Below are 64520 nucleotides of genomic sequence, written 5' to 3' on the forward strand. Positions count from 1 at the left end.
CAAAAATAAATGACTCTCCAACACTAGGTAGTGCACTAAATTTAAATTTAACATAAACTTGGAAGGCTGTGACAGCAATTCCACCTCGGTTTTCAAATTATGCAAAGAAATTCCCTGGCTTTGAGTTAAAGTAAACAAGCTCTATATAGTTAGTTCAGCCGCACATATACAATGTGTGCTTAATATTACAGTGTATCGAGGCAAAGTAAATGGCGGTCATTAAAAATTAAGAGTATATGTTCTTTTGCCCCAGGAAGAGCTTAAATGTCATAACTTTATTCTTGCATTATGCATGAAATGGCATTAAACTGTGTTTAATTTAACAGCATGATCTTAATTGTCTTCCACAGTGGTGGATTAGTAGTCTTAGATGGGATTGGGGGGGGTGGGGGTCTTACCTCTATTGGCCACCATGACCTTCTTGATTGGTCGATACTCGCTCTGAGGTGCGGAGTGGGAAAAGCGGGAGAGAGCACACGCGCGCCTCACAGCCAACAGGCTGAGGCCGCCTCGGACTACGGAGAACTTCAACATCCTAAAGAGAAAGAATGAAAAAGAAATGACCGTTAAGCAGAGACAATGTCACTGAAAATTGACCGAATAACAATCCGTGACAGGGATGGGGGACAACAATAAGTGACAATAGGTGACAGAGACGCACAATTCCCTTCCTCTTAGCCATGGACTGCTCACTTTTACTAGTGTAAAGGTGCTCGTATGTAAATTCTTTCTGTATTTAAAGACACACAGACATTAATAATACATTTGTTTTATTTGACAAACACTATCGTTACTAAGTTTGTCCTTAACTGCCGACCAGGAAGCTGTGAATGTGGATGCAAACTTCAGCATCGTTATACAGACTCCAACGCTAATTAACTAAAATATCTTGTTTGTTTTACAGGATTTTATTGTGAAGTGTAAGTGTTCTCTGGAGTGGAATGACGAAACGTTTATCAGAAAGTTGGAGATGTAATGTTGGAATAACGTCCACTGTGGCCGTTTCCATACTCGTGAAAAGCACCTGAGGGTATCGTAATGATCGGATATAGTCGGTCTGTCTGGTTCTGTGATTTTTTTTTTGTTTGGCTCAATCTCTGTTGATTTAAAGCACTTATTGAACTGTGAAAAGCTTGAAACCAGCACTGGAGTCTTTCATTTTTCAGGGGCTTTTTCAGCTAACATGGTGCTGTGAGCAAACTGAGTCACAAGATTTTAGGAGATGCATTAGTGTCTCCCCTGGTCATTGTATTCATATTCCCACTTTGATGTCAATCAACAAACCAGAAGACTACTGTATGTCCACTTCTTATAAATGAACTTTGGTCTTATGTGTCACCAAATCGAAGATTTATAATCGATTTGTCTTGGCTGCTCACTCTAGGGGTCACCACAGTGGACGATCCGCATATTTGATTTGGCAGAGATTGTTATGCCAGGTAAACCTTCCTGATCCCATTTATCCAGAATTCACATGATGTGTTCCCCCCGTGTATGGGGTAAATTGTGGAAGATCAACAATGACCAATGGCGATTTGACACGAACCGGCAACCCTTCGGTCAAGCCAAGTTCTCTTTCCACTTGGCTATGGGCTGCCCCACGTCACCGAATCTAAGATATTACATATAAATGATATTGTTCAGCAATAGCCATCAGATGTGGCTCAACACCAGAGGTGTCAAACTAGCAGCCAAGTGGGCAACTTGTGGCCCCCACAATCAATTTCATGCAGCCCTCCACTTCATATCAAGTTAGAATTATTGCAGTGTTTTTTTATTGTAAGCTATTTATTCTTCTATATGAAGCAAACACTTCTTTTGAAATTCTAATAAAATGTTTAACAAATTAATTTAACAATTAATTGTGTTATATGGTGATTACGTTTTAAGCTATTGACTACTACTTTTCCCAAAAACTTTGACTTTTCCACAGCAGCACCCCCCCCCCCCCCCCCCAGGGTCATTCGAGTTCGACACCCCTGATCTACACCACCAGATTAAACAAAGCACAAATGTCTGTCCTATAAAGCTCACTTTTTCTTTCGATCCCTCTGTACTTAGAATTTGCTCAAATCAGATTAAACGGGTGTTTACAGGACAACAATGCTTTAAAATAGGTACGAGCCACGTTGAGAGAGAGACTGGATCCAATAAAGCGTCAGGACTGATTAGGCTGTCACCATGGGTTGGAGTGCTTTTAAACAACGAATAGAAGAAATCCTTGACTGTTTCCACACTGTGAAAGAAAATGTCATTATGTATAAATGATTCAAGGCCTGCGTGTACGTGTGTGTGTGTGTCCCTGGCTTGTGTTGCTCAGTTTTGTTTGAGAGTAAAACTGGCTTCCATCGGGCCTTTGTTGGTTTACAGGATGGCATAGAGGATACAGCCTTCATTGGCATCTAGAGAACAATAGACTTTTAGTACTGGAAAAATACTAACATAAAGGGTCACGGCCAGATTTAACAAACACACATGTGAGCTTTATATTGGATAAAATAAAATGAAATGGTTGTGTTAATGATTTTAAAACATTAAATATATATAGCTCATACCTGTTCCAAGTAGTTTCAAAAGGACAGCTGAGGCTAGAGAACCAATCAGCTACTGTGGTTTACTGCCAGCACTGAATCAGCTGCAGGTGTGTCTAATTTAACTTCGTTTCCCAGTGTAAAGGCATTGGTTTTTACAGCCCAAATAAATGCATGCAATACACAATACAAACTAGAAATAAACGAAACAAACAATCACAATCAGTCCCACTCTAATTCTATTTGGACTGAAGGACGACTGCTGATATTTATCGTCCAAATGCAAAGCAATACAGACAGCAACAATGGAGACACGCATACAGCCACACTATAGCTATTAAGGCTGCAACGATTATTTGCTTGATCGCTCGCTCACTTAGTCAGTTTTTGAAGGGTTGTTTAATAAGTAAAACAAGCTTTCTGATTGTTCAGCTTCTTAATGTGGTTATTTACTGGTTTGCTCACTGGTTTGCTCAACATTTTGTGATATTTTATGGACCAAACAAATGAATCAAGAATATATCGACCGATTAATCTAATAGCTATATGGGTTATCTTACACCAAGTGCCCACACTTGGTGTAAGAAATGCAAAACAAAATCAAATTAACAGGGAACTTTTTCACTGAACACGCACACCCACCCACACACACTACTTCACAATCGCATTACTCTGATGGCTGCATTAGTAATCAATGAGCACAGACAAACCTACCCCACAAACAAAGTTACCTGAACATTAACACAAATTAAATTACAAATAACCAACAAATACCTCTGGAAACTGTCAGCTGGACTGATGGGAGCTGTGTGATAGTGAGCCTAATACTAACGAGGTACACGCTTCTGGTGTGACTACTTCCTTCACCCATGGATGATTTTATAATCCAGCCATGCCTTCACCTGACTGACAGTGCTCTGCTGCCACACTGTGTTCAAACAGCAGCAGTGCAGCCAACAACAATCTTTGAATTTTAGAATTAGAACATGTCTATTGACACTTCTATGCTAAAATACTAATAAAAAGCTCATATCCTAAACTTTAATACTCCTATTTTTCCGGATACAACCATTAAATCCTTGAATAACCATGCCCTCTCAAATAAGAACCATGTTTAATGTGGGAGTCAGCAGCTGCTACAGTGATAAATGCAATACTTACAGGTAGTGTAGGGCTAGAGTACCAACAACCACTAGAGTAAAACTACCAAGGTCAAATCTTCTACATTTATGTTCTTTTGTGAATACTTTTTCCACGTCCTATGGCCCAAACCATCGTCTTTTTGTAACGTGGTAGCAATCTCCAATCTTCCATGAATTTAAGGCCATTAATGTGTGCTGACGTCATAACCCTAACCCATACGACTTTAGCAGGGTTGTTGCAAAGTTTATTTTACTGTTTTGTTGCGTGGTGCCTTTCTATCAGTAAGTAACACAGAACACATGCTACAAACACACAAACTGAAGGACAGTAGGCATGGCGTAAGTAAAGCACGTTGGCGATGGCCTAACCCTAACCCTAACTATGCTGCCTAGCAACAGTAGTAAACACCAAATTTCACAAAGCGATCAGTCTTTTTTTTCACGTCCTACGGCAAAAACCATTGTCTTTTTGAAGAGTTGGCGCAGGCGCCGCAGCCAACAAAGTTACAAAAATCTGGAGGTGTGCTAGGTGCCCTAGCGCCGCAACACCTTTTGGAGCACCCAGTCCAACACAGGATATGATTTCATTTTTGTCGGACGCCCAGCACAACGTGGCGACCATAAACCTAGCTTAACAGTTTCCCATTTTAAACATTCGGCTAATTACCGTCAACAAAATCCCCAAAAATACAGAGATATTGTTCTTTTGCCATTATCTCCCACCCCTACTATCAAGTGGGTTGGTACTCATGGATTCCAATATAGATCATATTAGATTAGATTTGACTTTATTGATCCCAATTCACTAGCTATAGCTGCAGGGTTGGGAACAGACAGTACTACACAAGGATATAACATAACAAATATGATAATAATTACTATGAACAATGGAACAGGGATGAACAGGTGTGTAAACACTAAACAACCCGTCTGTAGGTCTCCCGCATTCATGCTCAATTTAGAATTCATCAAAACATGACTATCAGTTGATCAAATTCCAGTGAGTTTATAAAGTCATGCATTTATTACTCGTCAAACTTGTCAGAATATCTAAATGCAAGAGGTGAATATGTGGACTGTGGAAAGAATGCAGACAGACAGACAGACTACAGAGAGACCCAATCATCCAGATAAGAAGAGCAAATATGGCCAAAGGTACTGTTTGTTTGTTTGTTTTTTAACAGCTTGTTTATTCTGAACAAATGTCGTTAATGACGAATGTTACAGAATCACAGATCGTCTCGATAAATGGTCACATAAATTAAGACTTAACTATGAAGGATTTAAACTAAAACCAGTGAATGGATATTTGCAGATGACGAACACCTTGAGATTAGTAGTAGTTTAAGGCAAGGATGAAACTGAATACTCTATCCACACAAAGGCAACAGTGTCACAGCATGAAACAGATACAGCAGCTGAAGGCCTGAATACAACAGCAGTGTGCAGAGAGAGAGAGAGAGAGAGAGAGAGAGAGAGAGAGAGAGAGAGAGAGAGAGAGAGAGAGAGAGAGAGAGAGAGAGAGAGAGAGAGAGAAATGTACCTTACAGCGAACCATTCAGAATTACAACTTCCTGCCAAAGAAGTACTTTAAAGTACAGTTTAAACTTAAATATAAAGTATAAGCAATGTGGCTAACGACAGTCTAAGTTGAAGCATAACTAACCCTTTCTTCTGCAGCTAACTCCATCCAATGTCTGATTTTGAAAAATGCTCAGAAGTGGGCTGAGACCCGAGAGAGGGGAGCAGTGGTGCGATGTGTTCACATGGTAAAGGGAGAAATTTTACTTTATAAGAGTTTATATTTGGGTTCCCACACCTTGGTTGACACCAAATTCAAGGAGTTCAAGTACTTTCAAGGACGTTCCAGGACTATTACCAATTTAATAAATTTCAATCCTTATCTTGTCCAGAGTGACCTCATCAAACTTGAAGTTGATGGCAATAAAATGGCTGTTTCATCCAAAATGACCCTGTTGGGTCTAGGTGATGGGTCCAAGTAACAAGCATATATTTTGGCATTCTCATCTCTGTTTTTGATCATTTAATCTTCCTAAATGTCTCTTTCTGACATCATGATTCAACAGGTTGGTGATGCATTTCTCTTCCCTGTTCCTTCCATGACTTCCCCTCTCTTTGTACTCTTTTAGCTTTAGCTATAAAAGCTGCCACAACTAGTTTTTCCTCCTGGTTTCCTGAGTCACAATGCTTAAACGGGATAAGGCAAACTCAAGGATACAAGGATAAGTTGTGGTATGAGAGGAATGTCAAAAGGTGGAGACACTGAAGTTGTGTTACAAGATAATTATAGTTTTGGCATTTTGATGTTGTACATCAACTGGCGTTTGGGAGATTTTGTGCTCAAAACCTTGTTAATAACTTTTTTTTAATGGTTTCATTGAGATGCTCTCTCTGTACTATGAGTGAATAGTACAATTTTAGCCTGGTAGAGATGGGAGTGGATCGATTGCCTGAGTAAGCTTTGAATACTTTTCTGTGTTGTAAAACCTCATCTTATTTCAGTTAATTCAGTCGGCATCAGTGCAGCTGTTTTTCTAAGTCTGAACACAGAGACCTTCTTGTAGCAACAGCCATTTCCAAAAGCCAGTCTCATCTGGCAATGTTTCACGTTCCCAAACTTTAACTTTCAATTTAAATGTCCCTAGTGAAATTGGACCTTTGACTTTAATAAAGCTCAAGAAAAAAACGATATCATTCTTGTTTCTAGTATAAATACTGTACAAAAACAAGTCCTTTTGGACAGCAATAAGTTTCACATGATGATACCACGTGATACTCAAATTACTGATTTTATCAAAGACTTATGTCACTGTGATCACTGGGAAGACTACATATGCTGCCTCTGTTTGACACACATGAAACTTGTCCAGACAGAAACAGGACTTTTCCAAAGTTATCTTTTTCTTTGCCATTTTTAATACATTCCCCATCCACACGAAATGCCCCAAAAATCCTCTAGTGCATTTGCCAGGCCTGTATGCTGCCACACCAGAGCAGAGAAGAAGACATTAAGCATGAATGGAAAATAAAAGTGATTACATATAAATACACCAAACAATATCAAAAGATAAGAGGAGGAAGTCGGCAAGAGAGATGTGGGATTATGACAGAATTTTCCAAAATGAAGCCTTTTTGGGATTTTGCCATTCTGGAACCCATTTTCAAAAAATGTTGTTTCATTGTTCTCAAGCACTCTATCATTAGAATCAGTTGATTAAAAAGATATGTTCCTGCTATACTTCCTGCATGACCGGAGCACAGACTCCATCTGACGGTGCTTTCACCCCTACAGCATTTGGTGCGCACCAAACGTTTTTTGGTCCCTTGGTTTGGTTTGTTTGCGTAGGTGTGAATGTACTTAGTGTCTCAGTACTTTGGTGTGCACCAAATCAACCGGTCCAAGACCTTCCTGAAGGGGTGGTCTTGGACCACTTTATCTGCCCTACTTTGGTACGGTTTCTCTGGTGTGAAAGCAACCAAACCAAATGGGACGAAACGGTTTAGTTAAATGCATTATGGGTATGCAGTTTTGTGCCGTCCTCTGCCCAGCGTCAATCTCCACTGGGCGCGTTACGGCAGCGCTGCCATGAGCGCTGCCTTGTGAGCTAGCGCCGGTGACCGTGGCGCTTAAGTTCCGCGGTGGTGACGCGCCCAGTGGAAATCGGGGGTTAGTCTGGTTCCAGTGCTGATGGTCTTCACGGTCTATTTTGGTTCGAACTATAGGTGTGAAAGCGCCCTCACACTGAACTGAAATACGAGTGAACGGGTTACTATTTGGCTCACAAATGTGTAGATTTTCATGATTTTTAAGTATTTTTACTGATCTACAGTTCGGCATTGTTCATTGCTCATGACTCTCTGCCAATCAGTGACCGGCAGTCTGTTGACCTCACATATTAGTATCGGCTCAGCTTGCTTGGAAACACACCAGAGCAGGTACCAAAAGAATTACCAGGTATCAGGTACTATCGCTAATGGAAAAGCAAAAAAACAATGTGTAGCGTTGAGTCAAGTTGAGCAGAGTAGTAATAGAACAGTATAGCGGAAAAGCGGTGCTAGAGTCTTTTCCGTGTGGCTAAGGCTAGTGTGTAGAAAACTGGCTGAAAATGTACAGAAGTAACATTTATGCCCAAGATTCAATGGAGACTAAAAACCTGCAGCAGACTGCTGGCAGGCCCTAGAACTCACAGGTCACTTAAGGGACAACATAGTGGGACAAAGTTCATCATAAGTCCCTATATGTTGGTATGTAAGGAATAATTAACAAAGTGTGAGGACAAATTGTCTCAATAGCCAACATCGGACTGAATTATGTCATACATGATTTGCCAAAAGCACAAATCAATCAATGACATGACAGAAGACATGCATGACTGAAAATAACAAATTTCTTATAAATCTTCAACAACAAAAAAACACCACAGGTAATTTCTGGCTAGGTCATTAATTAACTTGTTGAAGTTCAAAGTTCAGCTCTGTTTTGACGTACTCAGAGACACAGAGACACACATACCTTGCATCAACTTTGCCCTAATTGATTCATCACAGGGTGCATGTTACTAGCACACTATGTCAGTTATTGTTGTGTGTGGCACAACAATAAAAACGTGCAAAGCCTGAGAAGACTTCAGCCACCTACTCAATCTGTCTATCGAATAATGAAAAGATTAATCGATTGATGAAAACAATCCTCCGCTGCAGCCCTAAATTGAAAGCTACAGAGAGAAAGTGGGGGATATTCAGCTGCAACATGCATCTTCACCAATAAATGTTGCTATTTTTTTACACACTACACCTTTAACTTTTCATATAAAAATTATTCAAATCACGATGAGTAAACAAGGTTTTTCTTATATTTTCTCATTGGAAGAGAAATATTGTTGGCCTAATGAGTCCCTACAACACTGCAGAATTTCACCATCATGCGGTTTGATCACAGATTGTATCTTACTCAAATAACTGCAGTGTCATTCTCTTTGGATATTGCACTTGGTCATTTTGTGTTTTATGATTAATGTTGTGATTAATTGTGCAGATCCTACCAGGTTGATGACTGCAGGTAGTGCTGGCCTAAAGGCTCAGAATATAGAGCTTGAAAGGGGAACATTGGTTTGAACATACTTTCATATTTGTGTATTTACTTTTTTTTTATTTATTTATTTTTATTTACTACTTTTGTATTGTGCTGTTTTTGTTGGTGTCTCTTCGCTTGTGCATCTCGCTGTAAGCTAGGTTTCCCACTGGGGCGGCGATAATAAATGAGTGAACAATGAACAATGAATTCTAAAGCAGTCTGGGAAAATTGTCCAAATACAAATGAACAAAAAAAACTACAGCAGCCTTTTAGAAGGGTAGAGGAGATCATTCAATACTAATCCTGAATTTAAATGCGCCCAAACTAATGCTTATGTTCTTACAGCAGCATTAATGAACCTGGAAGCTTGGAATAAGTGGTGAACTGATAGGATAGTAGAGAGCTTGACTTTCACTTTCACACAGGGCTTTTTTTTTTTTTTTACCAGCTGTGTCAACAAGGTACCCCAGCCACCCACTGCTATAAGCTGCCCTTTTAGATATGTTAAGAAAATACAAAATAACAAGCATATTTTTAAACTGCATGTTGCTTTCTGAAACCGGTTTTCTGCAGTAGAGAACTACAGTACAGTGGCCTTCAGGTAATGTCAAAATGTAAAAGGCAAACAAATTAAACTCCATGAACTTGTAGATATGCAGGGTTCCTTTGGCGCTAACAAAACAAAATCATTCTCCAGCTGATTAAAAACGAATGAAAAAATAATTATGTTTTAACTTACTATTGTAAAATTGTGAAGACCCATGATTTTGAAAAAGATGCCAAGAAGTGGACTGAGACCTTAGTGTGCCAGAGAGCGGAGCAGTAAAGGGTTAGGTCAAAATCACTCGCTTGAACATCGGATAGATAAAAAATTTAAATCCGATACAATTAAAATAATTCTAAATATTGTATGCTTCACTATGTACAGACTGTAAAAATGTAAATAAAAACAAAATAAAACTAGCCTTTACAGCAGCTTCACTTTGTGATGTGGCTTTTCTGAACATAGTCTGTGGTGAAACCAAACTTCTTTTCATCTCTTCTACTTTCTGGCATCTTTGAGTAATGTCCAGGTCCTTGTACTTGTCGAGATGTTTTGTATCATAGTGGCGTCTAATGTTGTACTCCTTGGTTATAGCCTCGTTGGCTCCACATACAAGACAAACAGGTCTGTCTTTTTCATATGTAAACAGATATTCAGCCTCTCACATGTCCAGAAAGTTCCCGTTTTCTGCCTTTCTTTTCGTCATTTTTGGGAGGGGTGGCACGGTGCCAGTAGTAGCATAGGGGCGCTATGACTGCTGTCAACAGAGCCATAGTCCGCACACTCGCAGTCTGCGCTGTATATAGGCGGGCCAGCCCTAGTAATCATTTGGTATTGCTTCGCGGGCCAAATACAATTACCCTTGTTTTAAAAGGTTTAAAATTACTGTATCGGACTGTGTCTATAGATACTAGAGTTTGAGATATCAGTATCGGGCACAGGGAAGTGTTATCCTGCGGACAATTGTTCTGCGTGTATTACTGAGTCAAATTTCGCTTTGAGGATAAACACACTGTACCAATGAAAGATTCCGAGTCCAACATATGTGATATTCACACACTGGTTCAAAGGTCAAAGAGTAGAGAATCAATTTTCTCACAGAAATCAGGTCATCACAGGTCATCACAAATGGCTGCTACAAATGTGTTGTGCAAAAGCTTCATAGCTTAAAAAGTCTAGAAGGAGTGTATTTGACTGATATCGCTATCAGCAGATACTCGAGTTTGTGATATCTGAATTGGGATCAGGATCAGACAAGAAGAAGCACTATCATGCCATCCCCAACTAATGGCACTTTTCCACTATACAGTTCTTCCACAACTTGGCTTGGCTCGTTTTTGTTTTTCCATTAGGGATAGTAGCAATGGGGAGGTTTCCAAGCGAGCTGGGCCGATAATAAAAATGTGGCGTCAACAGACTGCTGGAGACTGATTCATCAGAGAGGGTCGTCACTGGAAGAGTCATGAGTGCGACATCCGACACAAGAATCAAAGCGAACAATGCCAAACAGCAGATCAGTTGAAAAGACTTAAAAATCCTGAAAACATGCTTTAATCGGCACTGCCGAAAGCCAGCAATTGTATGCCGAATCAGTGACTGTGTCAGACAGAGTCTGTGCTCCAGTAATGCTGGTGGTAGGTCTGATTAACAAATCGTTGTAATTAACTGATTCTAATGAGTCAGTTCACTGAAAAGAACTGCTTGATGTCACTGTGGGTTTTGTGCAGCCGTGATACGACGGCCCTGCCCACGTTGAGGAGGTACTACGGTAATGGAAAACGATGTGCCTGAGTAACCAAGCAGAATAGAGCTCTGTACCTGTACCTGTACCTGTACCTGTACCTGTAACTGTATCATGGAAAAGCACCACAATAGAACATTTCTACCTAAACAAACTGAACCAATGAAATATTCACACACTGACTTACAGGTCAAATGGCTAGCACACATGTTAACAGCTTCATAGTTTAAAGGGTCTCAAATCTCAAGTTTGTGATACCAGTATCGGACAAGAACAAAAGCAGTACAGTGCCATCCCTAACTGATCGAACAACTGGGGGTGTATTACTGATTGAGGCAGAGTCAGATTTTGCTTTGAGGATAAACAAACTGTACCAATGAAGGATTCTGACTCTGACACATGAGATATTCATGCACTGCTTCACAGGTCAACGAGCAGAAACCAGATCACGGGAGAATCCGTTTTCTTTTTCAGAGAAATCAGGTCATCACAAGCTTCTTTGATGTACTGTACTGTTAATAAGAAAAGGCTGGTTACACAATCTACAAGTTTCAGCATGTGCACATGCTGATGCTTATTTGTTGTTTTCACAGTGCAAAAAGAGAGACCTAATCTAGTCTACTCATTAAAGCCTGCTAAAGCAGCCCAGGAGAAGAGAGTGTGGGTGTGAATCCAAAAGAAAAGTCAGCCAAAAGTAGCAAGTTTTGCAAGAACTCAATATCAAAAGTACGAAAGTACAGTAAATAAACCAGTGTTTACTAGTCTATCAAGTTTTCCATGTACATTTCGGTTAGTGGTACATGTCCTTGTCTAGGAACTGTGCAGCTACAGCTGGAAGCAGCACACTTATAACAGATGTACGCTTTCACACATACAGGCAGGAAAAGGGGGGCAAATGTTTCGATGTTCGTTCATTGCACAAACACACACATGTTGTCTGTCGGTACTCACATGCTCGTGCCGTGTCGGTGTCAGTAAAGCGACGAGACTCCTCGCTGTCAAGTAACCGGACACCGAGTGTTAACAGTCGACTCCGGCACACTCTGTTTATGTGCGTTTTACGTTTTGCTACTTTTGCTAACACCAAACACACACACACACACACGCACACACTTAGACACGCTTGAGGAAGAGAGGTGTGTTCATTAATGTACACACGCACACTGATTCACCTCATGCACACACACACACACACACACACTCCTCTCTCTCATACACACATACACACACACACACACGAGGAGTCAGTCCGGGACGGTCAAGCAGGAGCACACGTCGACAGACAGAGACACACACAGACGCTGTCACTCTCTCTCTCGCTCAGTCCCTCATGTGTAATAAATGTGCTACTACTCTGGAGCTAGTTGCTAACTGTCTAACTGTGGCTAACGTAGCTAGCAGTTGGCACCGTCCGTCCCCGTCTAGCGGATACAAGAGTCTGCTACTGCGCTTGCTTCCTACTCCCTGTTAATCTCTCTCTCTCTCTCTCTCTCTCTCTCCATAATCTCCCACCCATCCCTCTGTGTGGCGTGACGTAATCAGGCATACGCCCCCACCCCAACCTCTGCTCTCAGCCAATCACAGAAGAGGCCATGACAAGGCGCGGAAGCAAAGAGCTCCAACCCGCATTGTGTACAAGTGACAGCGTCATAACAATTTAACCCCTGTTATAAAGCGTATTATTAGTTAATGGTGGTGAATGGCGGTAAGAGGAGTGTGACCCAATTGTTATGGCCAACTTTTGAGTAGTGCTGTTAAACTGTACGGCCATATTTAACACTAATTACAAGAGAACAGGGTTAGGGTTAAAATCTCGCTAAATGCTATATTGCTATAAATGCTACACTGCTGTGTATTAAGGCAGCTTCCCAAACTTTCTATAAGCCATATTATATAAGACAAAATTATTGTTTATTCTTTGTTTATTTTAAATGGTGCCGACATACCAGAAGATATACGTAATTTATTATTAAATGAACATATAAAAAATAAAAATGATGTTTTGAAAATCTAAATGACTAATTTCTCGCCTCAAGCGATCTTAAAATTGTGTTATGTAACACACAAAATGCATTCTGGGATACATGGCCTTCCCAAGTACGCACCAGTCACCACCCATACAACCACACTTGCTGCTCGCATTCTTGGAACAGTAATGGACCACGGCTGACAAACATGATGGGACCCAAAATTGCTGTGAGTGGATACTAATTCTAGGTAAAACAATATAATACATACAAAGAATATATAAATATATTTTTTGCAAATAGAGGACAGTGTATGCTTTCAAATGGTTGGTCTGTGTTGCAGTTGTATGACTTTTAAAACTTGGTGTAGTCGATTTGAGTAGATAACTTTGCTGCATGCGGTTAGGCCCTTTTCACAGGTTATAATCCCAAGGAAAAAGAGAACCACCCCAATGTGTGCAAAAAAGCTGAAAAGAGCTGGATTTGATTACAGGTTCTTTGAGTGGTTCTTTGTAGTCCTCTTTTGTTAGGTCAATAGACTACTGTGCCGTGCCGTGCCGTGGCGAGACGAGGCGAGCTGGGACCATAGTGGAAAAGGGCCATATGAAATTTAGAAACCCGAGTCTAAGGCTTAAAAGGAGTCCACTAGTTTGACAAGTCTATATTTCCTGCTTACACCTTCATGGGTCATACCTGAGTTGTCCCACATGGGAAAAAAAAACAATCAGAATTGGGTCACATTCACTATGCGAATGCAGCTGATGAAAATGTCAACAAGATGTTTGTTGACATGAAGTGATGTCAGGACAGATCACACATGCTCGCAACTCAGACGGACATGATTGTTTCTCAACTCTTTGTTTGTTGTCTTATCAGGGGTCCAGATAAGTCCGTGTCGATGACATTCCTCTGAGGACACATTCAAACACGCAGAATTACGGCAGTAGATCCACCATCGATTTATCAAACACACAGCTCTGAACTTTGGCCCTCCTCCAAAAAGGTCTCCACTCTGATTACACCTGTGATTTTCCCGCTGTGCCAAAATGGCTGCCATGCAAAGAAGGTCATCGATTCATTGAGTAATTGTGTATGGGCTTCTGTGCCCTGCCATGCTTCTACTAAATCTTCTCTGTCTGCTACGACCTCTGAGGAGTTCTGAATAATCTCACACTCATATTGTTTTGTCACACACTTCCTTTAGCAGCGCAGGCCAAGTGGGCCAACCGCAGCGTTTAAAGTGTTACATCACCTCAGCGCTGGTGTAGCTAGGCCACGTTAGCCTCGGCTGAAAGAATTTTTATGGGGCCTCCTCTCTGCATGACAAAACTCCACTGTCATCCTGTGTGTTTGTCAAGAGCGCACAGATTAAAAAGAGTCTGCTCGGGGGGGCGGTGGCTGCGTTGTTGGGTTGTGTTCTACGCAAAAAGATTTTAAAGGTGATTAGGGAGAGGCACATTTATGAAAATGGCTGTCAAGTGAACTCAGAGGCTAATGTCAACACCAGGGTTAAAGTAAATGTGGCCTGTTTTCCTAAAACATTAGAAAAAGAAAAAGCTGTTTGTTTGTTTGTTTGTTTTCAACTAACCCCTTTTCTTCTGATTTAAACTATTGAATACAAAAACGTAAAAAAAAAATAACTTGAATTGGGCTCAGACTGTTTCCTGTCTTCTTTTTTCAGAATAAAAGGCTCTGAATTCCGCATGACTTTGTTGTTTTTGTGGAGAAAAGCAAATCATGTAAAAAAAAAAAAAACTTTATTTTATTATATTCCAGGCTTTATATTAATGCAGGCAGGCCACCAGTTGCTTACCACCAAATGGTAGTGTTGCATCAGGGCTATGAAGGACATGAAATGACAAATCTATAAATAAATCTATCTTTCTAAATACAGAAGTAAATAAAAGAATGAAGGAATACATAAACCAATCAATCATTGAATGAATGAATAAATAAATACTGAAATGTTATTCATTCATTTATTATTTCCATTTAGTTATGTCCACATTTATTTATTTATTTATTTATAGACATACAGGGTATCCGGCAAACACATGAGGATCGCTGAGATGCAGAAGCCCAAAGAAAAACACAAGTATGTTGACTCAGTGAGATGGAAATCTGTTTTCTGGAATAAAGGAGTGAGATATAGTATTGAATAAAACTGTGCGCTGGCTGCTATAAAAACGAATCTAATCACCATGTATTGATTATATCGTTTGATTTACTCAAACCCCTCTTTTTTTATTTACCGCTGTCTCTCTGTAGGACTCAGTGAATTACCAATAGTTGCTCAGCCTGAAGAGGTGAAAGGCCTCAGTGACTTGTGTTTGTTCTTTCCTCATCCCTCTCTCCCTCCCTCTCCTCATTGACCTCCTCTCTCTCTCTCTACCCTTTTATCTACGTGCTTGTCGTCATTGTATCTCTCTCTTTATAAAAAAGCCCAAACACTGAGGACTGTCATGTTTGCCTACAAAATGGAACACAATAGCGAGATTACACACAAGGGGTGTAATTTCAGTTCCAGTTAGATTTATGAACTAGCAACTATCATACACACAGTGTTTGTGAGCTCAGAAAGACAGACGGTGGGGGGTTCAAGGACAGAACCATATTTAAATGTATCAGTGACACACATAAGGGACCCATGATGGTCATATATCCTATACATGCACACAGAGACACTCCTTCCTTTAACAAGGAAACATGCAGTCTGTTTTATATACCTGAACAGAAAGACTCACACACACACACACACACACACACACACACACAATCTGGTTCCATGACTTCAGAGGACCTTTAAACAAACCCTAACCTCATCCGAAGCCTAATACAACAATGTCTTCAGCTTAAAAAGTTCCCATAACGTGACTGTGTAAACAGATTTACGTCCCCACAACACATTCATAAACATAGTGAGAACAAAGAAAACTCACTGCCTTGAGCGATACACCTCGAACCACTCCATGGATAAATGGCCTGATCAGTAGAGATGAATTGCAGCCACTGAGCAAGACAATGTGCGTAAGACGAATAACTGTAAATGATAATAAAATTAATTTTAGTAAATCAGTTTTTGACGATTATGAGACTTTTTGACTTTTTTACAATAATTACAACCAAAAAATATTGATAGCAAACATGTTTATTATAATATCCTATTGCATGGTTAATTAAAAAGATTTGTTCACCTGTATGACCGGAGCACAGACTCCCTCCGACACAGTCACTGAACTAAAATACGGCTGAACGGTGTGCAATTCGCTAAATACACCTGGGACCTATGTTAAATATTTAAATTTTAGACATTTTAATTAGAGATAAATTCGAGATGACCCCATGTTTTTAGGATTTTTAAGTTTTAACAGATCTACAGTTAGGCATTGTTCAGTTTGATGAGTTTTAAATGGGTTTTAAAACTCATCTTAAAATCCCATTTTTATTCCTCTGCGTTCAACTCAGCATGAGACTCTGCTCTTGTTTTAGGGTTTTATTGTTTAAACATTTTTATTGTTTGATAGTTTTATTGTTTTTATTGTTTTAACATTTTTATTGTTTTATTGTTTTTGGTTTTTTTCTCCTATGTTTTTATGTGCCATGTTTTATTTATTGTACAGCACTTTGTCCCGGCTATGGCTGCTTAAAGCGCGCTATAAATAAAGTTGAGTTAACCATCAACAGGACAATCTCGTCCACAAAGACTGCTACAAGAGAGGAGATGATCAGCCAGGGTCAATATTAGCCCGTTACGGTGTTATATCAAGACCTTTCAATGAGCTGTGTGTATCTGCGTCTATGTTTGTGCTGAGGTGAGCTTGTGTGCTTGTTCGAATCGCAGCCCTTAAAATGGAAAACATTTTTGGAAAGGAGAGACATTTCAGGTCCTTACTTCTGTGAAAAGCTGAGTCACTGTTGGAGACTAATATTGACAAAGTATTCTGGTAAAGTCTGGTAAATGTGAAAATATAGTCTGAACACAGTTAGATGACCAACAATCATGTTTTTATTCAAATTCATTCATTCATCTTCCCTGAGCGTCACATGAGGGTCATGTCTGGAGCATCCCAGCTGACATATAGCTGTGTTTCAGTACCTTTACTTGGTAGGCAGAGTGTGGGGCTGTGCCGTGCCTCAGTGTGATGTATTTCCCAGTGTGACGTCAACGAACGACGACATTGAATGGGACACAGCGGACAACAATGGAGGACATCCAGCAGCTCTTTTTTTCCTGCTTGGTTCATGGCTGTTTGTCTCAACAAGACATTTTGTAAAAGAATAGACTGCTTAAGAAACATGAAACATTGAAACATGGGTGAAAGGCGGGGGTCACACCATGGGAAGGTCGACAGACCAGGGTCAACATATAGAAAGAATCAACTCTCACATTCACACCTATGGTCAATTTATAGTCAGTGCGTTACTGATTTTTAGTCTGACTAAGACAATTATTCTGTTTTCTTAAAGGTCCCATATTATGCAAAATCAACTTTTTATCATTTAATTCCTCATATTTGGGACTCTGGAGGTCCTACCAGTTGGCAAAGTGTGAAAAAAGATGACTCACTCATGTTTTTGTGGACCACCTCAGTCTAAGTACAGGAGATAAAACATGCGGTGTTGATGTCAGCGCTCACTGGGACGTCACAATGTGCTAAATTCCTTGAATTGTTGTCTCACGTCTATAAAACACACAAGAATGCTGGCAAGGGCAACAGTATCCGAAAACCAGAAGTCCGTGAAAAGTTCTATTCTTGGCTCCGCAGTGCAGCACAGAGTTCTACACAAACTTCCAGCCTCAGAGGATTTATCTGTCCAGTGGATACATGTTATATAATTTTACACAAAAAAAAATCACATTTTGTTAAAAATTTTGTTGAAAAAATAGTTTGAATTCAGCCCGAGGTGACCTCAGAGGCTCTGCTGCCAGCTGATTGGCTCTTCCCCCCCAACTTTCCCAACAACGTCCTCTTTGCCCTCTGTGTGACAGAAGAAGGCAGCAGGGCTGGAGCCATGTCCATATGAGTCCCATGAATGCTGGAAGGGTAAAGCACTGCTCTGCTCTCTTGGATTTGAGTCATTAACAGTGGCGATGACATGAGAGTTTGAAGCAGTGATGTTGTCATTGTATGTCACACTGGTGTTGCTGGGAGAGATTGTGATAGCATCTGTGTTGTTGCTGTTGTTGTTGTTGCTTGGTGTTCCAGCTCGGCCAGAGGATGAAGAGAAGAGAGCTGGAGTCTGAGGCGGCAGCAGGTTGGTGGAACAACTGAGGGCCAGACGCTGTGTGAGGAGCTGGTGCTGCAGTCGCCGGTCGGCCCAGTCCTCCTGAGGCTGGCGGTGGATCTTCATGTGAGCGTTGCGGGACTTGATTTTGTAGAACATTCTGGGAAAAGGAGGGGGGTGGGAGGAGGAAATGAAAGAAGACTTGGGAATGAGAACCATGTGTTGACTCGCCCTAGAAGCCAAACCACAGAGAGTTGTGTGTTGTAGCTTCCTCAAGCAACAACTGTTCCTACTCACTTTCCACACAGCTTGCAGGGGAAGTAGCTGGCCAATGAGGGCACAGGAACCGTCTCAGCCAGCCCAAACTGTCTGTCCACTGGCTGACAGATGGGTGTCACCTGTAAAACAATGCAGGACCAATGAAAAGCCAGCAGGGGTGTGATTGACTTGTTGAGCTGCATTCCAAACTGTGCAACTATGTCATTCAAACTTCAGCAACATACACTTAGAACAGTTTTTTCCAGCCACAGTCAGACAGAATCTTTTGTAGACAGCTTGCTTTGTTGCCTAATTTTTCATTAATTAATTCAATCATTCATTAATAATCTACTGCTTTATCCTCCACATGAGGGTCATGAGACATGTGGGCCACACAGAGACACACAACCATTCATACCAGAGACATAGAGAGAGACAGAATGAAAACAAAATGTAAACAGCTGGTTTTCCTATATCAGGCTTTAACCCTTAGTGCTCACATGGCACAGATCAGTGCCACAGGTGCACCCTTGGTAAATTGGTAAATTGCTGCGGGAATAACACACAACTCATTATATGGGCATCCTGGGGTGTGTGTTTATAGGTCAGGCTTTACAGAATGCATTTTTCATCTTCTTATGTGTTCTTGAGTTATATGATATTGCTTTTAAACAGGAGTAGTGATAATTGTGCGAAACTGTTTATTTTATTTATGAGCCAAGCAAACTGTGTATTTCCTGGTATTTCTGGTGTATGTGTATGCAACACTATAAATTGCATTAATTCAATCAGTGTCACTCTTGTTTTGTCCAGTAAACTAACAAAAGTGATGGATGGATGTAAAATATGTGTACAATTTCATGTTGCTGTACTTTTTCATTTTTTATTGTCTGTTTTATTGTCTTATTAAATGTGCTTAATAACACTGATAAAACTTTTTTTAAATGATTTTCTTTTTTTATTATGTTGTATATGCATCGCATTGTTTGAATTGTGAACCCCAGGAAGAGTAGTGATGCTACAAGGCTGTAGCTAATGGGGATCCTAATATGTAAATAATAAAAAAAGTGTCTTACACTTTTCTGCCGTTCCAGCTCTCCCTCCCTCTTCTCCTCCTCCCTCTGTTTCCTCTGCTTGTCCAGGAGCTTCTTGCTCAGGTAGTAAAACTCGACACACTGGCTCACCGTCTTAGTCCTGACCTGCAGCCACACAAAAAAATTATTTTGTGAATAGTCTTTGTGTATGTTTCCAGTGAAAATGATTGCTTATCTCACAGTTGCCTGAGAAGCAATTAAATCAATCAGGGGGTCAGGAGAGTTTAATTGCACACTCAAATTATAGACCACAGATGGTGCCTCCTGTAAATAGAGGTAATAAGTTGAATGGGAAGTTCTTCATCGCGCAATATCAGTATCCGTTTTAATTGGTCAAAATCACTGGATCAGATACAAATGTAAAATATGTCATCTTGTGCGTTGTTTATTTTTACTCCATGTGAAGAATATTTGTTGCACAGAATTATGTCTTTGCAATAGCTTGAAATTACTCAGCACACGTGTTCATAATTTAAAAGGTCTAAAATGACTGTATCAGACTGATATCGGTATTGGTAGATAATCGAGTTCATGATATCAGTATCGGACATGAAAAAGTGGTATCGTGCCATCCCTAGTTCAAATTGTACTTACACTGTGTCATGGTTGTTTTTAGTGAGTGTCACTCTCAGAAAAGCTTTACAACTACACACCGTCATATACGCCACAGATAAATCTCTCTCTTTTAGGGCAGATTATAAATAGAGAGATTAAGACAACCAGTGCTTGAAAAATTGCAGTACCATTTCCTGTACGAGTGAGAAGTCTTTCCTGCATGTCTCCAGAGCTGCATCGAAGACAGTCTTCTCAGTGTCTGTCCAGAAATCGCTGCCTACAGAAAGAGAGAGAGAGAGAGAGATGTGGCGGTGGTGGGTGGCGGGGACATGTGTTAATGAAAACAAACATCACAAAAGTTATGCTATGATATGCTGTGATTTACCAATAAATGTTCCACAAAATGACTCTAAATTTTACACACTGTACCTTCAAAATGAGAGACAAAAGACGAAGAGAGGGGGAGGATTCAAAAGGCAGGAGAGCTTGCTATTATACAACAGTGAAACAGTCACCCAGCAATTTAAAAACTATGCACCAAAATGTGAAACTGAAAGTAACTTTACTGGTGGATAAATACCCCAAACCAAGCCAAAGAGTTATCTGATTTAATCTAAATGATATCATATATACATTTGGAACTCTTCATTTATTATGGCTTAAGGTCAAAGGTTACCAGCATAGTGGTAGTCTCCTGCTGGTGAGGGTGGCCAGAACAGCAACATCTCCACAGTGGTCTGCATGAGATAAAGAGGGACGCAGAGAATATGGAGGGAATTAAGTTAAAATTAGATCAAATTAAATTAAATTGAAAGAAAGAATGAATGAAAGAAAGAAAGAAAGAAAACTTCTTACCATCATGTTCCCTTGGCAGTGGTGCAGACAGTGGAGAGCCAGCTCTGTGTTACTGCCCCCTCCTGGTAGACAGCTTGAACTACACAATGACAACAGCTTCTCCACTGTGAAAAGAAACAAAAAAAGAAAAATTATTACATTATCTCATGTTCAGTCAGGAATTAGACACCAGTTTTTGAGCAGAAAACAGCTTTTTTAGGGCTACCTTGGTTTTGCATGTTCACACTCTCCTCCAGCTCCAGCAAAGGTTTCCAAAGCAGCTGTTCCCTGGAGGATTCCTCCTCTGGTGAGCTCACCTGTGGCCTATCCCCATTCACAAAACATGTAGGAAGTTCAGCCTGGAACTCATGACCTACATTGACACACCTGGAGAGGGAAGGTAAAAGAGAAACATTTTTTGGGGGGGACCGGTCCAGTTTACCAGAGATCACTGATATTAGTATTTTCCTGGGTTGAGTATTTCACTTACTGTAACACACCACAGTCCTCTTCGATTTGATTATCTTCTTGATGGAGTGATGAGAGGGACGAGAATAGGCCCGTCCCCCTGCGGACTGGATTAAGGAGAGGGCTGGGTGTGTAGTGGCCTCTCTTCTGACCCCCACAGCAGTGAAGCACACTGGGAAACGGCGTTCCAGTGTAAATAGGAGGGGCTTGGTGCTGTAGGAATCCCAGGACACATAGTCATAGTGTTACTCATGCTTTTGTTAATAAGTGGTCAAAAACAAAATATTCAAATAAATTACACTTAGTACATGGTCCACAGAGATATTTCATTCTTCTTTTAGTGGAAAAGGTCAATGCATACCTGGGCCAGTGACTGGTTCAACGTGGCTTGTCCTTTCTTTACTTTCTGGTTCACTGAGTAAGGCACTACCTTATCTGCTGCCCCATTATTTAGGCCCGAAAGGTGAGAGGAATTGCAGGGAAGATGGAGGGATGGAGTATTCAGTGGACAGAGGCCTCTGAGTGGATGGAGAGAGGAAGGACGATGGGATGGCGACATGAGGAATGTTGACTCGGGAGATTGAAGGATGTCACGTGGGACTGGGAGAGAATGACAGGGAAGGTAGGAAAGTTAAGCAGAAAAGTGAGTAAAATCATGTTTGTGAATATAGCAGATTAAAGCAGAACTATGCAGGAATTTAATTTAACAGCTTCTGAGTAATGGTGATGGTTAAATGTCGCGGGGAGATTGGGTTCTGACTCCACTCTCCCTAATGTCTTTCGAAGTCTGGGGTCTCATGAGAAACACAATTTGCTTTACAACACTACACACACACCCTAGCCAGGTGCGTTCTTGCTGTTGCACGTGTATCTTTGGATTAAACTCTGTTCTCTATGAATGGATGTGTATTTGCACTTTCATTTCTCAATATTTGCTATAGTTACTTCACCCCCACGGAGTGAGAGTGAAGTATTGTTTTTGGCGGCTCTGTATGTTTGTTTGTGCTTCCACACTTGCACTTGTCACTATGACCAGCAGAGGGTGCCAGATGCTTGTTGCGTGAATGAAGTGAAGTCTGCCATCTCTGATTGCCTTGTTGTTTGTCTTTGAACGATGTATGTTGCTGGTTAGCTTGCTAGCAGAGATTTTAATGCACATGGCCATCCATAGAGAGGATAAAGCAGTGTTACATGGTGAAAAATATGTACTCCTTAACTGTAGGGGGAGCTCCATAGAGAAAAAGGGGAAAAACCGACCAGACTTCCGCTTTAAATAAGATAAATTATTAGTTTTACAACCAAAGTTACAGCAAACTTGTATCAGTCTAATATTCATTCTCTAACTGTTCACAAAAGTGCACACAACACAACAACGGTCATATTACCATAGTCGGCACCGTGGGGAGACCTAAGATTGCCCTCATCGCTGCTTGGGTCACATGGCGACTGTGAAAAGCAGTGTGACAGCATGGGGAACTTCCACATCATCCCAGAGGAGATAACAGATGGGAGAGACTGGAGGCGGGAATTAAAAAACTGGAGCGTACCAAGGGATTCCTCCCCCTGGAAAACCGAATGTCCACTCCCTCCAACTGAGCCGAGGGAGTCCATTTTGGAGGGTGAATGAGGAGGAGGGGGCAGAGGTGTGGGGGGTGGACTGAGGACTGAAGACATCATGTGGGAGGACGTGGGAGGAGAAGGGAAAGGCGGAAGAGAGGGGTGATTTGGTGAGGAGTAGGGGAGCAGGTGGGAGTCCGAATCAAAACCACAGCTTTGTCGCGACTTGACCAATCCAGGACTTTCTCCTCTGCTTGCTCCAAATTCCCAGATCTGTCCTGAGGAATCTTCACCGTGGATCATGGGGAACATTTTCTTTCTTTGAGAGAGGAAAGCCTCAGAGAATGAGTCCAGTTTCTGAGTGTACGTGCCACTGCTGATGGTGATGGGTGATCTCTGTGGTGGACATGTCGAAGCCAGAGTAATAATGTCGGGTTCTCCTCTCCACCTCCCTTCTGTCTGAGTGTAAGGAGGAACATTGAGCCAGGGACCCTCAGAATCTACTGCTTGATTCTGATCTTCACCTGAACCACAGCGAGACCCATAGTCTTCTTCTCTTCCTAAATAATGATCACTCCCTCTTGAGTCTGTCCTACGATAATCTGCACTGTCGTTGAAGCCCCCTGCAGCACTTCTGCTGTAGGAAGAAGTTTGTTTAGTTAAGTGGCTAACATTAGCCTCCCTGTTGTAGACAATTTCTCTTTTGCCATCCCAACTAACCCGTGCATAATTATTATAGTTTGTGCCTAGTTTTTGCCTTAGTCCTTCACTGCTTCCACAATTCAGGGTGTAAGAAGAGCCATTTGTAATACCGTAGCAATCACCTTTACGATAAAAATCATCTGCAGTGCTATCGCAGCTCTCACCGTCCTCCCAATCATCTTCTTTTTTGCCACCACCGTACCAAGTATCCACAAAATGGCTGCCTGAACCGCCGTCTCTCTCAAGATGGCCTCTCAAGCTACCATCTTCATCCAAACCGCTACCACTTATGCTTTGGAATCCTCTATCATTTTCACTGCTCCTCCTTCTTGCCCCAGAAGACCTGGCTAAATCTGGGAAGGACACTGCAGATTCCTCCTCTCTGCTTCCATACTGCTTCAGGGGGTCCAGGTCGAGCTGATATCCCACCTCTGGGCTCTGAAGGCTGGGCAAGGTGAGGTGAAAGGATGGGCGGTGGTGATGGTGGTGGAGGTTTGGGAAGGGCTGGGTGGATGAATGATCGTCCATGACTGCTCGCTTGCTTGGTTTGGCTAATGTGACTTGAGGAAAACACATGAAACACAGTGTAAGTATCAACACATATTACACTGCACCTCACAGTATTAGCAGCAGAGAACAGATTCTGTGACCCATCAGCTTCTTTACATTGTTGCTTGATTTTCACAAGGACGAAACACTGAGGTCCACCATGTGACCTCAGTGTTTCGTCCTCTAACCCCACAGTGGTTAGAGGACGAAACACTGAGGTCACATGGTGGAACAGTGGTTAGAGGTGTTGCCTTGCAGCAAAAAGACCCAGGTTCCTGACCCAGTCGGAACAAGTTTGCATGTTCACCCTGTGTTAAGGATGTACACTGCTTTTTGCCCTATGTCAGATGGGATTGGCAACAACAACCCTGTGACCATCATGTAGTGGACAATGAATGAATGAATGAATCATTGAATGAATCAATCAATAAATGAATCAATGAATCAAGGAATGACTAAAAATGTTAGGAGTCAATTACAATTGACAACAAGTTAAACTGGAAATCACACATAAGTCATGGGTCATCAATCAGAAATAACTGACTTTTTAGGGAACCAAAACTCCAGAACGTTTACCTGCGTAATTGAAGATGACACAATGAGGGAATAGCCCACACCACTCCTGTATAACTGTATAAAGCTAAAAAAAAATTGGATGCCAAGTTTCCAGTTATTTGAAATGTGATATATTCGATATAACCTAAGAGGAACTTTACCTGTGAAATACTTGCTCTGAAAATGTTTAAACATATATAGTCAACTATAGTTGAGTTAATGGATATCTTTTATAAATGGGACTGACAATATTAATGTCATAATTTATCTTTTGTTACTAAACTAACCATGTTTTTTATGGTGTGTATTTTATATAGCAAAGTGGGTCACAGAATCTGACAAGTCACCTCCTGCAGACTCCTGCAGCATCGACACGTCAGATCTCTGTCAAACTGATTGTCATAAAACTACTTTGGAACAAACGGATGATTTTGTTTTTACACCTGTGTAAAAGTGTTGTATGACGACTTGTGATGTGTGCTTAAAATTAATTTTACATTATTTTAAACCACAAACGATTCAGTTGTCAACTAAAATTATAAGCTTTTTTTTATATTTCTTTTTAATCAAAGTCAGTTTAGCAGTTTGTGTTTAATGCACGTTCTCATGAACGTGGAGCACAGACTATCTTGACGGATGTAAAATGATTAAGAGAGATAAGATGAGGCCTTTACCAAAATCCAAACTGCTGCAATCCAAACACTGACAACAAATAGTTAAATTCATTTTTTTTTTTTAAAAGGAAGAAAAGAACATAAGTCGGTAGAAATTCACTCGGAGCACATTCACATTTACATATATGGTGCTGCATTCAACTTTAAGCCTTTACAGGTTTTTCTTTCGTCTTTTGAAACCACATTCTGCTCTAAAAAGGAAAACGAATGAGTCAGAAAGAGAAAGAAAGAACGAGTGAAGGAAGATGAGATGAAGACAGATGCACTGTATATACGTTTTGAGGTTTTGTCTTTTTTACCCGTCCTTGGTGCTTAGTTTCCTTTTCACATGTGTTCGTCCTCTGTTGTTTTGGGGCTCTGGTTGTTGTTGTTCTTCTGATTTTCTTCATCTTTCTTTTGGATGTTTTTTATTTGCTCTTTGTTCAGACTTAAAAATGTCTTCCCTCCTGAGTTTCAGCCTGTCACTTAGTCTACCTATCTTCCTCTATCTCTCGCTCACACTCACTTACACACACGGACTGTCAATTTCACACTCACACTCACACACACTTGCAGGTGTCATAGGGGACCAGTGATGTTACCTCTCTGCCTTTTCGTCGTCGTGGTAACCACATCCTGAGGAAACAAATGCTGACGGATCTCCCTCCTTTCAGCTATCTTTATCTCTCTGCCCGCCCCCCCCCCCCCCTCATCTTTCTCTCTCTTTCCATCACTTGGCCCTGTCTTTTCCTTTTACTCTAACTTTGTTTTCTCCTGTCCCATCTTGTACTTTTTATCTCTTCCTTCATTCATCTTTGTTTTTTTTTTGCACTGTGCTTTTTCCTGTCTTCCATCCCAGCTTTGACTCTCTGCTTCCTTTGCACTTCCCTTGTTCTCCCGTGTATTCATGCTTAAAGAGGTATATGATCATCTAGAACTTTTTTTTAAATCTGCATTTGAAAACACTTTTTACACTTTTTTTCTCTCTCCATACATTGGACGTGTACGCCTGTGTGAATGTGTGTGGCCACATACAGTACGGTTGTAAGTGTGTGTGTGCATTTGTGTGAAGGTTTGTGTTGCGGAGGAGTATAGATGTTTACCAGATCAAGATTCTCTGGCTGAGTCAGCTGACAGGAAGCGAGAGAGAACGAAACAGGAAGGAAGACGACGACAAAAAACGAAGAGGTTCAGGGAACCCTCTCAACACACTGCACAGCTCCGCCTACTCGCTCGCCCACCCACTCGCCTACCACACACACACACACACACACAGTAAACCAACATACCAAATGACCTTGCCTTCGCCTTCATTATATCATATAATATATAACCCACTCAAAACCTCAAACATGACCACTTTCTGTCCATAAGTCAGTGAGCAGTTTCATTAACCGTTGACGCCCACACACACACACACACACACACAGAGAGAGAGAGAGAGAAGAAATACACATTTTCCCCAATATTTTAGGGCTGAGGTTATGTCCAAGAATTCATACTGTAGTCTTTTCTACAGTCATTTGAAGCTTCAGACAGTAAAGATATATGTTATGCTATGTATGTTCTAAAATGACTATTTTAAGACATAAGTATAGCAACTTCACAGAACTGTTAACATTAGTAGAGGATACGTTAGGGCAGATTCATTCTTTCGGTAGGTGCTGCTGTGCCAATCTCTGCTGACATAGTTCACAAAACATGGACATTAGAATTCTGAGCTTTTATTCTGAAAAACTGATTCAAAGAGATTCTGTGGCTTGAGATGGCCATTATTTTTATCTTAAGACAGCTCAAAAAAAAAAATTATCTGACTGACAACGTTTTAAGACACTCGGTGGCTAATTTTTGTTACTTTTTTCAAACCAGTTTCAAAACATTTACTAAATTTGTCTTTTTTGTACAAGATTGGATACTTTAGATAAGAAGAAATAAAGAAGAAAAAAGGTTTGGTAGAAAAAAGAAAAGAGAAAATCAGGTTTTGCCTGAAGAGATGATGTAATTGTAAAACATACTTATATATAGTATAGTATATTACTAGTGTTTCAAAAGTGGTATTAGTGGTCTCATGTGGAGGATAAAGTGGTCAAAGATGGGTGAGGGAGGTATTAGTGGTGTGTTGTAAGGACATTTTGGGAAAGTTAAAGCAACTTTTTGGGGCTGACGGCTGGGTCATGGGGGTAGAATTGAGTTTAGGTTAGGTTTAGGTTAAAGGTGAGGCATTTAGTTGTGATGGTTAAGGTTAAGGTAAGGGGCTCGGGAATGCGTTAGGTCTATGAGTGTCCTCATTAAGGATGCTGTGCGAGAATGTCTTTGTGTGTGTGTTATAAAGTGGAAAGACAACTCATAGCTGGAAACGAATAATACATAAGCTCCAGAATTTGACAAAAATCTCATTGGAATGATAAAACAGAAAAAGAAAATCATATTTCTATGGCTGCCTCAAAATAGTAATGCGTATTTGTAATTCGTAATGCGTATTTGCCAGCCATAGAAAAACACACTACACGTCTATTTGTTTATTTATTCATGTAATTCATTAATTAAATGAGGCATATATAACGTGGTGATTGGATCCAAAATCAGCAAACAATTATACATTTATTAGCAATGTGTCCAGCATCATAAAGATGCACATGAATCTATGTTTGCAGTTTGGGGCATCAATCCTTTACTTATCAGAGTCACAAAGTAGTATTTTAATATATTCAATAATTATGTTCTGAGAAGATTTTTTTAATAAGGGAAGAATTAAGTATTTTGCGAACACTTTTTTGGATGCCTTTGGCGTCCTCCTGGTAACTGTCTCTATGACATGTGTCTGCTGTGTGTATTTAATTTGCATACGCTCGCGTTTGATGCACGGAACGCTGAGGAAACAGCCGACTAAAAACATGTTAATGAGAGGATGTGTAGAGGAAGATGAGTGTAGACGAGTACGTACGGGGGAGACGCTTCTCTGGTTTTCTCTCAAATTCACCTTAAAAACCCGCGGGAGCAGAGGAGGGGGAAAAGCGGTGAGCACTTCTGGACTTTTTTCCCCCCACCCGAGTCTCTCCACTTGCCCTCTGTCACTGTAAAAAGAAAAAGAAAGAAATTAAACCGCAAAATGACGTGAAGGTTATTTTTTACTGAAAATAAGCTTTTTGTTCAAAAAAGGTGAGCCGATATTCAATCGCCTGTCACAGTTTTTCTGAATGAGTTCAGTCAATCTCAGTTTCAACATCCACATTGAGGCGTGTGTATAAAGGTGTAACATCACCTTTAAAGCAGGTTTCTATAATCAAAATACACAAGCAGAAGTACTTCCAATGTGTGTGTCCCTGGAAGTAAAAGAGCAGATTTTTAAAGAAAGGTGGCCTGGTCCTTTAACTCAATTTTATACAAACATTTGAAGCAAAAAAGCTAAATTAATCTAAATTAATAGATTCTACATAAAAGAGAGCATTGTAAAAGTGAGCAATAATGAGCAGAAAAGGTTGTAGATGGAGTGTAATAGTGTAATATTTTAAATATACCTGATTTTCATTTTGATGCAGATTATTTTGTTTCAATTCATGCATAAAAGCAACAATTCTTTGACTGCCTGCCGTCGCCTGTACAACAGACGCTGCACCATAAAGACGTCTGCTTCTTTCATGTAAAAATCAGTGACTTCACACAGTGAAGTGCATCACTTGAATAGATCTGTGAAAATGCAGCATGGGACTATAATTACGTAATGTAAAGCTGTTCTGAAGCATTTATCCTTGTTCTCGCCTTACTGGAGAGAAACGTCCACTTTTTCAAATGTTACAACAGCTATCCAGCATAGTTTTGGGCAAATGGCTGGTTCTTTAAGTACACTTGATATGCAACATTTGCAGATTAACGCTAATTAACATAATTTTTATGTACTGTGACTGCGACTACTCTAAGCACAAACACAACATGCAGCTGGTAAAGCATGATATTACCAATCTCTTACCTATATATCAATCTCTCATGACTGAAATATAATGTGTTTGTATATATGTATATATATATATATATATATATACATACATACATACATGTGTAAATGCAAAAGGACTTAATTCAGATTACAATGATCCATTAAAGTAAAGGTTGATTCAGGCAAGTGAAGGTCAGCATATTGTCTTTTGTATAACATAATATGGTTAATAAGTAACTAAGTAAATCCTAAAATACACTAAATTACATTGGATTTGGAAAAACAGATTATGATTATGATAATACCATAATAATGTCCATTAACATACTATAGGATTACAATTAAAACTATTGGCAGCGACGCATCGCTATACTATAATACTAACAATGAGAAGTAGAAGAAAATGTGTGATGACATCAAATCTTTTGCATAATAATTGTTCACATTTTTCTTGAGATGAAAAAGAAAACCTTGAACAGTTTCAGTGATTAAAGTAACAGCAACTTCAATTTCATTTTTTTCATCTCTGTTATTATTTCTAGCCTAAACATGTAATAATCATACCCGTTTTTTTTATTTTCTCGAAACTTTCCTTAACGTTAACCAGTTCATATTTCAAATGAGGCTCAGAAGAAACGCTGAAGGATTTGTTTGGTAAGCACATCATTATTATTATTATTAGCCTGGTTACATAAACCTGGTGAAAACAAGCAGTGATTGAAAAATAATCAGTGCATTCAAATTAATTATAACCAACAGTGGGAAGACAAAGCACCATACAGTCATATCGACCCACATTTGCTCTGATACTGCATTGACATTAATATGTAATTATATGTCTTTTGACTGATGTGTGCATTACTACAGTATAAAAAAGGACAGTGAGGTTGACCGAGACAAAAAGGACAGAAATAAAAGACTTCAAAATGTGATTTTGGAGAGTAAAAGTGAAAAATAATAGCAGCAAAAGTAGGTGCAAATATTAAAAATATACTAAAAGAGTACACAAGTATTTACTCCTTTGATTTGATAAAATCACGTGTCAAACTCAAGGCCTACGGCCCACATTCGGCCCGTCAGATACAGTACAAGTCTTTGCTGCTCCTCCATTGACACACTTTTCAAGTTAAGTTATGTGGAAATATTTGAAAAGACAGAGCCGTAACCAGAGGGTGTTATATCATCTATATTTTGCTCTTCGTCTTTGAGCTTTTTACATCTTCTAAACATCATTGAGTACAGCAAATTACTGGCTATTCTACCTGAATACAGCATTGGAAATCAGGTGGAAATAATTGCATTACTATATTGCTGATTTCAGTGGAAACTCATTCATAGATTTCAGCAATATTTGACCTCCTTTGTACATCTTCATGTAACTGAAACAGTAGTCCAATGTTGATATTTAGCCCTTCTGAGACTATTCCATGGGCAAATCAATGAATCGTATTTTATGAAAACACTATCCATTGCGTACTCTAATGTATCTTAAAATCCTTCATTTCAAATTAGATCTCTCATTTGTTCTTTTATTTAATCAATAAGCTTACTTTGATCTGAATTTTATATTATCTAACCTGGTCTGGCCCTTGATTTGGACACAGTTTTTCATTTCGGCCCCCTCTGAAATTGACGTTGAATCATGTGTCTGCGTCTGATAGCATTTCTAGCTATGATGAGTGGGTTTTTAGGTTGCGCATTCACCATCTACACATAAACCATTGTCCATGGTCTGCAATTAAGAAACAACAATCAGGGAGACAACACAAGGACACTTTTACATTGTTACGACTCCCGTCACTGACATCTTGGGGAAAAGCTAACAGCTAACCAGTGAGACAGGCCGGTCATCGTTCGTCCAACAACTGCTATGGAGCTACAGGTATCCACAGATGAAAACAGCGGAGACACTGCACACAACAAATGTTTTCCGGATGTCGTACCAGCCACAGCTTTCAGCTGAAGTTACACAACGTAACGTCTGAAGTCATGTTTGTCTCCACACATGTAGGGAATAAGAGAGGAAGCTTTTCATTAGGCCTTTTCGAATCAAGATTACAAACAACTGGCAAAGAGAGGGTGCAACTGAATCATTCTAGTTTTGCCTGTTCTGTATTCTATTTGAAGTTATCATCCTTGCATTATAGTATACGCTGATGACATCTCATGCTTGCAATGTAACTGCAAAACACAAATCGTAATATGCCAGAAAAATTGCACGTACTTTCACCCTGTCCTCCACAACAAATACAACCTGTATATGCTGATGATATCTCATCATATGATGCATCTTGTCCTAATTTCTATAACACAGCAAACCAAACGTAATATGTGAGAAAAATCTCAATTTGTTCAACCCTACTTTCTATCCTCCACAAGAAAATGCACATGAGCAACAACACACAATACTATTTAACCAGTTTGAGGTGTAGCAGGGCCCTGGAAAGTTTCCGAAACATAAGTGTAATTTCTTTAAATCTGTTTTCATTGCATCAGACACTATATCCCATGTCAATCATTTATAATCACATTATATCTAGAGATCTTTTAGATAGTATGGAGGCCCATACATAAGTAAAGACTTAAAGTCAATTTAGGATGATATGAATGAAAATATTGTCAAAATTCCACTTTTTGTTTTTGATTCGCCGCCTATAGCTGGCGCAGACACGTGGCACATTTTACTTCACAGTCTCAGACATGAGGGTGGCTGTTGCCCCCGTTCTGTCTCCAGATGTCAAAGGAGGTCATGAAACAGAAGGAGGACAAAAATAACAACAGCGATACGTTTGTTCAATGTTGCCCCGTCGGTTGGAATAGACCAAACACTAGAAACACCTCGGATGACCACACCATGAAGCAGAATTAAGATTTACACAATTTATTTCAACTAAAATTCAACATTATCACTGGAGTTGCAGAAATGTGAGTTTCGGATAAGTGTATAGTGGCATCACACTATTATCAAAGTGTTTTTTGGACAATGAGGCTCAGAATTGATGTATGAATTTGAAGATTATTTTCCAAAACATTTACTGCACATTCAAGCAGAGGGACTTTAATGTTTAATGCAAACCTACTTATTGGCTCAATTGAAAAATAAATACCATCAGGTAAACATGTCTGCAGTGCAACAGGTTTAAGAGGAGTCAGAGAATGCTAATCATTTCCAGTTACCGCTGGGTAAAGTTACATTTTCCACCAGCCTTTTTGTGTTCCACATTAAAAAAAAACATACAAAAGAAATGGGAAATGTATTTCTTACCTGTTCATTCAATTTGTCATGGTTTGAAGAGATGTGTCGATGAAATGCGTGTGTGTGTGTGTGTGTGTGTAGTCTGCTGGGAGGTACACGTGTTTGCGAGTGCATGTGTGTGTGTGTGTGAGAGAGAGAGACGGCCAATCAAAGAGAGAGAAAGAGAGAGGAAGTTTCACCAATGATGATCGGCCGCTGTCACTCTTTCGGTTGATCTTTCAGCCTTTCATCCACCTTGTCATAACACCTCTCTCTCTCTCTCTCTGTGTGTGTATGTGTGTGTGTGTGTGTGTGTGTGTGTGTGTGTGTGTGTGTAGCTGTGTCATAGTGATGCTGGAAACATGAAAAAAATCACCCTCGTGTGGGGCTTCAACCTCATACACATACATGCAGACACTTTCAGTCTGACTGATTTTCTTTTTCTACTATCTTCATATGTAATTGTATGTTTTCACACACACACACACACACACACACACACACACACACACACCTATTTGCACAGCTATACTTCTTGGGACACGGCATTGACCTCTATCCTTTTGGAAGAGTCTAAACAAATGACTTACACTAATCTTAACCTAACCACACTTCTAATCATAGCCATACGCTTACCCACTTTTCACAAATGAGGTTCTGCCTCAGCAGGACCAGGTTTTGGTCTCCACGTGGACCACTGGTCCTGTGACTATGCCAGAAAAGGTCCTAAAGAGGAAACAAATACAAGTAAACACACAAGAATAATTACATGCAAGGTCAAGGTTTGCGTCATAAATTTACTTTCAGGCCAGATATTTGCAAAAAAATTGTTTATCACTTTGCAAAAAAGAAAATCCTCAGACTAAAAACCTTTAAAAGCTTATATTATATTAAATAATTTGTTGTTTATTCTCTTTCTTTCTAAGAGTTAGACAAGAAACCCCATTTAGTCTGGATGCTAAATGTAACAGTTTGAAGCAACTGCTAGCATCCTGTTAGCTTAATGCAAAGATAGAGTGTGGAATAAAAAACTTCAAAAAGTTGCTTATATTTGTTGTTGTTTATTCTCTTTCTTACTAACAGTTAGATAATAAAAGGCAATTATGTCTGGATGCTGAAAGTAACAGTTTGAAGCTACGAATGACATTGGGATGTTAAATGTAAATGTTTGACGCCACTGCTAGCAACCTGTTAGCTTAGCACAAAGGATAGAGGGGAATCAGATTAGCCATATAACAATTGCCTCCCATCAGTTTTAAAGGTAATTTAACTAACACATTCCCAAACTGTGGTACAACAACAACAAAAACAACAACAACATGATTTGCAAACAGCCTAGTTGATTCTCTTTAAACTGGAATACATACAGTCACTCACATTGCCAAAAAATATGCATAAGCTATCCTCAGAATTACTCAAAATTGGAAAAAAATTCCTGCTCATTATTAAGGTTTGTCCCACTCCCCGAACAAAGTATGCTTTCACTGCATTTTAAACTAAACATACCTTGAGTGTATAGGGGCTTCAGCATTAGTGACAGAGGAGTTGTCAGGATCAGTTGATGTGCACCAGGAAGAACAAGGTTTTCTTACTGCTTATTCAAAGGTCTTCAAACTAACCACCTTTAGAGGAGGTATATGTACACTTTTGACATTTAAAGGGTCAGTGTGTAACATGTAGAAGGACGTATTGGCGTTAAACTGAAAGCTTACTATGCAAACAAAGAAAAGCTACATCCTTTCTGGGATGCGAGGGCCACCGTAGTATAAATAAATACAAATAAATAGAGTATAAATTGTAGCACAAAGTGCTTTACACAATGAAATTGTCCCTAAACCTCCAAGAAGACACTGAAAGAGCAACAAAACAGGAAACATCCAACTCACAGAGGAAACACTGAGGTTGTATTCAGTCCATAGAATAAAATAAAATTTAAAACACAGGTAGAAAAATAATACATAAACTGTTGCACCCCTGCTCTCGGAGCCTGGATGTGTACCGAACTGATGATGTTTTCTGACTCGTACAAGCGACTGTATAAAAGTAACTCAAAATAAAAGGTAATGTATTGAAATAAGAGCAAAGGAAGTAAAATAAACAGAGAGAAACAAAGTATTAAAGGAAGATAAGACGAATAAAAAAAAACAACGATATTTATACCTTAAATAGTGTTTTGTGGTACACAGTGGTTATCCCTTGAACATAAGCAATAATAGTTCATCACAATACCTTAGAGCAGGGCTTGCTCAAACACACCTGATTCAAATTAATAGCTCGTTATCAGGCTTCAGCAGAGCTTACTGACGAGCTCATAATTTGAATCAGGTGTGTTTGAACATTGAAACATGTAAAATATGGAGGACAGTGGCTCCCCAGGACCAGGAGTGAGAAACCCTGCCTTAGAGTCTTGACGATTGTACACAAGCTGTACACAATAATGTACAAGCTTTATAGTTTTTTTTAAAGATAGATATTAATGACCCTCTGAACAAAGTCTTATCCTGTTAGAGCACATGTGTCAAACTCAAGGCCACGCAGTTACCTCGCCCATAAAAGAAATAAACAAATTAAATGAAGAATTTGAAAACACGGAGGCCGAACGCTTTAGACATCTTGTAAAAATGATAGCGTACAGCATATAATTGGCTATGACGAATGTGCGTGCTGTTCTACTGGAATACAGCAGAGGAAATCGGATGGGAAATTGCATTACTATACTCCTGATTTTAATGGAAAATCATTAATCTTTTTTTTTTAACTGCTCTTCTACATTTGTGTTATTTTGCAAGTACTCCAACGGATGTGTATATAACTGAAACAGCCTTCTGAAGCTATTCCATGTGTAAATCAATTCCATTGCTTTCAGTAAAATATCTTAATGTGACACATGTCATTTCAAATCCCCGATTTGTTTCTTTCTTTAATCTATAAGCTTTGTTCTGATGCATGTTTTATATTATTTGATCTCGTCAAGCTCTTAACTTCTATATAGTTTTTGTTTCCGGCCCTATGTATATTTGACTTCTTTACTGAAGTGCATATATTACTTTATTATATGCACCTTCATTGATACTTTGGATATGCAACTGTAACTCTAAATGATTGGATTATTTTATATTGTAAATGTAGGGGGAAGAGGGTGGTGGATTCTTATAACTAGTCATTTATCCACACTGTCTCTGCATGATTTATTAGTTGAGCCTTGATGAAAAGGATCCATTTTAAAACTACAGCTTCACTCTGATGCACTGACATCAGTCCATTGACAAAAGTCATTGGGAAGCTTGACGCTCAGAAACAAGGCAAATCAGTCTATTGACTACTACCTTGTAATCGACTACTGCTGAGATGCCATTGAAAAAGGCAGAAAATTAAAGCTCAAACTCTAACTCCAGATGTTGCATTGCGTTCACTGCAAGAGAAAAAGTGTTTTTCAGAATTCTACAGCTCACAGAGAGAGGGAAATGTGGTCGTGAAGTTGTCATAACAACTGCAAGTCATTTTCATGAAGCTGTCTGTTAAATGGTCGTCAATCTTCAGCTTTCAGCGGGCAGAGGGCTTTTCATGATAGTGTGACAGGTTACAGTAGATTACACTGCAGTGTCAAACATGAAGCCGATGAAAGGTCATGTCTCATGTTGGTGATGTAAAAGGCGTAAATGTGTGTGTGTCAGACTCAGACTGAGAGTCAGTCATGAGTGTGCACTGTGGTGGGTGAGGCGGTGGTTGGGTTTCGTAGCGGCGTGGGGGTGAGCGTGGAGGTGCTGAGACGGGCTCGGATTCCCGGTATCATTAACATCAAACCTCCCCTGTGACGGCGGCCCTGTATTGTCCCAAGACCCTGAAACCTGTGCTGAGAATTTACTCAGCTTTCTGGTGTTAAAAGGGACTGTTTGACATTTTCGAATGTTGAAAGAAAGGTTTCAAGTGCTTTTCTTTTTGTAAAATGGACAGGATTTACGTTGTGCATAAGTTAATAATACAACTAAATGACATAGTTTTATACTTTGTACATCCAGATTCAGTTGACAAGTATTTTTATAATCAGATTATATATGATAATTTTGTTGAAAAAAATGTTTTATCAGGAATGATCAAAATCAGAGCAAACTATCCTAATAAAATCACTTTTTTTTATTAAAGCATTAATGCTATGAGCAGCATTAGCCTAAAATTGCACTTAAAACCCTGGGAGTAAGGAAAGAAAAGTCCAGAAGCCTATTGTAAGTAAATATCATAAATATTCAAAATCATTTGTGAAAAGCAGTACAAATATAAAAAAGTAAAAGGTAAATAAGTGGATTTAACATTGATTATATACTGCCAAAAGAATAGGCTCCATGTAATCTAATCGAGGGGAGTTAATATACAATATATAATGAAAATGAACTATTCTCAGTGATCAAATTTGCATCATAAATACATATCTCTCTTTTCCTCAATTTACTTTGCTTTTCTGTCACACAAAGACTGGCAGCCACTAAAGAGATTTAAGAAGCAAATTATCATTATCATCATATAGAAAACATAATCAAAACACCTACAGTACTTTTTAAAATGAAGTGCAGGTAAATAACACATAATTTACATATCCCCAGTTGTTCTGCCAATTTTGATTTTTAATCGCTCCTAGTCAATAAGAGACTTAGAGAATAAAACACATTTGAACATGTGACATTTAATGAAAGGGGGTTTACAACAATAGGTAGGTGTATGACCCATTTAGTGGGAAAAAAATCTTGTATAAAAACTTATCTCAAGATGGTTATAAAATAAAGACGTACTTCCTCTGTTAGCATCTGTGACATACTTTTGCACACCTGTCGGCGCTGAAAATACCAAACGTCTTATCTGATAGCATCCCCCGATAATGAGAATGACAAAGACGCGTGCACAGGAGTCAGTACAGAACGTTGTTTTGTTTATTCACTTCCAATTCACTTCACATGACAGATTGGAGTTACTTGCAGCAATTGTTTTCTCAAATTCTTAAAATACATCAAACCAAGTCACCAAATTGAGCCTTTTTTTTTTATTTTGTCATCCAGTAGACGTAAAAAAGAAAAAACTAAAATACTGGTAAAAAAAGAAAAAAAAAGACCACGCCCACAGAACAAGAATGGAATGTCTTTCTGGATAATAAAAGAAACAACAATAAAAGATCAGCGCTGAACAAAATGTTTAACTGATCAGTGAATGTCTGGGGTGGCTGCATCTATTCACAGAAATGTTTTAAAAAATAATAAAAAAAACTGACATTCTGCAAATGTGACCAAATATGTGTATGTTCTGCCTGAATAAAGTGAGAGAGTCTGGCCCTGTTTGTTCCTTCTCAATATGCCAATTTACTTCTAGACACTGTGAGTCTCAACTTCTTTTATGCCGAGTCTGTAGACAACATTCGTAGAGTTTGGTGCCATCTCTAGGCTACGTAAGGGAAATGCAGCAGGACGGCTTGTCCAGGTCCTAGAGTGATTTTATCCAACTCTACTGTGGAGTCTTCAGTAAACTCGATTGTGGAGTTTAAGCCGGCCGTCAGCTTCACCGTGGCCGACGTTGGCAGCTCTACTCCCTCTGCAGGAACAATGATCATGGTGTAAGAAATGTCAGACAACTAGATATGACCATCTTAGCTAGATTAAATTAAAATCATTCAAAATATTAAATAAATATACCTGTAGGTGCCAGTGTGAGTTTGAGTGCCTCGGGTGCTTCTCCCCAGTTGACAGCTGTTATAAATCTCTCACTCTGGTCCCACACGCGGAGGAAAGAGAGGGAAGACGCTGAAGAGTAGAGAGGGTAGTAGTCGCCATGGAGGAGTGAGCGCTCTTTGCCTCGGAGGTCGCTGAGGGATTTGAACCACTTCATCACGGCAACGTATTCCTTCCGTGTCTCCTGGAAATTCGACGAGCAAAACAAATGTCATTGTTTCGTTTGTGTTTCTGACACTACTATACTACGGGAGCTGTTTCATGTAAAACGCATAGAGGAAAATCACTCCAATCATTGTTCATGTATACGTGGGCGTTCTGCACACAACTTAATGGATAAAAAATGGCAGAGCTGGAGCCAAAAAAAGAGACACACATCATGTAAATGACGTGGCGTTCATTTTCACTACAAATGAATCGTCTTCTTCTAATACTATTTCCAGACAATCTGAAAACTCAGAGCATCACAATTTATTTTTATATCCATGTAAGCAGGGATGTTGTTGCAGTTAAACACCATCTTACCTCAGCTGCCGCATCAGCTGCTTCTCCTTCAGCAGGCTCCTTCTCAGTGTCCCAAACCATCTTAGGATTCTTTTCACCCTATGAAAAACAAGGCAGTTAAGAAAACAGTAAGGCTTCCTTACAGCTGAGAGGTTGTCGGTCCTGTGCTGCTCTACGGCCGTGTCGATGCTAACCTGTTGGGCTTGAAGTCCGATTTCATCCCCGTAGGTAAACACAGGAGTTCCGGGCATGGTGAACAGCAGCAGCTGGTAGAGACGGATCAGGGACGGGGTCGTTGCCAGTTTAGACAGCTGTTCCCATCTGGCAGCACCGAGACCCCAGGCCAGGCTTCTCTGCTGGGAGTGAAGGGTGTCCATGGCATCGATGCGCTCCACACCTGCACACATTCAGGTGAAACGATTAGCGTATACAAAAAACACAACAAATAAAGGACATGTTTTTATTTGTTTATTCGTTTGCTGGATTCAGAATGGACACAAAGCAGAAGCTATGGCCCACATTCATGTGCTGGATAAAGGTACATATAACTGACTGTATATAAAAAAGGATGTTGGAAAGTGATAGCCAAAACAGCAGGAAGAAAACACCAGGTAGGCACCATGGGGTAACCCTACTGGTTGCAATAAGTTTGAATGGAAAAAAGAACAAAATGTTCTTGATTTTAAAATGTCGCCAAATGTTTCTCTGCGCATTAAATTGCCTCAATAGCTAGTTTTTGATCTTCAATAGAATGTGACATCAAATTCTAAGTTGTAAATTACCTACCATTTAGAGACAAATCACAGCACATACGGACACCAGTGTGATTGATAGTTCAAATGGTGTCTGGTTGGAGATTGTGATTTTGAACAGCTTGAAAAACGAAGAGGATGGGTGAGGCCTTAATAACGAGGACACGTAAAACCAACCTCTGTTGTTGCTGCTGAGCAGGTCTGACAAGATGAGGTCTACACCAGTCGTGTTGACCAGACGAGACACTTCTGCAGGTGAGACGCCTGTCGCTACGCCCATCAAGACCCTGGGGAGAGACAATTAGTCACATTAGCAACATACAGTATATACAAAGCAGTGAAAGCAATAGTTTCGACTGCAAAAAGGTGTTGCTGCTTTAAAAAGGATTCGATTTTGAGTTCAATCTGCACACAGAATTCTGACATTATCTCAAAACACCTTCCTGGTAGAAAAGTACATTGTGTCATTTCTCTGATTCTCCACAAGGTGTCACCCTAATGACTGTAAAGTGCTGGCCTGTGGTTGCCTCTCTTGTTGACCTCCCTGACCTCCACCCACTGCTCCCTGCAGCACTGGAATGCATCTCCTCTTTCTCTCATGAAACAACAAACCTGCCTGCTGACATTTTCCTGATGCTTTGACATTTACTTTCAGAGAAATTGAGAAGCTTCAAATTATTCCTGTCTGAGATTAAAAATGAAAGAAAATTTCCTACAGAGGAATCTTCAGGAAATTAGTTTTCCCCTTTCCCCAAGTCTACCCAACAGAACACCGTGTTCCTGCACAGTATCTACTTATGGGGGACCCTACAGAAGTAAAACAATGGCAGGCATTAGTTACCCCTTCTTGGTGCCCTCAGTGTTGTTGCCCTGGACAACAGCTTGAAGCGCTGACCATTCAGGACTGTTGGCAGCAACAGTGAAGTCTGAGAACTTGATGCCATCAACATCCAAACTCATCCAATATTCTGCTGCAGCCTGTGGGAGAACATGAGCACTTTAGCTTCACGAAAAATAAAACAGTAAATAAGGGTCACAGCATCGTTAATGCGCGTCTCTTACCGTGACTTTCTCCATCACATTAGCAGTGCTGTCACCAGTGAACCATGAAGATGACCCATTGTAGTTTGGAGTAAGGTCAAGAACTATAGACATGCCTAAAATAATAAATAAATAAATAAATTCAAACATCCATTTAGATCATGGTCATATTTTGAGAATTGTGCAGCCATTTTCAAAATCCTACAAAATATGAATCCCAGAGCAGATTCCAGATCATGCTCCGAGATGATCCCTACCCTTCTTGTGGGCCTTTTCGATCACGGCGACCAGTTCTTTCTCTTTTCCCTGGCTTGGGTCGATGGTTTTAAGTTCTAGGGTGGCGGGGTTATCGCTCTGAACGGTGTGAAGAGGACCAAGAATGAGGCCTTTCACCTTCAACTGGTTTATGGCATCCAACTTTGCCTCAGCTCCTACAGACACAGGAGGGGAAATCAACAGTTCAGTGTGATGTTTACAATGGACAGGGGGACGCCTGTGTGAGAAACTGTAGCAGGGTCAAAGGGTTGGGAAAAGAGGGCAACAACAAAGTAAAAAAAAATTAAGGAGAGAAAAAGCATTCGGGTGAATTTTCGCTGCTCTCGTGTGAATAGCTCCCTCCACACACTCTGCTGGTAATGTGAAATCTGAGTACAAGAAGGTCCTTCATGTGAAAGCACACAGTCACATGGGGCTTTAGGAATTCTGCCCAAGGCTTCTTGGAAATCCTAGAACTCCGGTGTAATTCATTTTGAGAACAGTACCATCTGTCTTTACTTCTTTCCTTTTCAAATAATGTTCACGGTTTAAAAATAAATTTGTTCAGCCTCTTTTGAGAGACTTTAAGAATGTCATCGAAATGTGATCTGTACACCACTTGAAGGACAGTGTTCCTGAACCTTAACCCTAAACCTAAGAAGAAGAGATATGAAAAAAAATGACTTTAGACTTTGAGTCACAGTGTCAGCCTAGTCAGCAGTTTGACATCTTGCCAGCTGAGCAAAGCCACATACAGAAACCCAAGACATTGTCATGAGACTTAACCTGCGTAACCACATTAGCAAAGTAGTACTTAGTGAATAATCTCTAAATCTTATTTTGGGAAGCAGCGTGACACTGTGAACAAGAATAGAACATGAAAACAGCAGGTATTAAAAAAAGAATATTGTGCATTAGAAGCACTGGACAAATAGAATTAGTTGCATTAAATAGGGCTACAATTATTAATTGATTATTAATCTAATATTAAATGAATTGCCAACTTTATTGGCCAGAATATTTTCTGGTTTCTTTGCTACATATAACAAAGACATCATTAATACTGAATCATTAATCATTTTGGTTTGTTGGCAAAAACAAGACAATTGAGACCATCTGGGAGATACCAAGCTACATGTTTTCATTGTACCTTTAATTCCATCAGAGAAAGCTTCAAGGTCAGGGACCTGGTACAGTGGTCCTTCGTTCCACCAATGCATCTCGGGGATGGGTTTGCAGCGAGGAGCCTGGACAATGATCACGATGGCTCCAGCCAGCATGCCGACCCAGCCCAGCCAGAACAGGATGAGCAGCACCCAACGGGTCCTCACCCATCTGCAGAAATGAATGAAACTCATTAGATATGGGATGATATACAGTTTCATCACGCAGCGCCAGAAACACATTCAAAATAAGTCAAATGTTTTAGGTACGCATTAGTGACGCAAGTTCAACCGTATCAGGAAATATAGACATTTGTTTATTGCCCAAAAACGATTAAAAGAATTAATAGCATTTCTGTTAGACAGTTGTTCTTACCCAGCAGTACCAGCGACCCTTATCAGCTCCTCTTTGGAGAGGCCGGTGAACGCCACCTCATCATCGGGACTCTTCAGCTTGACACTGCCATTTTTCTCTCCTCCGGACGGTTGGCCATCTGTCATTGGCTGCTTCTCAGGATCCAGCTCATTGAGCTCCACGTCCTTCATGTCGATCTCTGTCTCCTTAGTCATGGTTTAATCTGATGTCTTGATAGTAGCAGAGGACAAAAAAGAAAATTCACATACTGTAAATGGATTACAGACTGCAATAAAATTAACAGAACAGGAAAAGTCACCATAACAAGTGAGTAATGACTACTTGGACCAAATAGAGTGCAGAAAGCAACAAAGAGCTCGGGGGGGGGGGGGGGGGGGGGGGGGGGAGTCAGTTTGAGGGTTGTTTTTTTTAAACCATAAACCATTTTTAAGTTTTTAAGCTTCTTGAATGGTTTGCGGTTTGGAAAATAATATTCAGTCGCAGCCGTAGCACAGATACAATTATCACAGATGTGTGTCTTACAGCAGATACCATCTGTAACGTTACAATACTACCTTAGTCTTTACCCTACGTTTCTTATCATTGTTCTTGGTGTCAAATGTCAATGATCATCGGCAGTGTTGTGTTACTGCATTTTTAAGTACTACTCCCTGCCGGATGCCTCCAGTTTGTCTGAAAACATTTAGTAGTGGTGTTAAATAACATCAGGAATTTTACTTGCTTTGCCTTGATATTAATTGTCCTTTGCTTTCATGTTTATTATTACTATAACTATGATTATTCTTCTCATTGTCGTACCTTTGTAGTCAGACGGTCGTAATATTTTATTTATCTCGGTTTTTATCTCACTTATATCCTTCCCTACAGTCGTCTGATGAAACAACAGCAGCTTCTTACACGGGGAATCAACAGGCGGAAACAACGTAACCTCCACAATAAGAGTTGGCTAGCAAGAACAATAATAACTCAGAAACTCGAATATATTTCCCACTTTTTGTTCGAATGTGCGCATTAAAATACTTTTTTAAATTAGTTTTACGACGGTTTGAAATGTCTGGTGTTTTTTTCCGAATTTTCGAGGAAGATGAAACGAAACCGTCGACACATCGTCACGAGCGAAGCCACGAGGCACACGAACGGCACCAGCTTCGTCCCTCCTTCGTATTAGACTTTAAAAACGAGTGTAAAACTTCAAAGACAAAGTGAATGTAAAATATTATATTACCTGTAAAACAAGATAGACTCCGTCCTCGTCCCTGCGCTTATTTCCGCGTCGCTAACGTTAGTGTTGCTCGGTTAATCTGATTACTCTGGAGGTTCTCTCTGTATTTGTACTCGCCCGTTTCTCTGCCTACAATGGGCGGAGCAAACCCCCGAAACACGCCCCTCCCCCTCTATATTTAACTATAGGAAAGCTGAACAAACAAGTAAACTAGGGCTGTTCATAAAAGATGAATCTGATGACTTTATCGATTAATCGATCAGATGTTAAGTTTGTAAAATTCTGGAATCTGTGTTTCCCAAACCTGGAAATGATGAGGTTCACAAATGTCTTGTTTTGTCCACACATACCAAAATGAATCACGTTTAACAATTTATTTATTGTGTAGAGCAAAGATTCACATTTTTTAAAAATCAGAAAAGACACTAACCAACTGTCAAACAAATAAACAACTAAACAGCCTAACTAAAACCACCATTTCCCTTATTTTAAACTAATCAAAAACTATAAATCGATGTTCCCCACCACTTAATGTTGAAGGTATCATATGTTCTGCACATTGTCATGTTTGTGTCTGCATTCACACAGTCAGTTGCAGTGCTTGTACATATAATAATTTTAAAAAAAAACGTATTTTCTGACATCTGTTCATTGATTTCAACAGAACAAACACAAAAAATGTATAATATGCATCCAAAATAGGGCTAATATAAAAGCCAATATAGCATGTTAAAAGATATACAACAATGTAGAAAAAGCTCCAACTTCACTATCATGTTCCAGATACTTTAAATTAGAATAAAATTAAATAAAAATTAAAAATAATAATAAAAAATAAAAAATAAGGTTTTTGCACACACACCAATTACTGATCAGGAATTTGACCACCATATGTATAAGTACATATATAAAGTTCCAGTTTGTGAAATTAAGGTTAAATCATTGTCATTTGACAGAAAATCCGTGTGCAAACAACCACTATGACCACTATGTTTTTAAAGAAGCCCAAAATGAACAAAAATTAAAAAAAATTGACATCTGGTGCTAAATGAAGGCTACATATATTCTCCAACACATTACATTTGACACACTGTACCTTTAATTGTTAGTCAAAACTAATAGAATCAGTGTGGTGCAGCTCTAGTGGGTATGATTACTACAATACAGTATATGTGTATATAATGGTTTTACTGGTTGCCCACCGTGTCCATGTCTCTTTTAAAAAGTTGACGCTTTATCTCAAAGTTAAATAAAAGTAGTTAGAAAATAAAAAATAAAAGTGCAATTTAAGACATTTGAAACACCAGCTTCAAAATACGGGTCTGTATGTCATGTGTCTGCTGATCAGCTTAAAGAATTTACTCTCCTGAATCATTTGATTAATAAAGAGTGGCTCATTGTTCTTAACTCCACTCATTTAACAACCACTTCACACACACACACACAGTCTGGTTATCATCACTTCAGGGGGCATTACATGAATTTCCTGGAGAATTACTCTAACTAACTAACTTTAACCATAACTACTACTGGCCTAACCCCACCCTAACCTCATCCTGAACATACAACATGTCTTCATTTTCATTAACGTGATTGTTGTTCTCATAATGTGACAGTGGAAACAGATTAAGGTCCCCACAACATGAGTAATACCTAGAACACACACACATGCACACAACCCATTTGCAAATTCATCAAACCTTTACTGATCAGTGTTTTCACTGTGATTTGATTAATGTGTCATCAAATCAAACAAAGAAACGTCAAACTTCAAACTCATTTAATTTATTTCAGCATCTTGGCAGCAACAGCACCGATTAACTCAGCCATTACAGGTCATAATTGATTAACTAACAATTTTTTTTTCTTGATCAATCAATAAGTTGTTGTAAATGAAAATGTTGATCAGTGTTTCCCAAACCTCGAAATGATACTTTTCTCAAAATTGTCCATATTTAAGTTTCCCATATGAAGCAAACAAAGCTGAAAATATTCACATTTGAACACTCAAACCAACGCATCATCAAACTATATGCATATTCATTTTTTGATAGTTGTAGCAGCCCTAATACACTGTATGCAGACATTTTGTGAGCAGATTTAAAACACATAAACCTTAACTAAAAAAATTATGCATATTTCTTTGGGGATCCTGTGTGTCCCGACCCAGAGTTTGGGAAGCACCGCTCTAAAGTTTGTCCTCAGCTGTTGTTGACCTTTATTGGGTTACACACAACAGTGTTCTAGGAAAATGAGCCACACAATCCTAACAGCGTGTGCTCAGTCTACAATACTTACATATTTATACACAGCATGTTTGTGTGGATGACAACAACATTTTGTGTTCCATGCAGACCACACACTGTATTATTGTTAACTAAGCAAAGGAAATAATGAGTGCGATACTGTTGTTTGATCGTCTGAGTGGAGGACAGTGTTTATTATGGACCTGTGTCAAGGACTGATTGGATCAGGCTTCTCACAATCATAAATGAAAAAAGACAAAATCTTTTTGGCTTTTGATTAACAGCTATTATCACTCTTTTTTGCATTTGAATGGAATTTTCCTCTGTACACGTCAACATCCTGACACCGTTAACAATCGTCCACTTTGTCCTCAGTCCTCATTGTAGAATGAAAGACGTGTAAAGATTATTACTTTTATTAATTCAGTCACTTAACGTTTTTACCATTTCTATTACGGCGTAGTTTTTAATTATTTTTCTAGATATCTGTTATTGTCTATTGTCAGGCAGACCCAGGGCTGTCTCAAGGTTATCCCAGAGGCATAACCACAAAATTGCAATAAGCGATAGATTGTAGAGGGGAAGAAAAAAGAACAACTAAACTGTATAGAGCCACTACAGGTTTCCTTAATGAAATAAAGCACGACAATGATTATCTAAATCACAGAACGAGGGTTGTCCAGGAGACCCAGAAAACACAAAACCAAAGGCGAAGGCTGCACAGGAGACCTTTGATGACACAAAAGGCTATATCTATTGTATTATTGGCTGTCAAATGTAGTAGTAGTAGTAGTCTCAAACAACATCAATCTTTCAAAATATAATCTACTCTTGGCTTTTATTTGGTTCAGCAGAAGTGAGAACAGCGCGAAAACTCTGTTACGATTTCACTCACGACCAAGAGGAAACCAATTGGGCTTGGAAATCCCAGGATGAGCTGAAAGGCTGGGGTGACCCTGAGCAAGGCATGCAATCCCCCAGTACTGGCATGTAAAAAGGATAGTTTAAATGCAGAGGTCAAAGTCATTATCACTAATCGGTGTGTGTATGTGTGCAAAATGAACAAATTCTCAGTCCTCTTGCCTTTGCCTCATGTCGAGTGGATTTGCCACGGTACACACTTCTCAGAGCTCGGCTTAAATTAAATGTTGTTCCTCGATTAAATGTATCCGATGACAAACAAACAGCCTTGTTTGCAGAACCACCGTATAGCAGCACATTGACGCAGCTCAACTATTTATATTCCTCTGTTGGACAAAGTCAAACACACACCATCTGCTTCTATGTTTATCCGAGGCCTGCTCGTGTCACGTTGTAACACAGACGCTGACTGCCGGGCCTCACGTGCATGAGCACGCTGTATAAGACGAAGGAAATATCAAGGCATCATCCTTTATAGAGCTCTAAGAACGGAGGTAAAACGTTTCCAGGTTTGGGATGAAAAACAGGATTTAGTGCAGGAAAACAGAGTAAAGGAGGAGTGGTCAAGAGAGAGGGAGGTACCACAAAAAAAGCAGGGGAAAGGGCAGACAGAAAGAGAGAGGGAGCAGAGGGGACGGTAAACATGTTTATGAATTGAGACAGAAAAAAATGTAACTGAGCGCTGGTATAAACGGAAACACATTACTCTGCCTGAAGCTAAAGTAAATGTTAGGTGGTATTTTTCTAATTTGCTGACTCAGAAAACTGTCTCCCTCCCCCTCTCTGTGGATTAAAGACATTATGTTTAACAGCAGGAACAGAAAAGTATGGAAAAGTATGGAAGAACTGTAATCTCCGACTCACACATGTTGAGCCAAAATGGAGACTGCAAGTTCATAGAGGACAAAGATTAAATAAAGACCCGACAGGACTCGCCCTATTGTTGTAGCCCCTCACTTTTGTTCATGCCTTAGAGAGGAGAAGAGCGTCCAGTAAATATATCTGCTGGCCAATGACTGTTTCAGAGGACATCATTGATTTACATTGCATTACATTCGTTTCCCCGGAGACAAACCTTCACCACAACTACTACTGTCCTAATCTTAACCTCATCCTAACCGTTTACACTAAGGAGACTTGAGTTTTGTCCCCACAAGGAAGGCAAGTCCCCATAATGCAGGGCCTCTCGCTGTGGGGAGCCACTGTGCTGCATGTTTTAGGTGTTTCCCTGCTCCAACACACCTGAGGTGCTGTACCTTTTGAATCAGGTGTGTTTGAGCAGGGAAACGTCTAAAACATGCAGGACAGTGGCTCCCCAGGACCAGGAGTGAGAAACACTGCCATAATGTGACTTTGTAAACACAAAGTCGATCAAATGCAATTATTTATACAAGTGGAAACACGACACTGCTGCTACATGACAACCACTACATTACCCTGTTGCCTCACAGCAAACCACTGCAGATACCTGTTATTAGTGTGCTTGCTGAAAGGCAGCACACTATTGTCCTTCTTAAAGGGATAGTTCGGAATTTTGAACATAAGACCTAGTTTCCAACTCAGCCGGTGTGATGGAGACGTCTGGAGACGTTTTCAAGAAATTTCATTCAGTTCTTCTAGTTGCCGAGTTCGCTGATGCTATGGCTAGCGCAAGTCAATGATACAAGTTAGCATGGCATTAGAAACACTCATACCGACTCCACAGTGCACCCGAGGCAAATCGATTGTAACGGCAGACTATTGATGTACATATCTGTGTTGATAGAATAATATTTGAAAGAAAACTAACGTCGCATCGCATGAATTTTTGAGGGACTACTTTTCTCAGCACTATACGTGCTATATACGTATACGTAAGTATGACGCGCTGCTGCTGCTGCTGAGACATAAATCCTTCAAATTGCAAGGTTGGTTTTATTTCAAACATTCTATCAACACAGAGTTGGAAAATAGGTCTTATGTCCAAAATCACTTTAAGTTTTCATATTCCTGTCAGCCAAGATGTTTGGTCAGCTCCTGCTCCTAGACCTTTTGAGATATCTCCACCGGTCCAACTCTGGAACGTCCGGCCACAACCCGGTGTAGTGTGGCAGTTGAAGATAGTGTTACTGACCCTTGTTGTTCTTCCGCCATATTGGATTGAACAGAAAGCGAAACTAAACTTTCGCAGGTCACAATTTTTGTCCGATCTTCACGAAACTTGACGTACATGATCCTTGGACCAAGCCTCACAAAAGTTACCAGAAGGATTTTTGATCTTTCGGAAGTATTTGCCCGTCACAGCAAGACGAAATAAAACAGGAAGTTAGCTCATATGTCAGGAACGCTTTCACGTATCGAAACCAAAACTTTTGGTTAATGGTTTTGTATTTATATAGCACTTTTCCAGTCTTGATGACCACTCAACGCTGCTGTACACTACAGTTTACATTCACCATTCACTCACACTTTCATGTTCTATCACTCATCTTTCATACCCACTCATACGCTGCCGGCAAAGCCAGTCAGGAGCTTCGGCTTATAGACGACTCGCTCTCCCACCGTCGCCCCACCGCCGCCACTTTGTACATGAACTCGGGACTACAGTATGAGGAAGAACAAGATCTGAAAAAAAAAATCATTAAAATTTTATGGATATTTCACAGACTTATTTACATGACCACACCCAGGCAACTGTACACCTTGGTCACTGCCCCGAAACTATCTAACCGTTTACTGGCACTAGTGCAGCTTTGCCTTGTCACGCATCATCAAGTTCGCATTAGTGAAACGCACCCGGGCAAGCACACTCTAGCTATTATTATTATTATTATTATTACAAAAGTATGAAAGAGTTGTGGGATCATACATGGATGATTTCAATTTCAAGCTTTTTTTCACTGACAAAATGTCTCTGAAATAGAGCCAGACACACTCTCACATACATGTATTCTTTCCTATTGAAATTCACCCTAACCTAACCCTAAACCTAGTCTAAAAGCACTAAACGCCCCTTTAAAGTTGTGAGGTTTTTTTTTTGGTCCTCACAAAGATACACATACAAAAACACACACAGAGTGAGAGAACCACATGACAAATCCCCAGCTGATCCCTCTGACAGAGTTTATTTTGCAAGACAGCAGGAGCATGAGGGGGGAAAAAAGTGCCCGGACCAGTTCAGACCGGTTTTCCTTTTTTTCTTTTGTTCTTTCATGTCATTGTTTGAGTGTAGTGTTCTCACACTCATTCACACTGACCCAGTTCTGGGAAATGTGACTTTCCTTTCATTTAAAGAAAATAACAATCACACGGCAACATTTATTAATAGAGATGAAAGTGACATTTTGTGAAAGAGATGCAATAATATCCAGTGGGACTTTGACATATTATGTCACCTTTATGTTCTCTTTCACTGCTTTATCACAGGTATATTGCAGGTGGAGATGAACCCTCTGTTTGTGCGTTATCTATATTAACACACAGGTGTGCTGCCTTTACATTGCATGTGTTTCCTGTGATATACAGTGTGTCCTCACATTCTTTTGTCTCTTCCTCCTCCCTCTTTTCTCTGGAGCTCAGAATGTGTGGCCCGGGTTTTTTCCCCCCCCTCACAGACAAAGGAAAGACTGTTCACAGTAGACAAACTTCCACGCTTCACTGACATGAGTGGAGCAAATATGCACAGAATAAACACACTGTGTCTGAAGTATGTGTGAGGAAGAGGATGATGACGAGAGAGCAAAGGAGCTTACTGTGCATATAATATAAAATAATATGCGATATAGATGAAAGCTGACAAATACAAATAAGAAATGAGGTCACAAAAACTAGAAAATACAATAACAACATGGTAATGGGAGTTAATATGATGGTAATACCATCTTATTTCTAATTGAATCATGGTCTAATGTCCGTTCATATATGTTTGTCCTGTAATGTTTCTATAAGATAAGATAAGATAAGAAGTCCTTTATTCGTCCCGCAGTGGGGAAATTTACAGTGTTACAGCAGCAAGACAGTAAGGATAAGGATAATAAATAATAAACATGCATTACCAAAAAGAAATAGAATATATAAAGTACAATATATAAAGATATTAACACTGACTATAAAAATAGGTTTAAAAATAGAATGTACATTACAACCGGTCTGCAGAATATACACAGTATGCACATGGTATTTATAGTGTAAGGAAACAAGGCTGAGCTATTAAATAAGGATAATAAATAAGGATAAGGATATTGCACTGATGAGAAAACTACAGTATAAAAAATTTGACAGTATGGAAAATGACAATATATTGCACTTCAAAAAAAAAATTTACATTATGAAAAAATATATACAGTATATTACACCAATGAGAGTTAACAGTATATTGCACATGGAGAGTGGAGTGTTTGTGTGTGTGTGGGGTCTACTTAGAGCAGTACTTGTTGTACAGTCTAACAGCTGCAGGGAGGAACGACCTGCGATAACGCTCCTTCAGACATTTTGGATGTTTTAGTCTGTGACTGAAGGAGCTGCCCAGTGCTGCGATGGTGTTCTGCAGGGGGTGGGAGAGGTTGTCCATCAGAGATGATAGCTTGGTAGCCATTCTCCTCTCTCCCACCACCTCCACTGGTTCCAGGGGACATCCAAGGACAGAGCTGGCTTTCTTAATCAGCCTGTCCAGCCTCTTCCTGTCTGCGGCTGTGATGCCACTGCCCCAGCAGACCACTGCGTAAAAAATGGCTGATGCCACTACTGAGTCGTAGAAGGTCTTCAGGAGTTCTCCCTGAACTCCAAAAGACCTTAGTTTCCTCAACAGGTAGAGTCTGCTCTGACCCTTCCTGTAGAGCGCAGCAGCATGATCAGACCAGTCCAGTTTATTGTTAAGGTGAACACCCAGGTATTTGTAAGATGTCACCATCTCTATGTCCTTTTCCTGGATGCACACCGGCGATGGAGGAGAGTGTCGTCTTCTGCGGAAATCCACCACCAGCTCCTTAGTTTTCCCCGCGTTGAGCTGGAGGCGGTTCCGCAGGGACCAGTCCACAAAATCCTGAACAAGTTCTCTGTACTCTCTGTCGTCATCGTCTGTGATGAGGCCGACAATGGCAGAGTCGTCAGAGAACTTCTGCAGGTGACAGGAGGGGGAGCTGTAGGAGAAGTCTGCAGTGTACAGGGTGAAGAGGAACGGAGCCAGAACTGTTCCCTGTGGGGCCCCTGTACTGCAGACAGCCATGTCCGACACACAATCCCGAGTCCTCACATACTGGGGTCGATCAGTCAAATAATCCACAATCCAGGATGTGAGGTGAGGATCAACTCCTGCATGCTCCAGCTTGTCCTTCAGAAATGCTGGCTGGATGGTGTTGAAAGCACTGGAGAAATCAAAAAACATGATCCTCACAGTGCTCCCCGACTTCTCCAGGTGAGAAAGAGCTCTGTCCTGCAGGTAGATGACAGCGTCATCCACCCCGATGCTGGGCTGGTAGGCGAATTGCAGTGGGTCCATCGCTGGTCTCACCACAGGGCGCAGATGAGACAGCACCAGACGCTCCAGGATCTTCATCAGGTGGGATGTTAGTGCCACCGGCCTGTAACTGTTAAAGTCTTTGGGGTGCGGTGTTTTTGGCACTGGTACCACACAGGACGTCTTCCATAAGTGTGGTACTCTCCCCAGTTTCAGGCTCATGTTGAAGATGGTCCCCATTATCCCACACAGCTGAACTGCACAGGATTTGAGGAGCCTGGAGCTGATGCCATCAGGACCTGCAGCCTTCTTCGCCTTGATCTTTTTGAGCTCTTTTCTCACCTGGTTAGGTGTGAAGGACAGATTGGAGCAGGGGGGTTGTGTGATGTTGAACGAGCTTGGAGATGAAGGGAGGGGGGTGGAGGTCGGGCAGTTTACTGGTGATCCAGATGAAAGAGGTTCCAGCAGGGCTGTCGGGGGAGAAGTGGGGGCCTGATCAAACCTATTGAAGAATAAGTTCAAGTCGTTAGCCCACCTCTGGTCCCCTACAGTCTGGGAGTCCAGCTTGTTTTGGCCGGAGATGGTTTTCAGGCCTCTCCAGACTCCACTGACATCTCTCTGCTGCAGCTGCTCCTCCATCTTCTTCCTGTAGCTGTCCTTCCCCTCCCTGATCTTTCTCCTCAGCTCCCTCTGAACAGTCTTCAGCTCCTCCTTGTTTCCTGACCTAAAAACTCTCTTTTTCTCCTTAAGGAGAGCCTTTATGTCAGGGTTAATCCAGGGTTTGTTGTTAGAGAAACATCGTACTGTCCTGGTGGGTACAGTGCTCTCAACACAGAAGTTTATGTAGTCCGTAATTGTGTTTGTGAGACTGTCGATGTCCTCCCCATGTCCCTCACAAAGTTCGTCCCACACAGTAGACTCAAAACAGTCCATCAGAGCCTCATCGGTCTCCTCAGACCATACTTTCACTGTGCGGGTCACAGCTGGCTGCCTGTGTACCAGAGGTTTGTACACAGGAAGGAGATGAACCAGGTTGTGATCAGATCTATACAAAACAAAGCAATGAATATGTGGGTTTAAAAGACGTCTTTGTCACTTCCAGCTCTACATTCCACATTAAAGGAAACTACATATTTGAAGTTGGATCATAAAGTTTGTATAAATGAGTAGTTCAGTTTTATTACCAAGGAACATTCATCAGAACTATACGTTTTCTGTATTTTACACTGAAGCTCTGTCCTTGTTCCCTCCCCTCTGCCATTTTCTCACCTCCTCCTCCTCCTCCTGTCCCCAGGACACAATGGTTGTGTAAGCATGCTCCTCTCTGTGAGGAGAATTTTAACAAAACGTTCCATTCACACACCCCGGCACTCACATTTCTCCTTCAGGAGTGATGCCGCAGAAGCCCATCAGAGACGACGTCGCACTAAATACATCCTCAGTCTACAGCCTCTGACTCAAATATATCAAACTAAATTAGAGAAGGGGCAGTTAACAAACTGATTTCAACTTTTTATACCTAGATATGAGCTGACAGCTGTCAGGAGCAACGTGGGATTAAGTGTCTTGCTCAAGGACACATCGGCATGTAGACTAGTTGAAAAGTTGAAAGACAACTCCCTCTATCAGTGAGCTACAGTCACAAATGAAGGAAAGACATGACATATAACCTCACAGGCTGAATAAGTTGTCTGGTGGACTGGATGTGGCCCATGGGCCTTGAATGTGACACGTGTTCCTGGATGCAACTGTGAATTTAAGCCTCGTAGACAAATTACACACACACAGCACCGTCATAACTGCTGTTCAACCTGTTCACAACCTGGTTTACTGCTGCCCGGGAGCCGAGCGTGGAGAACAGGTTATCTCAAGTCAAATATTTACCTCATTTGTGGCTGCTGACATTTTCCCTTTCAGTTTAATGAGCCATTAGCAGAGGGCAGAGCAGCAGAGTGAGGGTGACCTCTGACCTTTTAGTTACAATCTGTTGGATATATATATATATAAGTCACACCCAACGCACTGAGGAGTTATGCAACCTTGAGACTAGTGTTTCAGAGTTATGTGGCTTTTTAGTAGAAGTAGAAGCATTGTCGCACACAGCCGTATGATTATTTATGCACAATTGGAACTTCCTCAGCATAACACTCATGCGTCTCTTTGATGTATTGTCTCAAACCGGGTATTGTCTCTGACTTCTTCTTCTTATTATTATGTCTTGTTTTAGCGTCTTTGACTCAGAGCCACGGTTGTGTAAGTTTATTTGTTTCTAAGAAATGTCAGTTTGCATTTCGGTTAGCTCACTCAAAGCTGTCATTAAAAATAAAACTCTAAATAAAACTGTGTTTGACCTGCAACTACTACAGCGTATATATATCTGGATAAAATTACACAACCTTTGCCGCCACCTGGAGTATTCAAACGTCCACTACATGTATAAACCACTGTGGCAAAGACAGTAATGTCCAGGTATTATTAGGCATCTTAATTTGAAGAACTATAGTTTATTAGAGATGTCAAAATATTGCATACTGTGTCTTTAAAACGTGACCAATTAAAATAATTGTGACAGGGGAATCAGAGGACCTTCAACTTTGTTTGGCACTATGTTTTTTATGTAAAAGAAAAATGTTGTAGATTTTTTTTATTATTACTATTTATAATTTATTTTTTGAGTGTGTGCATATTGTGTCACTGTTGTAAAATGCCAATTTTCTAAATGTAATTTCATGAGCTATATTCCAGGCCAGTAGATGGCACTAAAGTACTTTTCAACTGGTTGTCCGACAAAGGATCCGTGCCATATCTGACGTCATTACGCACTGGTAGACGTCACCAACCAGGAAGTGGAGTACAGAGGATTGACTGAAGAAACACAACAGAGGCGCTGCTGTTATTGACAGCTTTAACCCGTGTCGCTGTTTGTTTGTTTGTTTGTTTGTGTGTGTGTGTGTTAGTGACACGGAACATGTCGAGAAAAGCCAAAGACGAATATTACCGCTTCTTTACCGTTAGCGACCCTCGCACACATGAGAAGGGATACACGGAGTACAAAGTGACAGCACGGGTTGGTTCATGCTCTCTAACGCTCTCTTGCTATCATGTAAACATTGGAATGTTGTTGTTGTTTTCCTAATGGATGTAATTTAATGTGTGCAGTGCACCTGTGTTGTCATTCTCCTTGGTCAGTTACGTCAGTTGCATTTCTGTTGTTCTTCAATTACACACGAGTTAATTGTTGACACCAGTGTATAATGAGGAGTTAAAGTTAGCTCAGACAGATGCATGTTCACACAGTGAGTCTTTTCTTTGAGGCAGTGAGGCACAGCGAGCATTCGAGTGGAACACAGACAGAACTTGTGATTCAGTTTATCAGCTCCATCAGCCCCGTGACCACACTGATCATGCCCCATGGTTCTCTCTCTCTCACACACACACACACACACACACACACACACACACACACACACACACACACACACACACACACACACACACACACACACACACACACACACACACATTTATTTAGTTGAAATTAACCCTTGACTTGGAAACATTTGATCTGGATTATCATCCATTTTGAGACACTGGTTAGGGATTTGCATTTTTTTTTTTACTTACTAAAGTCCAGTGCATATATATATATATATTTATATTCATTTGGCCAAAATGGAATATAAAATTCCACATACATAAAAAAAAAATACAGGAGCAGGTCTTCCCCATGTAGGTTGCTATGTTTGATTGCCCTGTTTTTAACGGACAAACGAAACATCTTTTAATTTTCGATGCTAACTTTAGGCCAGGGGTCTCAAACTCAAATGACCTGGGGGCCACTGAGTGTCTAGTTTGGTCAGTAAGGGGCCGGTGAAGTAAAAAAAATCCAACTTTTTGAGAAAAAGACATGGAAATAATAATAACCTTAAACTGCATTTCCACACATGTGAATGTGCTATATAGAAGATATCGGCTTTGATGTTTAAATAGATATAACAGATACAAGTGTTTTGTTTGTTTGTTTGTTTTTTTGTATTATGTTGTAGTTTATAAAAGGATTTCATTTATTTTTTACTGTAAGTGAATATCGGTTCTAAATATCAGTTCACCCAGAAAGTAGGCTATGGAGACACTGGAAAAAAGAAATGCATTAGAAGAGTGGAATGTGGTATTGGGAGAACATTAAGAATTAAAACATAAATTCAACCAAGTATCTAACTTTATAGTAAGGTCAGGGCAAAGCAAAATATATATTTATTTCATTATGGATCATAAAATGTCAAAAAATGTTTATTGTTTTTTCACAAAAACCAAAATAATTCAGTTTTAATTATTTCTTTGTTATATGGAGCAAAGAAACCAGAACATGTTCACATTTAAGAAGCTGGAAAATCAGAAAATGTGTTGTATGCTTAAAAAAACACTCCAAGCAATTATTAAAAACGTTGATGATTTAATTTAGTACCTGATTAATAATCCCTAGGGAAAGTACTCAGTTATATTGCGTACAAATTATAATTTGAACATTGGAACAAACACTGTTCTAGACTAGCTGCCCTTTCACTTCTCTGCCCTATTAATCTATTTGATATGTTGTATGTATGTTATGTGGCTTGATATTAAGGTGCCTGCAGAGTTAAAAAATACAACAGTCAAAGAATGGAATCATGTTTCCTGTCTCTTCTCTGGCTCATAGTTTGTGTCCAAGCGTCATCCAGAGGATGTGAAGGAGGTGGTTGTGTGGAGGAGGTTTTCAGAACTGAAGAAGCTTCACGGGGAATTGGCCTATACACACAGGAACCTGTTTAGACGACAGGAAGAGTTTCCTCCTTTCCCCCGTGCACACGTTTTTGGTAAAAATGCTTTTTTTAAATAAATAAACTTCACATACATACATAATGCTTTACAAGAGGTGTCAATACTTCCTCTTGTAATATTCCAGTTGTTGGGTTTCTTTCAGTTGTTCCTCTTTTAAGCATTTTGTAATGATTCTTGTGCCATGTCCTTTTGGCCTAGCATATTATTTTTTCAGTGGTTGCTGATACACAACAGAAAGACAGCAGCACAGCTGTGCCACATCAATAGATACAGTCATTTATTACAGTAAGTTTTTAAGGCAACATGTTGATATCTTGCTACACAGGTTAAATGAACAGGCGTAAGCTGCAGCCTTGAATATGAGCAAACATTTGAACAAACACTAAACACCAGTATTTCTTGCTGGTGATGGAGTAGAGATCATGCTTCTGAAATGCCCTAAGGGCAGAGTTAGATCCTGGAATTTTATCACGAGCATCATCTGACTTGTCACTTATAGGATGTGGTGCGGTGTGTTTCTGCTTTAGGAAGGTTCGATGAGGCTGTGATAGAAGAAAGACGAGAGGCAGCAGAGGCCATGCTTTTGTTCACTACCAGGATCCCTGCACTCTACAATAGCCCCCAACTGAAGGACTTCTTCAGGGTGAGATGCATTCAGGCACCCCACAGCACTCCATACTCCCATAAACCCCTGGTCTGGGGCTGCTTCTTAGTATAAGACCTTTGGAAACAAGGAGTTAATTTACTTCCTAATTGGTTCTTCTCAGCCGTCCCAAGCTGTGAAACTAATTTGAAATACATGTTACAAGTGTTTTTTTTTTAAATCTGAAATCACAGTTTTTAAATGAAAACATAGTAATGTGGATGGAGACACGCTCACAAAGTGAAAGTACGAAGCAGCAGACGTGGTTCTTTGCACACAAGCTGTAATGTTAACGCTCCATTTGCCAAATGTCTTACTGCTTTTCACATACCTCCTCTGCTCTCATTTCCCTCTGTCTCCGTCCTTTCTCTCAGGGTGGTGAGGTCACGAGACCTCTGGATCTAAGTAACACCCTGTCCTCTACTGGGCCCCTGCCTCCACCTCTCATCCCTCTGCCCAAGCGGAGGGCGTCAGACTGTGAGCCTGCAGAAGAGGAGGAAGGAAAAGAGGCTCCCACCTTACCCCAGGATTTAGGTACCAACCTGGGCTTAGAAGTGGGAGAACCCGAGGTGGCGGCTGAGGCTTACAGTGAGATGGGAGGCTCGCCGAGAGAAGAAGAAGGACAAGAAGAAGAAGAAGAAAGAGAGGAACACAGTGATGCAGAGTTGGATGACAGAGGTACAAAATGGGAAATAAAAACCATCCAGGCTTAATGAAGGTCTCTTTCTTCTATAATTGCTCTTTTGTTTCCACTTCCAGTCCCATCTCCTGGTCCATCTCCGGACAGAAACTACACATCACAAGATTTACAGGAGGAGTTTGATTTACTGTTTGACTCTGTGGCAGAGGAGCAGGCCCCATCCCCAAAGGACAAAGATCCTCCTCCTCTCACTGATAATGACATGGCTGTTTTTGATCCCTGCTATAAACAAGGTGAAAATAAATGTGTTATCTGATGTTCCTGTGAAGATTCAGTTGTATCAGATGCATGTTTAAATTTGACTGCTTTGCACAAAATCCATTGCATTCATACGGTTAGCTTTTACCACTAATCAGGTGTATCTAAACCTAAATGTATACACACACACACACACACACACACACATATTATTAACAATTCTCTCTTCCTTTCTCTTGTGTTTCAGATGGATCCAGTTCCTCCTGCAATCTCTCAGAATTGGTCTCTCTGCCCCCAACCTGTCTAGAGGGAGGGGATATGATGGGATATCTGAACCAAGCAGCCACTGAGCTAACAGCTGCCATGGAGAGCGAGAAGGAGGGAGAATTTAGCTCTGCTATTCGTGGATACCGGGCAGCGGTGGATATACTGATCACCGGAGTACAAGGTGGGCAGAGGAGGGGGGATGATATGATGGAAATTATTCAGTCCAACAATACTTAAGTATTTAAGCTACTGATATAAGACACTAATGGCAACAGGAAGTAAAAACTGTAAATTTTTATGAAATAATTGAGAGATGTTCTTCTCGCCTACAACCTTTTTTAAGCAACACTTACTGTCACATCTATTTCTGCCCGAAGTATCCAACAGCATTGTTGTGATAATGGCAGACCAACGAGGCATTTTGAGCCATAGTTACTCTGTGTGCTGGGATGAGCGTGTGCTACACTGAAGCACAGAGAGCGCCAAAGCATGTGCGACATGTCAGTGTGTGACCTCATCAACATTGCCTTTTTGTTCTAGTATGCATTGTCCCACTTTAACAAAGGTAAACCGCATCTGCTGTGTCACAAACGGTTCACCGATGAAGTCAGTCTGCTCTTTGCTCATTTTTGACTGGACTAAAATAGTAGCAGGCTGTTTGTAGAGCGGGCTAAGGGGCTGGATTTAAGGCTCCAGTATCTTTGAGGGTGTGGGCTCGAATCCCTCTGCTGACATGAGCATTTGTGATGACTGCATTGATAATCATCACATTAAATACACTTTATTTATTAAGCCTAATTATTTGTGCATTTGTAGCAGAATTTGACTATATTTTTGGTCAATTTCATTGTTTCTAACACAAGTAAATATCCGTCCACATTACAACAACATTAAACAGCATTAAAACATTAAAAAGCCAAAGAAATAAAGCAGGTATAATCTGAAATAAACAGTAATAAGTGTGTTTTAAGACCATGTAATCCAGATAATAAACAGTAGATCTTTTATTTTTATTTTTAGAGCGTATTTCATCTCAAGCAAACACCCCAAAAGAAAACTTTTTTATGAGTCCAGAGAACAAAACTGTGTGCAGCTTCACAATATATACCCACATATCTCATATATCAGGATATAGCCTAAAATTGTCCAAATATTATTTATAAGCCAGATCACCCAGCCTAGGTAATTTTTGGTAGAAATGGGTATTCGTTGTGTTGATGTGAATAAACAGTATCAGCAGGGACCCTGCTATAATGACTGGATGGTAATGATGAAAAGAAATCCTCCTTTTCCGCATGTGTGTATGTCCAGGAGAGCCAGATCCAGTGCGCAGGGAGTCCGTGATGAGAAGGACTGCACAGTATCTGAAACACGCCGAGATGCTGGTGGACAGACATTCCTCACCCACCAACTCTCATCACACATCCACTCGCACGCATCCACAGGGACCGTAGGTGTTTGTGTGTGCACATGTGGATCAAAGACAATGCTCAGGGTTAAGACATGCATACTCACAGGTCCATGTTTCACACACACCCACACACACCCCCACACACACACGCGCGCACACACACACACACACACACACACACACACACACACACACACACACACACACACACACACACACACACACACACACACACACACACACACACGCACACACACATAATGCATTCCCTAGCCCCTTAACCTTAACCATTACAACTAATTGCCTGACTAAAACTAAAACTCGAACCCTAAAATGAAGTTGTAACCCCCCCAAAAGCCCTTTAAAGTTATACAAAAATAAAATTATGTATAAAACAATTGTGAGTGAGGACCACTATAAAGCTGCACATGCAAGAATACACATACAGTCTGGTGTGTTTAACTTCGGAGGACATTAAATTGAAGACTTGAGACTTACTCCAACCATCCAACTACTTGATCTAACCTCATCCTAACGTACACTATGTCTTCACCTTAAAATGTAATAATTTAAGGTACAGGGACTTGATACGGAAGACAAGTCCCCGTAATGTGACTGAAAACAGATTTAGGTCCCCAAAAGGAACACAAACACCAGGGCTGCATCGAAACGATTATTTTCATAATCGATTAATCTGCCAATTATTTTCTTGATTAAAGTACTTGTTTGGTCCGTAAAATTTCAGACAATGTCGACCGGTGTTAACCAAGCGTAGAAATTATGTATTCAAATGTCTTGTTTTGTCTGGGAAAACCAAAATTATTTGGTTTTAATGATTTATTTGTTATATAGAACAAACAAAAAAACTATTAATTTCGTAATCGATTGATTATCGATGAATCGAATAATCATTGCAGCCCTATAACACACACACACACACACACACACATATCTTTATCTTGATGAAGATACAGGCACTAGATAAATCTATACAGAATATAGACTCTTGTGTACAGTGAGAGGTAATGCTCCTCTGAACCACAACATGCAAATCACTCACACAGAAACACACACGTATGTGTGTATATATATATATATATGTACACACTACACTGCAGACTGCCTTTATTAAATGAAACTGGAAGCTAATTATGGATGAATAAAATGTAACGTAACATTAAATAAAACTCTTAGTTCATTCTTACCATCCTTTTTCCAATACAGTGATGTGTCTTTGCATTTTGCACATTTTTTTGTCAATAAATGTAATTTTAACTGGTCAATAACACATCTGTTTCCTTGCTTCCTAAAGTTAGAGAGAGCAGTCGGTGCTCAGCGAGTCTTATCAGGATATTTTAGAAGGTCAAACCCAACATGCAAATCACTCTATCCACAGTGCATGATTGTCCTCTAGAATTGTAGAGAAACATCTCTTTACTGAGGACAGAAATCAGTAGCAAGGCAGTGCCTCTGAGAGGCGCTGTTAGATGACAGTTACTGCTCCATCCAGTGCAAAAACATCTCATCATCATTTGTGCTCACACATAAATCAGCCAATTTTATGTTAATTTTTTCTTCAACAGAGCAATTCTGAACAACGTAGTTGCTTTAAGAAGCTGTTTGAGTGTCGAGGAAACTGGCACCCCAACTAAATCTTCGGTTTCTTTCTTTATACTGTATCAACAAATGATTGCACTTCACTTAAATCATTGATAAACTGCTCATAAATCACTTTACTTGCTAAATAAATATCATAACATGTCTCAGACTGCCAGTACTGATACTAGTTGTTTATGTCATGTTCGTTATCCATACAGCATAATGCACTTGTGCTAGTTCACTTCTCCAAATTCCGTCACATTTCCCCTTTCCACACTTGCTGCTAAACCTATAAGAATGGTTTTGATATTGATCTGGTGAATCCCCAGTAATAGACAAAATTGTAGAAATTAACTAGGGAGGCACCGATACCAGTATTGGGTCTGATGCTGCCCTCATGTGCTTGTATTTGTATTAGTAAAACTGCTACTGCTGCACCCGATACCATACACCTTCAAGTGTTGCAATGACTCAAATGACGACAACAAAAGTAGATCAGACTAATCTGTGCTGTGCTAAACTGTCAAAGGGTGGAGGATAAAAGTAGCTAATTTGATTTAAAACCAGCATGTCGCACAACAAAGGATTTGACACTAAATGTATTCATTTCAATTAGGGATGCACTGAAAATTAGGTCACCGAACCATGGTCGAAAATGGCCAAAAAAGGCAATTTCGGTTTTCGATATTGTGATGAAGAATGCAAAAACTGTGAAAAGCACGCACCAGTCTTTTCCCGCTTCGAGCCTGTCCAAGATCAAGATTTGCTACACCAATAAAACCGTTCTAACAAGATGTGAGGACACGGTGGAACAGCACCTATTAAAGGCTGGAAAGCAACATTCACTCAGATCCCCTGCACTTCATCGTGACTGTCCTCGATCCTCGCCATAAAGATCATTATTTGAATGTGAGGATAAAGCAGCGCGTCGAGGAATCATGCGTTGGATACGGAGAGCCCGCTTGGATGTCTGATAGTACTGCCTGACAGAGCCTTTAGATGAAGAATGGAGTATATGCAACTAATGTCACATACTGCAGCTTTAACAAAACCAAACAGGAGAAGGTTGGATGGAGAAAGAAAAAAAAGCTGGGGGGGGGCGTAAAGTGGCCTGCAAAAGAGGACAGAGATCAGTGGCATGGAGCAGAATCTCTTCTCTGGAGAGCAGAGGACTGGAAGGACAAAACAGATGGAGAGACGACCAAAAAACAGAGGCCAGCGAGAGGAAAAGACTGTGCTTTCTCTCAGCAGATGAGAAAAAAGAGGGTTTTTTAGGAGCTGGTGATAACAGAGAGGATGGAGGAGAGGAAAAAAAGAAGGGATGTGATTAGAGGATAAGCAGAGATCATCCCTCCATTGTTAACGGGTTGGAAAAAAAACTGACCCTCCCTCTTCCTCTACTTTCATCCCCATGTACCTCTTTTTTCTGTTTTGCATTGTGGGGAGATTGAAGAGGATGGAGGGATGGCAGAGAAAGGAAGAGATAACATTGCTCCATCCTGTTATCTATATATATATATATATACATACATATTTATCCCTCTTTTCCTCTCTAACCATCTCTCTTTCAAGTGTTGCACCTGTGAAACGCAGAGGACGTGAGATGGAGAGAAAGATGGAGAGACAAAGAGATGGAGAGACGGATGGAATCAGAGGGGGGGAGAGAGAGAGAGATAGAACATTAGCATGCTGAGAGTGTCAGCACTCTCCTCTTTTTTTTCCTCTACCTCCATCCCCATCCCTCTGTCCATCCCTCCCTTTTTTTTTCCTCACTGGTCACTGCAATTATACCATCAAAACACTCCAGCCTGAGAGCATAATAGCTTCCCCCTGTGTGTGTGCGTGTGCATGTGTGTGCGTGTGCGTGTGCGTGTGCGTGTGCATGTGTGTGTGTTATCATGAGAGATCAAAAGAGAGTTGTGTGTGCATGTGTGTGCATAATTTAGTGCCGTACATGGTGCATTATGTGTGCATGTATGACATGGAGGGCAGCTGTTGGTGTGGAAGCCAAAACTGGATCCACACACTTTGTTGTGTGGGTGCACACGAGTGTGTGTGTGTGTGTGTATCTTTTGAGTCCTACCAGCTAGAAAAACTGCTTCTCCAACCTCTGACCAAACCCACTCTTAAATGCCCACTATAGAGACCACTTTACACATGTGTGCGTCTAGTTAGCTCTTATTTAAACACACACATACGCACACACACACACACACACACACACACACACACTAATGGATGCACATGGGCGTACAGTCAAGGCTTTGAGACACAAACCGTTGTGACCTACATGCCCAGTGGGTCATCATTAAGCCAGATAGCACATTCTGACACCTTCAGCTGTCCACACACACACAATGTTTTTGTTCCCTCAACTTCCTCCATCCCTCTCCCCTTCCGCTCTGTATCTCTTCCCTTTTCTCTCTCTCTTTTTCTGCCTTTAACACACATCCCCCCCCCTCCACGAGCCTGTTATCCCTCTCTGTCCGTTTGTTTCACCTTGCCCTCAGCTATTCCGCCACACTTCTGTTGCGCCCTCGCTCTCTCATCTCTCTATCACACACACACACACTGAAACACACTCGCTCTGTTTTCTGTCTGTCTTTTTCTCACAAATAC

The 64520-nt window shown here is 40.3% G+C and overlaps 3 protein-coding genes across 3 annotated transcripts in view; 1 reads left to right on the forward strand and 2 right to left on the reverse strand.

Annotated features, from left to right (window-relative positions):
• Positions 1 to 12327, reverse strand: part of LOC310944836 (pyruvate carboxylase, mitochondrial-like) — a 314316-nt gene extending 301989 nt beyond the window's left edge. The window contains exons 1-2 of the mRNA XM_083910674.1: positions 12005 to 12327; positions 399 to 535 (exon numbers count right to left, since the gene is read on the reverse strand). Of these exons, the coding sequence (XP_083766800.1) occupies positions 399 to 535; positions 12005 to 12006 (139 nt within the window). The 5' untranslated portion in view covers positions 12007 to 12327. The remainder of the gene's footprint in view (positions 1 to 398; positions 536 to 12004) is intronic.
• Positions 12328 to 37575: 25248 nt separating this feature from the next.
• Positions 37576 to 43744, reverse strand: slc3a2a (solute carrier family 3 member 2a). Its single transcript, XM_083885872.1, has 11 exons — positions 43668 to 43744; positions 42443 to 42651; positions 42054 to 42238; positions 40906 to 41079; positions 40670 to 40764; positions 40449 to 40585; positions 39785 to 39894; positions 39050 to 39252; positions 38877 to 38954; positions 38316 to 38535; positions 37576 to 38214 (listed from the first exon to the last, which is right to left on the reverse strand). Exons 2-11 carry the CDS (start codon positions 42634 to 42636, stop codon positions 38063 to 38065), a joined length of 1548 nt encoding a protein of 515 aa, XP_083741998.1. The 5' UTR covers positions 42637 to 42651; positions 43668 to 43744; the 3' UTR covers positions 37576 to 38062.
• Positions 43745 to 55204: 11460 nt separating this feature from the next.
• On the forward strand, positions 55205 to 60539 carry snx15 (sorting nexin 15). Its single transcript, XM_083885895.1, has 7 exons — positions 55205 to 55332; positions 56962 to 57118; positions 57611 to 57726; positions 58101 to 58404; positions 58486 to 58659; positions 58872 to 59072; positions 60203 to 60539. Exons 1-7 carry the CDS (start codon positions 55234 to 55236, stop codon positions 60343 to 60345), a joined length of 1194 nt encoding a protein of 397 aa, XP_083742021.1. The 5' UTR covers positions 55205 to 55233; the 3' UTR covers positions 60346 to 60539.
• Positions 60540 to 64520: the final 3981 nt, after the last annotated feature.

Source organism: Microchirus variegatus, assembly GCF_963457635.1.
Source record: "Microchirus variegatus genome assembly, chromosome: 2".
Lineage (NCBI taxonomy): Eukaryota > Metazoa > Chordata > Actinopteri > Pleuronectiformes > Soleidae > Microchirus > Microchirus variegatus.

What these genes read in the sequence shown, in the direction of transcription:
- slc3a2a (XM_083885872.1), bottom strand. Translation starts at nt 42,636, where the DNA reads ATGACTAAGGAGACAGAGATCGACATGAAGGACGTGGAGCTCAATGAG. An exon ending in ACTGAGGGCACCAAGAAGGG is followed by an intron (nt 39,895 to 40,448) that starts GTAACTAATGCC and finishes GTCTCTCCCCAG; the next exon opens with GGTCTTGATGGGCGTAGCGA. An exon ending in ACTCACACTGGCACCTACAG is followed by an intron (nt 38,215 to 38,315) that starts GTATATTTATTT and finishes TTGTTCCTGCAG; the next exon opens with AGGGAGTAGAGCTGCCAACG.
- snx15 (XM_083885895.1), top strand. Translation starts at nt 55,234, where the DNA reads ATGTCGAGAAAAGCCAAAGACGAATATTACCGCTTCTTTACCGTTAGC. An exon ending in AGTACAAAGTGACAGCACGG is followed by an intron (nt 55,333 to 56,961) that starts GTTGGTTCATGC and finishes TCTGGCTCATAG; the next exon opens with TTTGTGTCCAAGCGTCATCC. An exon ending in CCCCCGTGCACACGTTTTTG is followed by an intron (nt 57,119 to 57,610) that starts GTAAAAATGCTT and finishes TTTCTGCTTTAG; the next exon opens with GAAGGTTCGATGAGGCTGTG.